Source organism: Gorilla gorilla, chromosome 10 (assembly GCF_029281585.2).
Source record: "Gorilla gorilla gorilla isolate KB3781 chromosome 10, NHGRI_mGorGor1-v2.1_pri, whole genome shotgun sequence".
NCBI classification, from domain to species: domain Eukaryota; kingdom Metazoa; phylum Chordata; class Mammalia; order Primates; family Hominidae; genus Gorilla; species Gorilla gorilla.
In genome coordinates this window covers 118,020,370-118,092,458 of record NC_073234.2, presented here as the reverse complement: position 1 = coordinate 118,092,458, position 72,089 = coordinate 118,020,370, and the positions used below count along the sequence as shown (strand labels likewise).

The 72,089-nt window shown below is 38.8% G+C and overlaps 1 long non-coding RNA gene across 1 annotated transcript; it reads left to right on the top strand.

The window, feature by feature from the left end:
* The first annotated feature begins 36,439 nt into the window (after positions 1-36,439).
* On the top strand, positions 36,440-63,303 carry LOC109029110 (uncharacterized). Its single transcript, XR_002008127.2, has 3 exons — positions 36,440-36,664; positions 59,027-59,109; positions 63,087-63,303. It is a non-coding gene; the product is annotated as an uncharacterized lncRNA (long non-coding RNA).
* The last annotated feature ends 8,786 nt before the right edge of the window (positions 63,304-72,089 follow it).

The window sequence follows — 72,089 nt, the reverse complement described above, 5'->3', positions numbered from 1 at the left end:
TTCCTGTGTTCCTTTTACCTTAAGCAGGCATCTTGGCTGCTGGTGGTTTTTGTTACCTGGTGGACTGATCCAAACCTTCGTTACTGAGGGGTCTGGGTCATTAGTAATCCTGCTTGGACTGGCTTGTTGTATTTTCTGGTAACTTTAGTCACAGGCCATGGTTATATTAAGAGACATGCTAAGGGATCTCTAGTATTCAGACATGCTCTATCTTACTTCCATTGACAAGTAGTTATCCAATTTCCTCTTGGTAGTCAGGATCAATCATCACAGTCAACACAGTAACTGTCTTCTTTGCCCGTTGATTCAGAGGCACGAGGAGTACAAAGTGGCTGGATGAGAGTTCAGCGAAATTATTGCTACATATCTTGGTGGAAGCCTTCCTCCCTTTGGAGCTAAGACTGCTAGGCCAGCAAAGCATAAGGTTGTGGGAACAGGAAAAAAAATGTGTGAATATGTCAATAGGGGTAATAGAGAGTTATGCTACTTCCATTTCTCCATTGATTCCTGGCCTCATGAATCCTGGCTACAGGAGAAACACATCATATATTGCACACTGATTCAGAGCACACCTAACCATCTAGAAAACTTGCCCCGGCCCTGCAAAATACTGCCACCTAGCTGGCACTGTAACTGAGTCTTCAAAAGGTCACTATACCGTTCTAACAAGACAGCTGCTTCAGAATGGTGGGGAACATGGCAAGATCAGGGAATTCCATGCATATGGGTTTATTGCCACACTTTTTTTGTTTAATTTGTTTTTGCTGTGAAGTGAGTTCCTCAATCGGAAGCAATGCTGTGTGAAATACCATAACTGTGGATAAGGCACTCTGTAATTCCACAGATGGTAGTATTGGCAGAGGCATCACATGTAGGGAAGGCAAAAATATGTATCCAAAATTAGTGTCTATTCCAGTATGAACAAAACTCTGCCCCTTTCATGATGAGAGTGGTCCAAAGTAATCAACTTGCCAACAGATAGCTGGCTGATCATCCCTTAAGAATGGTACCATATTGAAGATTTATTGTTGGTCTCTGCTGCTGGCTGACTGATATGGTTTGGCTGTGTCCCACCCAAATTGCATCTTAAATTCCCATGTGTTGTGCGACAGACCCAGTGGGAGGTAACTGAATCCTAGGGGCAGATCTTTCCCATGCTGTTTTCATGATAGTGAATAAGTCTCATGAGATCTGATGGTTTTAAAAAGGGGAGTTTTCCTACACACGCTCTCTTCTCTTTTCTTTCACCATGTGAGATGTGCCTTTCACCTTCCACCAGGATTGTGAGGCCTCCCCAGCCATGTGGAACTGTAAGTCCAATAAATCTCTTTCTTTTGTCAATTGCCCAGTCTTGGGTATGTCTTTATTAGCAGTGTGAAAATTGACTAATACAGTAGATTGGTACCAGTAGAGTGGGACAATGCTGAAAAGATACCCAAAAATGTGGAAGCAACTTTGGAACTGGGTAACAGGCAGAGGTTGGAACACTTCAGAGGGCTCAGAAGAAGACAGGAAAATGTGGGAAAGTTTGGAACTTCCTAGAGACTTGTTGAATGGCTTTGATAAAAACACTGATAGTGGTATAAACAATATGATCCAGGCTGAGGTGGTCTCAGATGGAGATGAGGAACTTGTTGGGAACTGGAGCAAAGGTGACTCTTGTTATGTTTTAGCAAAGAGATTGGCAGCATTTTGCCCCTGTCCTAGAGAGTTGTAGAACTTTGAACTTGAGAGACATGATTTAGGGTATCTGGCGGAAGAAATTTCTAAGTAGCAAAGCATTAAAGAGGTGACTTAGATGTGGTTAAAGGCATTCAGTTATATAAGGGAGGCAGAGCATAAACGTTTGGAAAATTTGCAGCCTGACAATGTGATAGAAAAGAAAAACCCATTTTCTGAGGGGAATTTGAAGCTGGCTGCAGAAATTTGCATAAGTAACAAGAAGCCTAATGTTAATCCCCAAGACAATGGGGAAAAGGTCTCCAAGGCATATCAGAGGTCTTCATGGCAGCCCATCCCATCACAGGCCCGGAGGCCTAGGAGAAAATGGTTTTGTAGGCCAGGCCCAGGAGCCCCATGCTGTGTACAGCCTAGGGACTTGGTGCCCTGTGTATACCAGCTGCTGCAGTGGTGGCTGAAAGGGGCCAGCATAGAGCTTGGGCCATGGCTTCAGAGGGTGCAAGCCCCAAGGCTTGGCAATTTCCATGTGGTGTTGAGCCTGAGGGTGCACAGAAGTCAAGAATTGAGGTTTGGGAGCCTCCACCTAGATTTCAGAGGATGTATGGAAATGCCTGGATGTCCAGGCAGAAGTTTGCTTCAGGGGTGGGGCCCTCATGGAGAACCTCTGCTAGGGCAGTGCAGAAGGGAAATGTGGGGTTGGAGCCCACACACAGAGTTCCTACTGGGGCACCATCTAGGGGAGCTGTGAGAAGAGGGCCACCATCCTCCAGACCCCAGAATGGTAGATCCACCAACAGCTTGCACCATGTACCTGGAAAAGCCACAGAGACTCAACATCAGCCCATGACAGCAGCCAAGAGGGAGCCTGTACCCTGCAAAGCCACAGAGGCAGAGCTTCCCAAGACCATGGGAACCCACCTCTTGCATCAGTGTGACCTAGACGTGAAACATGCAGTCAAAGGAGATCATTTTAGAACTTTGAGATTTGACTACCCTGCTGGGTTTCAGACTTGCATGGGGCCTATAGCCCCTTTGTTTTGGCCAATTTCTCCCATTTAGAACAGCTGTATTTACTCAATGCCTGTATCGCCATTGCACCCCCAATTTTATGGCTTGGTGGGTCAGATAACACCCAGTTCATGATGGGCAGCTCAGTTTGCATGGTACTTGGTGATCCATGGTTAAGCATTCAGCCTCTCCTAGAGTCCAGTAGGAGGTCAAGAGCTGTTTCTCAAAAAGAGAGTAGTTATCTGCAGAGGATGGAAAGGCTTTGTTCCAAAATCCTAAGGAACTATGCTGAAATACACTTATAGGAGCCAGCAAAAGCTCCAAACAGCATCACTATCTGCCACAGACACTTCAAGGACCATTGGATCTTCTAGGTCATATGGTCTGAGTGGCAGAGTAGCTCACACAGCAGCCTTGACCTGTTGCAGAGCCTTCTTCTCTTCAGAATCCCACTCAAGACTAGCATCTTTTTGGGTCACTTGGTAAATGGACTTGTATTAGTGCATTCTCATGCTGCTATAAAGAACTGCCTGAGACTCAGAAATTTTAAAAGGAAAGAGGTTAAATTGACTCACAGTTCTCCATTGCTGGGGAGGCCTCAGGAAACTTACAATAATGGCAGAAGGCACCTCTTCACAGGACAGCAAGAGAGAGAATGAGTGCCGAGCAAAGGGGGAAGCCCCTTATAAAACCATCATATCTCATGAGAACTCACTCATGAGAACAGCCTGGGGGAAACCACCCCCATGATTCAATTATCTCCACTTGATCCAACCCTTGACACATGGGGATTATTACAATTCAAGGTGAGATTTGGGTGAGGACACAGAGCCAAACCATATCAGGCTGAAGTAACTCACTCAAATGAGGAACATTTGCCTCTAAACTTCAAAGATGCTCAGTAGGCATTGTGCCTCTTTTCTGGTTGTAGAAGCCAGATGTAACAACTTATCATTCACATTAGAAGGGATATCTCATCATGCCCCCACACCACTGGACCCTTAGAAATTTCACTGAGGTAGAAGACCCCTAAATTTTCATCTGATTTATTTTCCATCCTCTGACATGCAAATGTATTAATAATAAGTCCAGAGTAGTGGCTAGTTCTTGCTCACTAGGTCCAATCAGCATGTCATTGACCAGTGTAATGTCTTGTGGAAGGTCTGGCATGTAATGGCCCAAAGAATGGCAAGGTGATCAATATCCCTGTGAACTAAATTATGATATAACCTGTAGAGTTGATATTTGTGTAATATATAATAATAACATACTAAGTTGCTATTATGATATAAACTGGGAGAGATACCCCTGAGATAGGACAATGAAGGTATATTACTGGCCTTGCCAGCTAAAGGCAAACTGCTTCTGGTGGTTCTTAATTGATATGTATGGAGAAAAAGGCATTTGCCAGATCAATATCTGCATACCAGGTACCAGGGTATGTATTTATTTGATCAAGCAATAAAACCACATCTGGTATAACAGCTGCAATTGGAATCACCACCTGGTTAAACATATTTGTCATTCTCCCAAGATTCATCTGCCTGCACGGGCCAAATAAGTGAGTTAAATGGGGATATATTGGGAATCACAATTCCTGCATCTTTCAAGTTCTTTTATGGTGGCACTAATCTCTGCAGTCTCTCCAGCAATGTGGCGTTACCTGTGGTTTACAATTTTCCTAGGTAAAGGCAGTTTCAGTGGCTTCCACTTGGCGTTTCTCATCATAATATCCCTCACTCCACAGGTCAGGGAACCAGTATACAGATTCTGCCAGCTGCTTATTTCATCTATTCCAATTACGCATTTCAGAACTGGGGAAATAACTACAGGATTGTTTCAGATCCACTGGGCCCATTGTGAGACAGACCTAAGCTAAAACTCCATGAAAGCACTTGACCTGTAAGCCCCTACTCTGACTGGTGGACCATAGTGACCTTTTGGGTCTTCTGGAATTCATGTCAGTTCAGAGCCAGTGCCTCGAAATTCCTGAAAGATCTGATTGTTTTCTTTTCCCCAATGCAGAGTTACCCTAAAAAAAAGCTATAGGTACCTTTGGAGAAGAGTGGAAGAACATATTAATAGTATAGACTTTTAGCAGTGTGCCAGGGTTCTTCCTCAAGAAACCTGGCCTCCCCTATACTGTAGTGATACTGGGTCTGTAAACTGGATCAAGGTATCAAATTGGTTGTGGGGCTGTGATTCTTTATTTTTATTATTCAGGTTAGACATTGATTCACTTGACCTAGAATGTTTTTGCTTCTTATCAAATCAGGTGAAAACTTAGTAAGTTTCTTATCCATTTCACTCCCAAGGACACCATGATCAACCAGCCAATGCCACAGGACTGCATGACTCAGACTATTCTGATTGCTGCTTTCACTCATCTGTCCATTACAGTAACCACGCCCACCTTGCCTTTGGTACTTGAGTGCTGCCACTTGGTCCCTGACATTCCAGGATCCAGTTACTCTCCTTGCATTTAGGTTTACCAATTCAGGGATTACCATTCCCACTGTAAGGTCTCTGTGATTGCAGAAAAGGGCAATCACAGAGCTCTTGGATGTGGGACTCCTCTGACAAATTTATTTCTTAGGCATGATGAAAGGTGTGTTCTCTGGACCCTTTCAGGGTGGTTGAGTAAGTCTCCCAATCTCCCTAAGCCCCCGAATCCCTTCCTCTACATTAAGCTAAAGCAAGCCTGGCATTTCTAACTTGCTCAACATGGGTCACCTTTTGGTCTATGTTTTAGATTACCCATCAAACTGTTAGAGCTCTTTCTAACTTCCTGAGCTGCAACAGTAAATGCTAAATTTCTGCTTAGTGAGCCCATATCAATCAGTCTGATTCAACCTTATTTTTCCACCACCATTATCCCACACCTTTAATATTTATAACCCTACATATTCTCAGATATTTGTTTGTATTAATTTAAAAAACTCCAACAGTTATTTTGGAAAGTGCTATGCCTCTTCATGTGTCATGCTCTATACCTCACCTTTAGGGGCCTGCTGGAAATTGAGTCTAGTTATTTGTCTAAAAGCAATGAGGTATTGTGGGAGTGGGTTCTGAGGAGAATAATCATTTCTTGCAAGGTAATTGTCTCAGGGGAGGCCATTCAGTTTCCTCAAGCAATAAAGGGTTAATTCCCTCAGACAGGTGAGGGTAGACCACTTCCACTAGGGGTGGAGAGGCAAAGAAGGCTTAGAATTTAAGACTTTAGTGTCCCCATTTTCATCAAGGTCATCCCATACATTTCCATTCCAACTTTCAGGACCCTATTTCTTTTCAACCAATGACCTCACTTTAACAGTAGACATCCTTTGAGGCCAGGAGTTCAACTTGCATTGTACTCCAGCCAGTTGCAGGATGAGACTCTGGATTTATAACTCAGCAAACCTGGCTCTGCAGCTGCAGGAGATGAAGGTCTCCTTCAAGGAAGACAGAAACTTTCAGGTCATTTATGCAGCCTTTCAGCTGGGAATTTGAATCCTGAGCTCATCCTTTTCTTTCTCCACTTTTTCCAGCAACATTAGCAGCAACCAGTTCATTTCATTTTACTCATTCGTTTGACTAAAATGTTCAAAAGTATTATGTACATAATTACCCAAATCCTTGCTTCTCAAAAGTGGTCGATTAGGAGCATCCAGTGGTCACATTTTCTGTTTATCTATTGCCAGAGCACACCATGATTATCAGTTTTCTCTTTACTACTGGAAATAAAGTCATCAGCATTTTAAATCTAATCAGATTGGACAGCCAATTACAGCAGCTATAAAACCAATTCAGAAAAACCCATTCTTAAAATTCTGTTCCCCTAAAACCACTCTCAGTTCCAAAATCTATATCAGTCAGGGCTCTCCAGAGAAATGGAACCAATAGAATGTATATATATAGCGAGAAAGAGATTTATTATAATTGGCTCATGCGATTGAGGAGGCAAGCCAGTCCCCAGATCTGTGGGGTGAGCCAACAAGCTGGAGACCCACCAGAGCTGATGATTTAGTTTTAGTCAGAGTCCAAAGGCCAGAGAACCAAAAATGCCTATTGTATAGTTCTTGTCTGAAGGCTGGCAGGATCCAGACCCAGGAATAGCCAAAGTTTCAGTTTGAATATAAAGGCAAGAAAAAATCCAAAGTCCCAGTTAAAAGGCATTCAGCCAGGAATAATTCTCTCACTTAAGAGACAGGCAGACTTTCTGCTCTATTGGGCTTTCAACTGATTGGGTGAGGGCCACCCACATTAGTGAGGGCAATCTGCTTTACTTAATCTACCAGTGTAAATGTTAATCTCATCTAAATACAACCTCACAGAAATCCAGTGAATAATGTTTGGCTAAGTATCTGGGTACCCTGTGGCCCAGTCAAGATGGGACAAAATTAAGCATCATACACATCAAAATAACCCACCCTATATTAAGTTATTATATACTGAGTAATATATGGGAAATGAGAAGTTGTGACTTATAATAAGCATTTTTCACTCAAGCCAAGAACCACCTCAATATATGCCACGATCAGGGAAACAAGTTCTACTGTCAGATGTGCATGAGTTTCAGTGCTACTTCTGCCACATAGTAAGTCTCAGTTTTGTTTTCTGTAAAACTGGGCTAATGAATTGGTGTTAGCATTGGACAATGCTAAAATCAATGAATGTGAAAAATCTTATCATACTACCAGCACAAAGTAAGCTCATCTACCTTAAAGATCAGACATACCAAGAAGTAAGCCATGAATAAAACTGATAACACGCCTTCTCCCATGGAAGTGTCAGGACCAAATCTACTGTGACTCACACTTCTGTTTACTTGAGACACCATCAGCAGTCCCAAGTCCAAACCTCTTCACCTGGAATTTTATTCCGACATGGCTCAATAAAGCCCTGAATCTATTCCAATCTCCCACCTCTCCTCAACTTGAAAAACTCATGGACTATAATCAACTAAATCTAAATCCTCAGCTCCTTCTTAGAACCTTTTCTTTCCTTCTTGTTTTAGCTCAAAAGTAACTTTCTCTTGAAGACACAGCTTTCTCCCCAGATTGTTTTCTCTTTCTACATCCCTTATGCCTCAGACCTCAGATTCTCCTGCAATGTGGATATCTTTACTTTTCAACATCCCTTCCTTGCTTGAAAAGAAATTCCCCTAAGCATCTGTCATACAATCGCGTCCCTCACTGCCTCTCTTTTTGCAACCACTCCGCACCTTCTGTGAATATTTTAGCATCTAGCTCACAGTCTTTCTCTGTGCCATTACACTTGTCATCATTTTTGATGCCTTCAAAATCACTGGAGACAGTCATTCACTTTTTCTTATTTCTCCAACTCAAGCAATTTTTTTCTCTAACACTGTTTCATGTCATCCTTTTCACTAGACAATTCAGGTCTCATAGTCCATGATTACAATCTCCCAAACTTCCTTGCATATATTCTCAATCACCTCACCCTTATTTCCTGCCATTTTACCTACCTGCGAAAAGCTCAAACTGAATTAAAACCAATTTTCTCCCTAACCTGGACCTGTACCTGAGCAGCCAAAACTGGAAGGAGAAAAACACAAAACTCTGCTTACTGATTTTCCTTCAAACTCATGGCTACCAAGTTCACATCGGTCTTCAGGGTTGCCTGGCAATACTCCTGCATTTCCCTAGTCAATTCACTCTCTCCTTCTCAAGACAGTTATTTCACACTATGTCTTCTCCATCCTTCTTCATCTCCAGCACTCTCCCTACTCCCTACTCCTGGCTAATGGCCTTGGTTCCTGTTGCATGGAGAAAATTGATGCAATCAGAAGAGGATATCAGATTTTCCCACTGTCAAATATACATGCACCCTATATCTGTAACTATTTTCTCTGCAAAGTGTGGTGGGTAAGAGCAAGTGCTTTGGAGCCACACTGCCTAGGCTCAGATGCTGCATCTGCCCCTTCTCAGATCTTAGAGAAGTGCCTGAAAAGCTCTATGCTCAGCGTAAAATGGAGAAAATACTTACATCTACCTCAGCAGCTTGGGGTGAAGATTATATGAGTTGATTCATGTAGAGAAAGCAGGTGTTCAATAATCTTCACTTCCTTCCTTCCAGTAAACAGACTGTCCTCTCCAAGGCAACTTCTTGTATCAATCTCTTCATCTGTACCCCTCTCACCTCTCAGGGTGCTGCTCTACATCCTCTCCCCCCCAGAATCAGCATTTATCCTCCTGGTCACTAAGTCATAACCAACATAAAACATGCTGTATTATCTCCTGAAATTTAAAAATACAGCAAAAAACACAAACAAAATCCCTCCCTTTCATCCTATCTAGTTAAACTCTGTAAAAGAGATATTCATATTTATCATTCCCAGCTCTTTATCTTTCACCAGGTTTTTTGTTTCTGCCACTGGACCAAAAAGCTTATTGCCAAGGTCTCTAGTATTTTCCATTTGCCAGCTCTGTAGACAATTCTGTCTTCATCCTGACTGACGTTGGAAGCAGCACTTCATGCAGGTAATCTCACCTTCCTTTAGAAAGCTCATTTCCTTTACTTGGTTTCCGGCAGCCACACATTTCTGGTTTGTCTCCTGCCCACTGGTTGCTCGTCTTCAGTCTCCCTTATGGGTTTCTTTTTTCTTTCTTCCAAGAGCATCTCTGGGTTTGGTCCTTAGGCTTTTTTTCCCTGGGCTCTAAATATCACCCATACTCTGAAGGGTGCTGAGTTGAATCCTTAGTACCGGCCTCTCTCTTGAACTCCAGACATGTGTACCTGCCTACCTGACGTCTATGTGGATATCCAACAGGAATCTCACACTTAACATATCTTGTTATTTCCACACCATCTTCCCACTCCAGTCCAGATTCCTGTTATTCATCTCATCCCTACCTCTCCACCTCATTTTAGTCAATATCATCATCCATTCTAGCAAAAAACCTGGAAATCATTTATGATTCCTCTTTTTGTGTCATACCTCACATTAAATCCATTATGTTGGTCCTGCATCCAACATTTATCTGCACACTTTTCACTCCTTTCACCCTTTACATAGTTCAAGCCACTATCTTCTCTCTCCTGGACTGCTGTCAAATCTCCTCAGTGGTCTCCTGGCTTCCACTCTTGAACCTCTAAATTCTATTCTCTCTGCAGCACCAAGAGTGATCCTGGTAAATATAAAGCAGGCATGTCAAGACTTTGCTTAAAACCTTAAGCATCTTCCTGCCATAAATAATGTCTAAGGTTCTTCCAGTGACCTATGAGCTCTGTGTGATCAGGCCTGGTCATCACTGTAACCTCACTTCCTCCATGTTCCTCTATGCCCACATTGGTCTGCTTGATGTATCTCCAATACATCACATTCTTTTCTGTTTCGAGACCTGAATCACCCTTCTCTCAGACATTTTCACACCTTACTTGTTAATTTCATTTGGCACGTTATCTAAAATAGAGTCCCTTAGAGTCAGTGACAATGCTATGTAAAAGTAATCTTTCCCTTGCAACACTCTCTATTCCTTTACCCTGATTTGGCACTCTCAGTAGTTATATTTCTTTGATTGTTTTTTTTTTTTTTTGAGGCAAGGATTTTGCTCTTGTTGCCCAAGCTGGAGTGCGATGGCATGATCTCGGCTCACTGCAACCTCCATTTCCCGGGTTCAAGAGATTCTCTTGCCTCAGCCTCCCGAGTAGCTGGGATTACAGGTGTGCACCACCACGCCCAGCTAATTTGTATTTTTAGTGGAAACGGGGCTTCACCATGTTAGCCAGCCTGGTCTCAAACTCCTGACCTTAGGTGATCCATCCACCTCAGCCTCCCAAAGTGCTGGGATTACAGGTGTGAGCCACCGCACCCAGACTATTTTTTTTTATTTATTCACAGGAACGTTTACTGATGGCTCTTATTTTTATTTGTCTTCTGTTTATGTCTGCAAGTCTTAATGGGTGTGGGTGTGTCCATTTATTTATTTGTCAATTATTTATTGAGCATCTACTATTTGTCATATACTATATTATGTCTTGGGCATACACTAATTACATACACAAATTACATACCATCCTCATTCTCATATTTCTTAAAGAAGCTGAGGAAGAAACAAACATTCATGAAATAATCACAGAGGTAAATATGTAATCAAAAACAGTGATGAATGCTACGACAGAAAAGCATAGGGGGAATAAGAAAATACTTAACAGGAATGTGACTTATGTGAGGGGTTGAAAATGTTTTCCAAGTAAATAATGTCCACCAATTTCAATTTCCAATCTATATTTTTCCATCACCATCTTCAATTTTGATCATATAACCACTTGGTCAAAGTCTAGTCACACAGAAGCTTCCTGACCTTTTTTTCTCCATTTCCTGGAAGATTTTGTCATCTGCTTGCAACATAGTGTATGGAAAGAACTACAGATTCTAGGAATCCCAGTTCTTCCACTTCCAGTCCTAGGAATCTCAGTTCTGCCACTTGCAGCACTGAATACATAAACTCTGAGTAAATAATATAAACTCTCAGAGCTTTAATTTTCTTAATTATAAACTGACAAATTAAATATCCATATTCATAAATTTATAAATTTGATTTCTGTTTGAAGTGCTTAGACACCTCATTTGTGAACCTTACATGAGTTAAATGTTTGTACATTCAGTACTCAGATATGCCTGAATGTATCTTTCCTTCTCTCTTTTTATTTTTTGAGGTCTCACATTGATATGCCTTGGATTTGTGTCCCGACTTAAACCTCATGTTGAATTGTAATTCCTAGTGTTGGAGGTGGGGCCTGGTGAGAGGTGATTGAATCATGGGGGTGGTTTCTAATGGTTTAGCATCATCTCCTAGTGCTGTCTCGTGATAGGGTTCTCACAAGATCTGGTTGTCTGAAAGTATGCAGCACCTCTCACTTTTCTCTCTCTCTCTCTCTCTCTCTCTCTCTTTCTGTCTCTCACGGGCCATGTGAAGAGCTGCCTGCTTCCCCTTCACCTTCTGCCATGATTGTAAGTTTCCTGAGGCATCCCTAGAAGCAGAAGCCCATGGAGCCCACAGTACTGTAAGCCTCTTTGATTTTAATAAATTACCCAGACTCAGGTATGTCTTTTAGCAGTGTGAGAACTGACTAATACACCCCAAACTAAACATGATATTACAGATGTGAACACACCCATTTTGTACAAGGGAAACACAAAGTTTTCCCAGGAGTTTCTATATTCACTCCTGATAACATCTAGAATTCTCTTATTGTTGGGGGTTATGGCAACACAACGGGACAATATCTTCAAGCAATTCAGAGTGACTTTTGTGTTCTAGATTTTTTTCCATAAATACAAGTTGTAGTATTGATTGAAAGTTTACCTTTTGGTTTATAATCTATAAAACATTTTTTCTTGAAAATATAAATAGGTTATATTGTATACCCTTCCCTTATTCTTGGTAAAACTGAGAAGTTTCCTTTCTACATTATAAATCTTGCTATCTTTCTCCTTATGAGTTGTGTTTGCTTTCAGTGTCTGGTGATCCTACTATCTTTCCTGGTATCATAGGAGCTAGCATTTATTCTGTGCCTATTAGGTACCAGGTACTCTTCTGAGTGTTTTACCGATATATTATGTAATCTCCACCCAATTCTATATAGGAGGTAGTGTTAATACAACCATTTTGCAGATGAAGCAATCTGCACCTAGATGTTAATGAAGTTACCCAAGTTTGCATGGGCAGTAATAAGTAGAATAGCTGTCATGTAAATTCAAAGAGTCTGGTTCCAAAGGCTGTGCTTTCACCCATCATTTCCAGGCTGAGGAAGAAAGATGACAGTGAGACACCAAGGAGTCCGTAGTTCCTAGGGTCCTTTCTCTTTTTTTCTGGATAGTGTCTGAAAGACCATCTACTGTAAGGCCAGTTGGCTGTTTTAAATTCTAGTTAGGTTGCTTATCTGTGTTAGGTTCTATCATTACCTCATGTACCAAGAAGAAAGGTCTCTCCTTCTATCCACAACTAATCTCTCTCTCTTTAAAACCATTACTTAATTCCATCAAAAGAACCCCCTCTTGCCTGTATGGTCACTTTCCCTGTCTCTCCTAATTATTTTCCCATCCTACATAAATATGCTCAGATCTGTTCTATCTTTAACAACAAAACAGAAAACATAACAACAAAAAGCAAATTAAAACCTTCTTAAAGCCTATCTATTGCTCTTAGTTCCATTCTACTTTTGGCTTTGCCCTTGGCCAATTGAATATCTAGAAATAAGTATCTACACTTGCTGTCTTCAGTTTTTAACCTCTCATTTCCTCTGTAACCCACTGGAACCTATTCTGTGCCCCCACTTTACCACCAAAATAGTTCTTTTCATGTTCTCCACAGTTTCTAGTTCCTAATACAGTGGTCTTTATCTTCACTTGGCATTGTTGAGGCCCTCCTCATTCTTGAACCTCTCTTCTCTCTTGATCTAGGCCCTTTTCTTTCCTGTTTTTTTTTTTTTTTTCTCTTTCTGGTTAGCCCTTAAATCTTGGTGTTCTCCGGGGTTCTGTTTATAGAACTGCTGATAACTTCCCAGTCAACACTACCATTCCAAAGCTCACTCCTCAGCTCCAAGTTGGGTATCCAACTGCTTCTCAAATATCTCCATTCAGGTGTTCCACAGACACCTGAAATTAACTTCTTCATTTTCTTACCAGAAAACCACTTTATTCCCATTGATCCAGGTGCCAAAATCAGTGCCCAAATCTCAACACTTCCTTCTCCATTGCACCCAAGTTATATAAATTTTACCTCTTAAGACTATATCAAGAACACCCCTTCACCATTCCGCTGCACTTCTCTGCCTTAGGCACCCCTCCTCTCTCATTCACTAAGTCACTACAATGTCCTCCTATGTCTCCCTGCCTCAGTCTTTTTTTTTTTCCTTTGAGACAAAAGTCTCGCTCTGTCATCCAGGCTGGAATGCAGTGGTGCGATCTCAGCTCACTGCAACCTCCGCCTCCTGGCTTCAAGTGGTTCTGCCTGTCTTACCCTCTTGAATCTCTCCTCCAGAGTGGTCTCTCTAAAATACATTTTGTCACTTTTCTGGTTACAACTCTTTGATGGCTCACCTATTGTCTGTAGGATAAAGCCCATACTCTTTATCGGATCACAGTAAGTAATTCATGATCTCTTTTCTTCCATTTTGCCCCATCATTCCCTTCCCACAACAGCCATCCCAAACTTTTTGTAAATCCTGTAACATATCATGCTACCTTATTTCTTTGTCACCCTTGTACACACTAGTTTCTCTGTGTGGAATTTTATCATTTGTTCACTTGAAGACGCTTGAGCATCCTTCAAGTCTCAGCTCAAATACACCTCTTTAATGAAGTCTTCATGACTCCCCCATGCTAGATAAAGCCTTCTTTCTTCCTTGCTTCCATTTCTTTCATAGTTATTTGTACATTTAGATCTGGCTTTACAAGTTTATCATTTATTGATTCAACAAAAATTTCTTGAGCCAGAGAGTAATAAACAAACCATATTAACCCTGTCCTCAGGATCCTTACATTGTAGCAGGCCAGGTGGATTGACATTGTAATAACTATTTGCTAAATGAGTGAACTTATAGACCCATTCTCAAACATGTCTATGATTTCACATTTGGAGCTTTCTATCAGGAGATGCTGTTGGATCCCAGCAATTTATCTAAGCACTTCAGTCTCCCTCAATCATAAGAAAAAACCCCAACGGAATCCTCAAGAACATTTTCAACTTGGAAGTCTCCTGGATCAGTCAGGAGCTGAGATATTTATGTCACTGTATGTGATAGGGGATGATGACCCTAGTGAAGAGAACCACCAAATACAGATGTTTCTTGACTTACAGTGGGGCTATGTCCCAGTAAACCCATTGTAAATTAAACATATCCTAAGTCAAAAATGCATTTAACACACCTAACCTACCAAACATCATAGCTTAGCCTAGTCTACTTAAGCACTTACATTAGCCTACAGCTGAGCAAAATCATCAAACACAAAGCCTGTTTTATAAAAAGTGTTGAATATCTCATATAATTTATAGAATACAGTACACTGTAAGTACAGTATGGGTTGTTTACCCTCATGATCGCATGGCTGACTGTGGCTGTGCTTGCCGCTACTGCCCAGCATCAGGAGAGCATATTGCACCACATACCAGTATCCTGGAAAAAAGATCAAACTTCAAAATTCAAAGTACAGTTTCTACCAATTGCATATTACTTTTGCACCATCATAGAGTGGAAAAATCATTAAGTTGAACCATCGTAAGTCAGGGACCATCTCTAGTTGTGAAGATAGTAATAGGCACTCAAAGCTACTCTGCCCAAAGGAGACCTGCATCTTCAGAATTTCTCCAGAAAAGGTGAGGTGAGGGTAGGAGACAGGAAGGATGCCCTAGATGATAAAATTAATCAGAGCAAAAAAAATTAGTAGATAATTAGTGTGGTATACAAGTATAAGAGACACAAGGAGGAACTTTTTGCTACAAGATTCATATCCTGGCCCAAATCAACATGATAAATCCAATAGCCAAAGGAAGACTGAAAAATAATCTTGATCAAGGAAACATTGTGTGTCTACTGTGAGGTGGCCCCACTGTAGGTCAGATGCTCTGAGGAGAAGGAAGGCACAATCCTGCATTGTGCCTGCCCAACAGGAGCATGTGGGCCTCAATTAGCAAAATGAAGACATCCCAACACAAAGAAATTGCAAGTCTACACTATCCCGTGTCATTTGGAATATGAGGTAGGTATTATTGCATTTACTTTACACACAAGGAACAGAAGCTGACAGAGACCAAATGTCGATTTCAGAGTCACACATCTAGCAGAGCTTGGATTTAAACCCAAGTTGGCCTGACTCCTAACACAATCTGATTACTGAGTCACTGGCACAGTCTAGATAACTTGAAGGGTTGGCATTTCTAGACTTGAGTGTATGGTGGTCTGTCTTCTGTGAGCAGGCATTTAAACCTTTGTTTTCAAAAGGGAACTGATTAGGCAACTGTGAATTTCTGGAGATTAACCTGTGAACAGGGACCCTTGTTTATATAACTCACCTAATGTGCATTCAATTGTGTTATAAAGAATTTGAACATGCAAATATTTTTGAAAACAATAACAACAAGAAAAACTCCTCCAGCTCACACTTAGACTTGGCACCTCCACCCTTCCCTGAGGCAAGATGTGAGAAAAAAAATATAATTATCATCCACTGAGCCATAGACTCAGGCCACAGTTTTTTACCCTGGTATTAATCAATGCATATTTAGCCCTAGCCAATGTACACAAACCCAGGGTTCACAGCTTCTCCCTCTTCTCCACTCCATCCACTGGCTCAGACACACAACGGAGCTCAAAAGAGCTTTCAGGTAGAGCCCTGGTCCTGTTACCTCACTCTGTGGCAAAAGCAGGGAAAGTGTTTGGAATGGCAGGCTTTCCAAACCTGGGGGAATCCAAATCCAGACAGACACCCAGAAAGTGGCCAAGCATTCTTTGGTGGGGAGGGTTCCAGCAGGCAGCTTCTTAGCTTGGTAATTGCTCATGTACCATGCAGAGCTCCTCTGGCTGAGCTGGGGCTCCCTAGCTACAGCTGTACCATGATCTCCTCCGATCTAGACAAACTGAGTGCGGTGCCTCCCTGGGTGTGCTCCAGGAACACCAGGACCCACAGACAGAGCGCAGGCACAAGCAGAGGTCCTGTTTGTACCCTTTGGTCATCTGATGAAGGCTAAACTCCTTCTGAGAACAATTTGTTTAAATGCTTAAAATAAAGTGCAGAAGATTACAAAGAAAGTCCATTATGTTAAAGTAATTATCAGGTCTTTGAAAAATCAAATTTATCATGGGCTTATATAATACTGAATTAAATAACAAAATCTTCCTTCCCCTTTTTTATTTAAACTAGGTTTTTCAAGATTATACAAAATAATCTCAATATGCATAATTACACCCAGCATTTTTTCTCTTTGTGGTGAAATTCTAATCATTTCACTCTCCTAATGATACATAGTTTTGTTCTTCCATACTCATTCATTCATTCCACTCAAAAGTATATACTGAGCAAGATATCATGATCATTTCTAACCTGGGGTCAAAAAATGATGCCAACTAGCTAATGCTATCCACAGTCATTCGCCTACATATGGTCTGTGACTGCTTTCACATTCCATCAACAGGGTGGAATAGCTGTATCTGAGACTACAGGCTGTCAAAGTAAAAGATATTTATTACGTAGCCCTTTTTAGAAAAAGTTTGCCAACCTCTAGTCAAGTGTACAGGAAAAGAAAGATAAAAATAAATTTCAATGCAATGTTATGTAAATTTACCAACAAAAATCTGTCTTCAGTATAGAAATTACTACAAGAGGAATGAATGGTAAGGATCATGGAAGGTTTCCTAGAAGAGGTAACATTTTAGTCGTTTTTGAATCGACAGAAGTTGGCCACAGGAACAGGTTTTCTGTGCAGAGGATATTGCATGTTCTGCAGTCTGATAGCATGAATGGCATTGTGTTTTGGGGAATTTTAAGCATTTCACTATCACAGACATATAGAGCTCCAGAAGGGAATGGCAAGAGATGATGAAAGAACAAGGCAGGGATCAGACAATAATACATTTTATGTGCCATATTAAGGAGCTCAAATATTCTCCCATAGATGTTGATAGCACTGCTCAAGAGAACATTCTGCACTGACAGACATGTTCTAAAGCTGTGCTGCCCATGTGATATCCACTTGTTATGTGTGGCTACTGAGTACTTGAAGTGTGGCTACTCTAACTTAGGCACTGAATTGTTTATTTCCTTTAATTTTAATCACTTTAAATTTATATAGCCACATCTGGCTGGTGTCTTTCATCTAGGAGATAGAAATTGAATTAAGTATTTAAATAGACAAATGGAATATCAACTCTTCTGTTTAACAAGATTAGTCTGGTTGTAGATGAACTGAAAGAAAGCAAGACAGGAAAGCCAGTTAGAGATGAATCAATAGCTCTGAAAAGACAAGATAAAGTTCTGATCTAAGGTAGTAATGGTTTAAATAGAAGGATAGTTTTGAGGTATGTTAGGAAAGAGAATTGACAGGTGTCTTTGTCCACTTAGTGTTGCTGTAAAGGAATATCTGAGGCTGGATAATTTATGAAGAAAAGATGTTTATTTGGCAGATGACTCTGATGATTGGAAAGTTCAAGATTGGGTATCTGCAGCTGGTGACGGCCTCCAGCTGCTTCCACTCATGATGCAATGCTGAGTTGGCATGTGCAGAGATTACATGGTGAGAGAGGAAGCAAGAAGGGCAGGGGCATGCCAGGTTCTTTTTAACAACCAGCTCTCCTGGTAACTAACAGAGTGAGGACTCACTGACCTCCAAGGGAGGACATTAATCTATTCATAAGGGATCTGCCCTATGACCCAAATACCTCCAACACTGGGGATCAGATTTCAACATGAGGTTTGGAGGGGACAAACAGCAAACCATAGTGACAGATCTTGGTGATCAATTAAACATGAGCTATGGAGAATAAAGGAGGAGCTAAAACTGTCTCATTGGATCCTGACTGCACAGAAGGGTGGGTGCTAAGATAGGTGTGAAGGATTAAGAGTAGGCTTGGTGTGGCAAGTAGAAACGGAAAAATGAGGAGTTGCCTGCGGGCAATATGAGATGGGTACCCAGGTCTAGTGAGGGCTCTGTGTTGATGGTACAGATTAAGCACATTAACTGGTGGGAAGAACAGTACCATGTGAGCCAAAAAAAATTAGCTTCTTGTCTTAGTTCTACTCCCAACCAGCTGGATGATTTTGGACATGTCTTTCTGGCCTCAGTTTAATCATCTGTACAATGAGAGGGTGATGGACCATAGAGTTAAGCAATTTTTTTTTTCTCTAAAGGGAAAGATAGCAAATATTTTAAGTTTTGAAGATGATATATGGTTTTTGCAGTATATGCTCCTCCTCCTTCTCCTCCTTCTTTTTTTACAGCCCTTTAAAATATAAAATCATTCTTAGCTCATGTTCTGTACAAAAACAGAGCTGCAGTTCGCTGATCCCTGGAATAGCTAATCTCCAAGAATCATTTAAACTATAAATTGTTTTGATAAGATAATATGTGAGCTTCCCTGAAAAAAGTAGCTTTTTTTCCAGTAGTTTAAGTATATTTTTAACTGAAACATAACACACATATAGAAAGGTACACAAATGATAGGAGTTCATTTTGATGACATGTTATAAAGTGAATGCACTCATGGAAATATCACTGCCCAGATCAGGAAACAGAACAATATCAGCACCCCAGAACCTCCTCTTGTGTCCTCTTTTGTCCATGTATACTCAACATTTAGCTCCCACTTATAAGTGAGAATGTAGTGTTTAGTTTTCTGCTCCTGTGTTAATTCACTTAGGATAATGGCCTTCAGCTGTATAAATGTTGCTACAAAGGACGTGATTGTTTTTCATGGCTGCGTAGTATTCCATGGAATATATGTACCACATTTTCTTTATCTAGTCCACCATTTATAAACATCTAGCTTGATTCCATGTCTTTACCATTGTGAAAAGTGCTGCAATGAACATACACATGCATGTATCTTTAGGATAGAACAATTTATATTCCTTTGGGTATATACCCAGTAATGGGATTGCTGGGTTGAATGGTAGTCCTCAGTTCTTTGAGAACTCATCAAACTGCTCTCTGCAGTGGCTGAACTAATTTGCATTCCCATCAGCAGTGTATAAATGTTCCCTTTTCTCTGTAACCTCACCAACATCTGTCATTTTTTGACTTACTAATAATAGCCATTCTGACTGGTGTGAGATGGTATTTCATTGTGGTTTTGATTTGCATTTCTCTAATGATTAGTGATGTTGAGCATTTTCTCATATGTTATGGGCCACATATATGTCTTCTTTGGAGAAATGTCTGTTCATATCCATTGCCCACTTTTTAACAGGGTTGTCGTTTTTTGCTTGTTGATTTTTTTTTTTTTTTTTTTTTTTTTTTTTGAGACAGAGTCTTGCTCTGTCATCCAGGCTGGGGTGCAGTGGTACGATCTTGGCTCACTGCAACCTCCACCTCCTGTATTCAAGTAGTTTTCCTGGCTCAGCTTCCCTGGTAGCTGGGACTACAGGTGCGTGCCAACACGCCCAGCTAATTTTTGTATTTTTAGTAAAGAGGGGTTTCACCATGTTGGTCAGGCTGGCCTCAAACTCCAGACCTCAGGTGATCCAGCCACCTCAGCCTCCGAAAGTGCTGGGATTACAGGCGTGAGCCACTGCACCTGGCCAATTGTTGATTTTTTAAAGTTCTGTATAGAACCTGGATATTAGACCTTTGTTGGATGCATAGTTTGCAATTATTTTCTCCCATTCTGTAGGCTGTCTATTTAATCTGCTGATAGTTCCTTTTGCTGTGCAGAAGCTCTTTTGTTTAATTAGGTCCCACTTGTTACTTTTTCTTTTTGTTGCAATTGCTTTTGGAGTCTTTGACATGAAATCTTTGCCAAGGTCTATGTCTGGAGTTGTATCTCCTAGGTTTTCATATAGGGTTTTTATAGTTTTAGGTCTCATGTTTAAGTCTTTAATCTATCTTGAGTTGAGTTTGGTATGTGGTAAAAGGAAGGGATCCAGTTTCAGTCTTCTGCATATGGCTAGTCAGTTGTCCTAGCATGATTTATTGAATAGAGAATTCTTTCCCTGTTGCTTGTTATTGGAAACTTTGTCAAAGATCAGATGGCTATGTAGGTGTGGCACTTTATTTCTGGGTTCTCCAACCTGTTCCATTGGTCTATGTGTCTGTTTCTGTACCAGTACCACGCTGTTTTAGTTACTGTAGCCTTGTAATATAGTTTGAAATTGGGTAGTGTGATGCCTCCAGTTTTTATCTTTTTGCTTAGGATTGCTTCAGTTATTTGGGCTATTTTTTGGTTCCATATGAATTTTAAAATAATTTTTTATAATTCTGTGAAGAATGTAACTGGTAGTTTGATAGGAATAGCATTGAATCTATAAATTTCTTTGGGCAGTATGGGCATTTCAACAATATCGATTCTTCCTATCCATGAACATTGAATATTTTTCCATTTGTTTGTGTCATCTCTGATTTCTTTCAGCAGTGTTTTGTAATTCTCACTGTAGAGATCTTTCACTTCCCTTATTGGCTATATTCCTAGGTATTTTATTCTGTTTGTGGCTATTGTGAATGGGATTACATTCTCGATTTGGCTCTCAGCTTAGACATTATTGTTGTATAGAAATGCTACTAATTTTTGTACAGTGATTCTGTATTCTGAAACGTTACTTAAGTTGTTTATCAGTTTTGCCTTTGGGCAGAGACTATGGGGTTTTCTAGGTACAGAATCATATAGTCTGTGAAGAGAGATAGTTTGATCTCCTGCCTTTCCTATTTGGATGCCTATTATTTCTTTCTCTTGCCTAACTGCTCTGGCTAGGACTTTATATACTGTTTAGTATTAGAATTTACCTCAACAATATGTTTACAAGATTCATTCATGTTGCACATAACAGTAGTTTGCTTATTTTCATTTTTGTTCTATACTTTGTTATATTAATATGACAATTAATTTATCCATTCTATTATTGACATGTATTTTGATTGTTTCCTGTTTGCAATCACTGTGATAGTGCTTCTCTGAAGATCCTTACATCAGTGCTTTGATATGTGACCATATATACGGAAATAGAATTGCTGAGTCATAGTAGTATGCATATTTTTAGCTTTTTAGATGCTGCCAAACAGGGTTACAAAGATATTATACTAATCTATACGGCCTCAAGCAATTTGTAAAAGATATAGTTGTTCTTTATACTGCTTCAAGCAATATATGAAAGATCTATTTCGTCACAACACTTGGTAATGTCGGCCTTTTTAATTTTAGCAATTCTAGTATAGGGTATGTCTGTGTAGATTTATTCAAATTTCCCTAGTGACAAATGAGGTTCAATATCTTTTATATATTTATTTGCCATTTAGATTCCTGCTTGCTCATTTTTCTATTGGGTGCCTGCTATACAAGTTCTTCATATATTCTGGATATGAGCACTTTATCTAATACATGTATATTACATGTATCTTTTCCCACTGTTTGGTTTGACTCTTTATTCTTTTAAGGTTATCTTTTTATGATAGAAATTTCTAACTTAAACATAGTCTAATTTATCAATCTTTTCCTTTATGGTTAGCTTTTTTGTGTCCTGTTTAAGAAATGTTCATTCATGTATACCCTGTTGGCGGGAATGTAAATTAGTCCAGCCACTGTAGAAAGCCACTTTGAAGATTTCTCAAATAACTTAAAACAAAATTCCCATTCAACCCAGAAATTCAACTACTGGCCATATACCCAATGGAAAATAAGTCATTCTACAAAAAAGACATACGTACTCATATGCTCATTGCAGCACTATTCACAATAGCAAAGACATGGAATCAGCCTAGATCCCCATCAACAATGAACTAGATAAAGAAAATGTGATATAGCCTGTAATCCCAGCACTTTGGGAGGCCGAGGCGGACGGATCACGAGGTCAGGAGATAGAGACCATCCTGGCTAACACGGTGAAACCCCGTCTCTACTAAAAATACAAAAAAACATTAGCCGGACATGGTGGCAGGCACCTGTAGTCCCAGCTACTCAGGAGGCTGAGGGAGGAGAATGGCGTGAACCCGGGAGGCAGAGCTTGCAGTGAGCTGAGATCGCGCCACTGCACTCCAGCCTGGGCGACAGAGCGAGACTCCGTCTCAAAAAAAAAAAAAAAAAAAAAGAAAAAAAAAGAAAGTAAGAGAAAAGTATACTTTAAAACACAGAAATAAGCAGCTTTTAAGTCTAGCCATGATTATTATGACTCTGTCTCAAAAAAAAAGAAAAAAGAAAATGTGATATATACATACCATGGTATACTACACAGCCATAAAAAGGAACCAAATCATGTTCTTTGCAGCAACATGTATGTAGCTGGCGGCCATTTTCCTAATAAACTATTGCAGGAACCAAATACTGCATGGTCTCACTTATAAGTGGGAGCTAATATTTAGTATACATGGACAGAAAGATGGGAACAATAGACACTGGAGACTACTATAGGTAGGGAGGAAGGAGGGAGGCAAGGGTTGAAAACTACCTATTGGGTACTATGCTCAGTACCTGGATGATGGGATCATTCATATACCAAACCTCAGCAACATGCAATTTATCCATGTAGCAAACATGTACTCCCCAAATCTAAAATAAAAGTTGAAAGAAAAAAACTGAAATGTTCATCTAGTCCAGTGTCATGAAAATATACTCTTATGTTGCCTTCTATAAGTTTTATTATTTTATCCTTCACAATTATATATACATTGCACCTGGAGTTGGTTTTTATATACAGTGTGAGGTGGAAGAGTCAAGATTTATTTTTCCCATATAGAGAGCCAATTGACCCAGCAACATTTATTGAAAAGACTATCTTTTCCTCTGTTTGTAGCATTACCTTTGTCTAATATTGTGGCCATACACATGCAGGTCATTTTTTGGAGCCTCTATTTATTTCACTTTTCTAGTTATCTGTTCATAAACATAGTACCTCATCCCTCTAATTAGATCTTCTTTAATTTCCCTTAAAAATATTTTATAATTTTCTCTATTGAAGTTTCACATTTCTTTTGTAAGATTTTATTTCTAGATATGTGATGCTGTTTGATGCTATTGTAAATAATATCATTTTAATTTGTTTTATTCTCCAGTTTGTTTCTAGAATATAGAATAACAATTAATTCCACACCTTGATCTTGTTTCTAGTGGCCTTGCTGAATTCACTTACTAATTCTAATCTTAGTAACTTTTAAAACCACCATCAGCTCAATGGCTTGGCATCTGAATGTACCACAGCTGGATTTCAAAGATTCACCCAGGCCTTAGATGTTCTCAATGTCATTCATGTAGTGTCAGCAATTGGGACACATAGTACAATCATAAAACAGCTCTAACCCAGTCTTAGTGTGACCTCAAATCACGTATGTTTGTATCTACAGATATGCCTAATTTCCAGAGAAAACATCACTATGCATAATTACAAATTTAATGATCAGTAAAACAAAGAATGGATATGTTGTTTTTGCTGTTGTTTCTGTTTTTTTTTTATTCTTAAGGAAATTCTTTAGTAGCAAATATCATCAAGTAAATGGTGATAACTACTGATGAAATTTCAATTAGTTGGTGGGCTCTATTAGACCCTGTGGAGATACTGATCATAAAAGCAGACAGTTGTTGAAATCAAAGAGGCCTAAGAGATCAGCCATTCCAATATACTTCTTTTTACAAATGAGGAAATAAACCCAAATTGGTAGTGATGTACTCAGTTTCAGAGCTGGTTAGCAGCTCTGAACCAAGCCAGGTGCCTCAATTTCTAGCACAATGCCTTTCCACTAAACCATGAAATTGACCAGCATCGTTATTTTAAAAAATAATTCAGTTAGAGACATTAAAGAGTTTTTTAAAATTCTGGGCTTGAGTCTTGAGTCTCACCTACCTTGATCACTGGGCTCTCTCTTTACCTGAGAGTCCCCAGCAGCATTGCTGCAACATCTCCAAACTGACTGATGGCAACAGGAGAGCACCTAGTTAAATTAGTATGTTCTGCCTTGATTATTTACAACTTGATAGTTACCCCATAAAACAGATTCAAAATTCAGCTTGCCAAATGATCCCTCAGTCAAAATATCTTCAGGAAACTTTCATACCCTTACCTACATAAGCCACTTTCTCATTCTGCTTGAATTTAATTAATTAATTAATTAAAGACTTCCCTAAGTGATCTGGGACAATCCACAAAGCATGGGAATTAAAAATAGGTATAGGGTCACAATTGTAGAATACCAAGCCCAGGGCCACTTCATTCATTCATTCACACATTTATTACTAAGTACTTCACTGAGCACTTATTATGAATCAAGCCCACTACTAAGTGCTGAGAGACTCAGATGGATAAGGCGTAATCTTTGTAACAACATAAATTTTGTAACAACTCATGCATTTACATGGAGACATGCAAGCAAACATTAGACTCATCAGGCCCCAACTAATAAGTTCTTAAGAGAGGTATATGCAAAATGCTATAGGAAAACTGAGAAGGGACCAGTTGTATCTTCTTGTAGAGAAGGGGAGACTGTGTCAGGAAATGTTCACAGAGGAAGGAACTTTTAAATTGGTCCTCGAAAAGGAAGAATAATTTCACCCCTTATCTCTTACCTGGAGACCATCATCCACCTTCTCCCTGGCCTCACTGACCTATTCATGCTTCCTGCCCACCCACTCACATAGCAACAATGTGAGCTTTGCACAACAATTCAGACTGCACCTTCTTTCATCAAGCCCTCCAATGGCTTCCCAGTGAAATTAAAATGAAATCCAAAACTTTTAGATAGTCTTCAAGACCTTATATGATCTAGGTCTTGACTGCCTCTCTCCTCATTGTACTCCAGTTTCACCTCCACCAACCTCTGTCTCTATAACCCAGCTACTCTGGTCTTCTTTATGTTTACGTGTGAGTTCTTTCTGAATATTACATTTATGCCAAAGTAAATTTTTAGGCCTTCAAAATATTTATTGTGGAAAAAGAATCCAACTCCATGAAATTAAATGTCAAAGAATGCTGTCCTCCTTCTTGTCTTTGCACTTTGTACTTGTTCCTTCTGCTGAGGATGCTCTGTCCCAGATCTCTGGAGAGTTGAGGACTTCTCTTCATTAGGATGTCAATTACTGAGAGGTCTGCCCTAATTATCTTAGCTAAAATAATACACCCCTCCCATCTGCCCCATACACATACACACTAACTTACTCTCTCCTTCATGATTCTGTTTTACCTTATTCATTACTCAGTAACAAAATCATTTTATGTATTTATTTTCTACATTCATTCATCTTCATAATTAGAACATAAACTCTCTGAAGTCAGGGACTCTATTTTTTTTTCACTAATTTTCCAGGGCCTAGAACAGTGTTTAGCAGATAATAAATGCTCAATAACAAATGAGCAAATGAAGACAATGTAGGGAGGTTACTGTAAGAGTTCTTAAATACTCTGCTTTTATTCTCTAATTACACAATAAACTAGTTTTGTTGGTATCAAAAATTTTAGGGAGAGAAGCACTAAAAATATGCAAACTGTTATGTAGCAACCTCTTGAGCTTTTCTTGGTTCAGATGACATCAGCTCACTGGAATGATTGAGGATACAGGGACTACATTTTTCCCATCTGGATCAGTAAAAATCTCAAAGTAAATCTTGGCTTTTTAATTCTGTTTTCATTGAAGTTCTTTGATTTTAACAGCCAATTGCCCAGCCTTTCTGTAAAACATTTTAGGACATGGGTATGATGTATTTAGGGAACTGTCAAAATGTAAATTGATGTTGTAATAGGTTTTCAGCAGTCAGTCCCTATGAAGCAGTAAAAGCAGTGTTCAGAAACTTAACTGTCAGAAACTCCAACCAATATTCCGATGTGTGACTTGTAAACCTTAAAAGGCCTTTCACCAGCTTTAAATATGACCTTATGGGTCTTATAATGCTCCTATGTAATCCCCAAAGAAATCATAAACATGGCAAGCTTTATTTCCATCTACTAAGATTATCACAGAGCTTTCCACTAGCACTGGTTCCTGTAAGGTTCCCAGAGCTGTTTATTAATCCTTTATGCCCCCAATCATAGTTGAGTAGGGTCTGGTGCTCACCCACAATCTGGGTGGTGAATGTCTTCAGACTTTGGATGAAGGGGAACAACTTAAACATAGATTTTGGTTTGAAGAAATTTTCTCAGTGTGTATTTCCAATTTTATTCACTGCTTGGAGTTGAAAAGGAATTAATAGATAAAGCAGTTCATGAAAAGATTGAATGAACTAAGTCACAGAAAGTGATCAGTAAAATGTTCTGTGAGTTCTCAACAAATGGTGGCAATTAGCTATGATTGCATTATATTTATATCATGCTATTTAATTCATGGTGATAAAATATGATTTTGTGTCTGTCTCCCATCAGATAGGGAACTAATGTCCAGGGGACTGATTTCTGCAGCACCAGAAATTAGCAAATTGCCTGAAATATATTAGTCATCCAAATTATGCTTCCTGACTTGACCTGGTTCAGAACACAGAGCACTGGCTTCTGGGTCCCATTCTTTCACTGATTAACTGTGAAACATTGGGTAACTTTTCTTAGCTCTACCAGGCCTCACTGTCCTCATTTGTAAAAGGAAGAGGTTGGAGTTTATGGTCTCTGAGGTCTTTTCCAGTTCTAACATTTCATGGCTCTATAAAGCATTGCTGTTAAGGAAGATTATTAGGAAATGTTTGAACTGAATCCTATTCCTCTTTGCCTGTCCTGACCATGTCCTCCACATAGATGAATTATCCAGGCTGATTTCCAAGCAATCCGAGTGATGGTCTTGCCATTATTAAGATTTCGTCTTAGACTTTAGTAGTTTATTCCAACCCAGAAAACATGGTGGGAGGTGGAGATGGCTATGAACCAAATGCTACCTTGGCCACTTTGCCCCACTCTACTTCCTGACAGCCTATGTGTGGGTTATGGAGGCCCATGGTTTCAGTTAGCAAATAGTTATTTGATAGTTTAATTTAAAACTTATTCAATTCAAAAAGGTTTAATTCAATTCAGCAAATAATTGTTGCATGCCTACTGTGTGCCAGGTACTCATTAGACTCTACAGATACAGAGATAAATGATAAAAGTCAAAATCTGTTATGACTACAAAATGCTATCTATAAGATTAATAACATCTTATTTATTTATTTATTTAGATGGAGTCTCACTCTGATGCCCAGACTGGAGTGCAGTGGCCACGATCTCGGCTCACTACAACCTCCACCTCCTGGGTTCAAGCGATTCTCCTGCCTCAGTCTTCTGAGTAGCTGGGATTACAGGTGCGTACCGCCACGCCTGGCTAATTTTTGTATTTTTAGTAGAGATAGGGTTTTACTATGTTGGTCAGGCTGGTCTTGAACTCCTGACCTCAGGTGATTCACCCACCTCAGCCTCCCAAAGTGCTGGGGTTACAGGCATGAGCCACCACACCCAGCAGATTGATAACTTCTTCACGGCTAAGTTGGACTTATTTTTTTTCCCAGATAAAGACAACTAGATGTAGAGATACGAGGCTGTCTTTCTTTGTTTGGTGTGGCTATAACAGAATATGTGAGACTGGGTAACTAATAATGAAAAGAAATTTATTGTTCAATTCTGGAGAATGGGAAGTCCTAGATCGAGAGGTCAGCATCTGGTGAGGGCCTTCTTTCCAAGTCATCCCATGGCAAAGGTCTCAAAAAGTAAGGGGGGAGGGAGGGAGGGAGAAATGGAGGGAGAAAGAGAGAAAGTAAAAAGGGGCCGAATTTCCCCTTTTATAACAAAATCACTTCTGCAATCACGACATTAATCCATTAATTCCACCCTCATGGCCTAATCATCCTCATTGGGCTCTACCTCCCAATACTCTTGCATTGAGAATTAAGTTTCCAACACACGCTTTTTGGGAGATACATTTAAATTATAGAAAAGGGCAAATCAGTTAAGTCCTAATATAAGTAAAAGAGAAAACAGAGGCCTTCTGGGCTCCACATGATCACAGATATAAATAATTAGCACACAGCATAGGGTTCAATAAATGTTATTTTTCTTCTCCATCTTGTTTAGGTTAATACCTAGAAGTCATTCTGCATTTCTCTGCCATTCATTCCCAAGTTGTCAGGTCTGCCTTATTAATCTTATTAATATTTCTAGAATTTAGCCACTTCTCTACATCCCAATCTAAAACAACCTTCAAGTTTCTACTATGAATCTCTTTGCATTAACCTCCTAAATTTTTCCTATTGCCAGTCCTCCCTCAATCAATCCATTTTCCATGCTGAGACTGAAGTGATTTTTCTGAAATTTAGATTTGGTCATTCCTATTTCCACTGCTTAAACCAGAGATGAGGAGCGGGGGACAGAGTCTAGAAATGTTTAGACATGTAGCAATCAATAACTAGTCATCTAGGGTGAGGAAGTAAAAGTTATGAAGAAGAAGGAGTCAGGAATAATTTGCACACTTACAACCTCATTGAATAATGGGTGGTGGTGCTATCAAAAGAAATGCAATGCAGGAGAAGCAGATTCGGTGGGATGATGGTATAATGAATGCTATGACTCACTGCCCAAGATTCAGATTCTTATTTCCCCAGTTGCTGGGTGTGTGACTGCTGATGGCTAATAACAAAGACTCTCTCTAGGAATGGCCATCAGCAACTGCCCTGGTGTCTTTCCTTCAACTCACACCTATGCCTTCATGAGAGTTCCTTTTGACCAAGTAATGGAGGAAGAAAAATGCCAAACTAGGAGCACAGATGGGTTAACTCAGTCTATAGGTACAAGCCAAAAATGATTGCTGCTGCGATGTAGCTCTACTCAGAGGTATCTCTAAAAGATGGTGGTGAGAAAAAAAAAATCCCCCCAATGAGTAGAGCTTAAGCTTAAGATTATCCGCTTGGTGTGGAAAGAGAGGTGGCTTGAGAAAAGATTATTTATGGATTCACAGGCAGTGGTGAATGGCTCAGTTGATTGGCTCAAGGCCTGGAAGAAAATCCGGAATATCATAAGCAAGAGGATCTGGAGAAAAGGGATATGGATTGGTCTATGAGAGTTAGCACAAAGTGTGAATAATGATATATTGAGGCCCACAAATGAGTGTCTAAAATGGAAGAATCATAAATAATCAAGTACACAGAATAATTCAGCCAGTTGACATCAGTGATTTGTTAATCTGGTGATGGCACAATAGGCATTTGAATAGAGTAGCCATGATGGGGAGTATAGAAGCTATGCATGGGCTAACAGGATGGGTCCTCATTCTTTTGGCTACTCTAGCTACCATCATTGCCAAATGTCCCCTCTTCCAACAACAGAGACGCAACACTGAAAACCCAATATGAAACAATCCCATAAGGATAATAACCAGTCACTTGGTGGCAAGTCAACTGAATTGAACTCTTTTCATCCTAATTAGGAAAACAATTCATTTTCACTAGAATGGACACATATTCCAGTGATGGGTTTACCTTTCCTGCCCACAGAGCCTTAGCCAGCACTATCAGGAAGCATAAAGAGTATTTGATCTCCAACGTGAGATCTTCATGACGTCAAATTCTCCTGCCCTATCCTGCTTCCTTCACTCCCTCTCATGAGTTCTGCTGCTAATAGCACTTCGCAAAAAACTTCCAGCATGCATATCTTCTTTTAAGAGTCTGTTATCCAGGAAAACCAATTTAAGACAGATAATGAATTCAGTCTAGGTTGAGGTGATTGCAGGACACTCAAGCAGAGATATTGCATTTTTGCATATTGAAACTACAAGAATTAGACAAGATTATTCAGTGAGAATGTGCAGAGTAGCAAGAGTGGTACACTGAGAATAGAATATGAGGAAAACCACAAAAAGGAGGAAAAGGAAGTAAAACAAACCAAGAGAGGGTCAAGTTGCACCAAAAAGTCCAAATTTAAAAAAAAGACTGAGAGATGCGGCAAGTTGGAGGTTATGGATGACCTTAGCAAGAGCTGTGCAGTTAAATTGTGGGGCTAGAAACAAAAGTGAGGTGAGTTAAGGAACACATGGGAGGTGAGGAGGTAGTGGCAGTGAGTAAAGACTAGGGGTCAGATATTCAAATACAGGGACCAGATAGGTGGGGTAAATGGATAAATTAACTTCAATAAATAATATGTGTCCAGGCCTACATGGTCCAGGTACTATATAATAGGCACTTGAGTTTTCAGTAGTGATGTGAGAGGAGACAGAAAAAGTAAGAAAAACTGTAGTTTCAGAATTCTTTAAAAATGAAGAAAATAAGAGGGAAACGAAGCAAAGAGCAAATTCCAAGTGAATGAGGGGGAGTAAAGAAAGATTTCTCTGAGGAGATGACATTTCAATGAATTCCTTAATAAGAAGTCAGCCATGTGAATATTTTGGGAAAGCATATTATAGGCCAAGAGAAAATAGTAAGTGTGAAGACTCTGAAGCAGGAATGAGCATCTATATATTCCTAATAAAGAAGTCAATATGGCTGGAAACTGTTAGCAAAGAGAACGGTGTCAGGAGATAGGGTAGGAGAGCTAGACAGAAGCCAGCTTAACTCAGGCTAGTTGGCCATAGTAAAGACCATGATAAAGTGCATCTTGGAAGCCAACTGTTGAGAAAGCCAAAGGTCAAGCATAAGAATGAATCATGATGGTGATAATAGGAAGTGGTGGGAACTGTGGCAGAGTGGAGAGCATTTATCTAACTTAAAGAGGACAGTTGCTGATCAACAACAGCTAATCAGCTCTACTTAAGAATATGGACCCAGCCTCAATATCACATTTCTAAGAAAAGTAGAAATCTGGATTCTTAAATAAAATCTTCCAATTTCTAAGTGATGTCATTCAATTCCAATCTTGTTTTTTAAATAATCTGATCCAAAACACTGTGCTGATCAAACAGTAAATCTGAGGCTAGACTTAGCCAGCAGGTTTCCAAATGCAAGTCCTGGTTCTCAATATTGTTCTTCCAAATTTAGATGAAAAGGGGAGACAGAGGGTAAGAAGTAGCTAAAAGAATAATATGCTGCTGTTTTAGTCAGGGTTCTACAGAGAAATAGAATAATAGAATTTACATATATCTATGCATCTCTATCTCTATCTATCTATCTACACGGGGTACTGGGGAGAAATACTGATTTCATTGTCTCATGTGATTATGAGGGCTGACAAGTACAAAATGTATAGAGGAGGCCAGGAGGCTGAAAATTCAGGCAAGAGTTGATGTTTCAGTCTTAAGTCAGAATCCCACAGAGCAGCAAAATGGAAGCACAGGCAAGGTTTCTATGTTGCACACTTGAGGAGAATTCATTGTTTTTCACAAAGTGTGTCTTTGCTTTTAAGACCTTCAACTAATTAAATGATGCCCACTCATCTTATGGAGGGTAATATCTTTTACTTAAAGTCTACTGATTTAAATGTTGATGCCATCTGAAAAATATCTTCACAGCAACATTTAGGCTAGTGTTTTTACCAAACAATTGGGCATCGTAGCCCAGCCAAGTTGGTACATAAAATTATATATCACAAGGGCCAAGAAAGCTTTAATTTATAATGAGATAGGTTTGAACATGTTTATACTCTGAGAAGCCTGTAGTAAGGAAGACAGGAAGAAAAAGGAAAGGAAAGAAAAGATATACATGGAATGAGTGAGGCCTCAAAGGAGCAGGAAGTAGGATCATGGGATAGAGTGAAAGGATTGGCCTTGAATAGGAGGAGGACACACTCACTCTCTAGAATAGGAACTAACAAGCTGTGCCCCAAAGGCCAAATCAGTTAGTTGCCTGTGATTGTGTTAGCAGCAGTGAATCTATATGGGTCTGCAGCAACTTGATCTTTGCCTCCTCAGAAGAAAGAATTTAATAGAGGAGTGAAATGCAGAGGGAGAGACCAAGGTAAGTTTTAGAGCAGGAGTGAATGTTTGTTAAAAAGCTTGAGAGCAGGAATGAAAAGAAGTAACATAAAGAGGGCCAAGAGTGCAACTTGAGAGATCCAAGTGCCTTGTTTGACCTTTGACTTGGGGTTTTATATGTTAGCGTGCTTCCAGGGTCCTGCATCTCTTCTCCCTTGATTCTTGCCTTGGGATGGGTTGCCTACATGCACTGTGGCCTGCCAGCACCTGGGAAAGGCTGCATGCACAGTGGGTTTACTGATGTTGTGCTCATGCTCATTTGAGACATTTTTCCCTTACCAATTGAGCATTCCTAGAAGAAAGTCATATACCAGTTAAACTCTGCCATTTTGTCTCTAAGTATACATGTTTGGGCCCACTTGCCCAACTCCTGAGATCTTATTGGGAAACTGCTGATCATCAGTTTTAGGTGTTTTCTACATGTTGGGAGACTGCCCATCCCTGGCACCAGCTGTGACCAATTATTATTTTAGAGAGACAGTTTAACAACTGCCTGACAATCACCTGATTGTCCCCCGACATTCTTGGTAGAGAGGAGGCCCTTTCCTGCCCTGCTTATGTCTGCCTAACTACATATTCTAACAATTGTACAGATTCTAGAGCTAAAAATAGTCACTGCATTTTTAAATGGTTGAAAAATAGTAAAAAAAATTTTTCAGGAACATGAAAGTTATATGAAATTCAGATTTCAGTATGTATTAAGTTTTATCAGCACACAGTCATGCCAATTCATGTAACTGACTGTATTAGTCAGGGTTCTCTTGACCTATAGATTCATATTGTCCACTGCCCAGAAACTGCCAATTTATCAAGACAGGGGAATTGTAATAGAGAAATATTTTAACATGTAGAGCCAGCTAAACAGAAGATCAGAGTTTTATTATTACTCAAGTCAGCCTCCCTGAAAATTTGGAGGCTAGAGTTTTTCAAAGATAGTTTGGTGGGCAGGGGTACTACTGATTGGTTGGTAATGCAATCATAGGGGTGTAGAAAATGGTTGTCATGTGCCTAGCCCTCTTCTAGGTGGGGGCCACAAGACTAGTTGAGCTGAGAGTTGTGGGTCCAGGTGGGGCTATTCAGTCATCAGAAATGCAAAAGCCTGAAAAGACATCTTAGGTTCTACAATAGTGTTGTTAATTACAGGAGTAATTGGGGAAGTTGTAAATCTTGTGACCTCCAGAATAATGGTTGGTAATCACTTAACTATGCCTACATTTTAGCAGAATTCAGGCCCCTCTCATCCTCCTAACTTGGTGGCTTTTCATTAATTTTACAAAGGCAGTTTAGTTTTGGGAAAGGCTATTATCATTTCAACTATAAACTAAATTTATCCCCAAATTAGCTTAACTCATGGCCAGAAATGATCAAGGGCAGTTTGGAGGTTAAAGGTAAGATGAAGTTGATTAGGTCAGATCTCTTTCACTGTCCTACTTTCCTCATGTTATAATTTTTGCAAAGGTGATTTCAATCATTTACGTATTGTCAATGGCTACTTTGTTTTTTCAATTTTTAATTGATACATAATAATTATATCTATTTATAGGATACATGTGATATTTTGATAAAGTATACAATGTGTAATGATCTAATCAGGGTAATTAGGATATCTATCACATCAAAGAGTTATCATTTCTTTGTATTGGGAAAATTCCAAATATTTTCTATTTTGAAATATACAATAACATATTGTTAACTACAGACAACCTACTGTGCTATCAGACACTAGAACTTATTCTTTCTATTTAACTGTATTTTTGTACCCATTAACCAGCCTCTCTTCTCTCCCCCTTTATCCTTCCCACCTTCCCAACCTTTGATAACCATCATTCTACTCTCTACCTCCAAGGGATCAACTTTTTTTTCTCCCACATGTGAGAAAGAACATGTGATAATTGTCTTTCTGTGCCTGGATTATTTCATCTAACGTAATGGCCTCCAGTTCCACCCAACGTGCTGCAAATGACAGGATTTTCTTCTTTTTTTAATGGTTGAATAATGTTCCATGTCAATGGCTGTTTTCTTAATACAGCAGCAGAATTGGGTTTAATGCCCTACAAAGCATAAAAGATTTACTACCCAGTCCTTTATAGAAAAAATGTCCCAGTCATCAAGGGTGTGGTCACAGGCATGTTGACAGTATAGAGAGCACATGTGGAATGGCAGCATAAGTGCTCCAATTAGGCTGTAGCTGCTGAGCCTGCTGATAATCTTACAAAGACTGGTAAGGAAGTGGGCTCCCATGAGGGACGCAGGGCAGTCCTGAGTCTCCCACTAGACAATAATGGTGGAAGCCTCATAATCAGGAAGATGTGGGACACTGGTGTTATGGACCCAAATCAAGTACAACTTCCTTGTGTGCTTTTGCTCAGAAAGAAGCCTCAAAAAAGGGAAGGGAGGGGAGTCAAATGTATACGCACTCTTTTTTTATTCATTACTGAAAAAAAAAAGTTAGAAAATAGAAAAGAAAAACTATAATCTAATCTCTTGGTAGACATCATGAAAAAAAGTGCATACATGTATCAAAATATCACATGTATCCCATAGATACAATTATTATGTATTAATTAAAAATTGAAAAAATAAAGAAAGCAGCCATTGACAATATCTAAATGATTGAAAGCACCTTTGCAAAAATTTTAACAGTGAGAAAAGTAAGACAGTGTTTCTCAAAGTGTTGCCTGAAGATGATAGGCATTAGTTTCACTCGGGGATGCTTCAGGTTTGCTGAATTAGAACTTCCAGGGCTGGATACAGGAATATTCATTTTTAACAAGTGTCTTGGGAGATTTTGAGATGCATTAAAATTTTTGTGATTTATTTGTAGACTAATAAAACAAATAATTATCAAACAATAATTGCAACATTCTGTTAAATAAAACCTCCAAATCCAAATTCATTTGAACATGTAATACAGGTTGAAAGTTAAATGTACATCTGATTCCATGAAACAGAGAATATGGCAGGCTATAGCATCATTTCAAAAAGTCTAGTCTGTATGTGGACAATCACCACATAGTTTGGTAGGGGCACAAATGAATGTGGGTAGAATGGGAATTATGAGATTTTCTGATCTAACTGAATAATGTAATAAAAAGTATCAAATCAAGTCAGTGTGTAGAAACTAGTATCCAAAAAAGTAAAATAATTTTATTCCTTCCTGTTTGCCTAGCTAGAATTTTTTATGGTTAAAATCAATTTCATATATCTTAGCTGCAAAACATTTAAAAGCCCCTGCTATGGTATAAATGTGTCCTCCGAAATTCATGTGTTGGAAATTTAATCCCTAATGTAATAGTGTTGGGAAGTGGGGCCTAATGGGAGGTGTTTAGGTAATTCATCCATCTTCATGAATGAATTAATGCCAGTATAAAATGGGCTTGCAGGAGTGTGTTCACTGTCTTCTGCTCTATTACCATGTGAGGACAGAGTTCCTCTCTTTTTCCCTTCTGCCTTCTGCCATGTGACACTGTCCCCTCCATCTTGGTCTTTCCAGCTTTCAGAACTCTGAGAAATAAATTTCTACTTTTTATAAATAAACCAGCCTCAGGTATTGCATTATAGTGGCACAAACAAACTCAAACAGTTCCCTCGAATAATTCATTTTTCTTTGCCTACTCAGTCTTCATGCATGGCAGAAATAATTTTCCATTATTCCATAACTAACATCATTCTTTGAAGGCAGCTACTAAGATGAAAAGAAAAAAAAATCAAATGGTTATTTCTGAGTAAATTGTTACTGAAATATCTAGGAAGAAAATTACATGATAATGCTCCTTTAAGTTACTTAGTGCTGATTTCAGGCCTGAATAAAGTCCTGCTGCCTACCGTATATCTTTTGGTCAAAGTGTATGAAGTGCGTATGAAGCTATTATTTAGGGTTTTGAACTCTTTGGAAGAGAAGCAAAGTGTAGAAGCAATACTTTAGTCTTCAGCTTCATTGCAATTTCCATTTTCTACTCAGTGAAGACTTGTTTTGCCCTATTAGGCAGAGAGCAGTTTTCAGTGTATGACACAGAATAGGAAGTGATAGAAATCAGAGAACTGGCAAAGATGGGGGTGGGGGAGGAGAGTCTATAATGATTGACAGAATAAAAGAAATGAAATCTGACCTTCCTAATTTGGTGAGCATGGGTAAGTAGGACTTCTCGGTTGCACAACACTGGTTAGAATTTGACCTTAGCTGGACAGCAGTTCTCAGAAAATCCTAGCACAATGTAAACAGTGGAAGGTACAGAGAAGACACATGTTGTAGGCTGAAATTACAAAGCAACAATTAAAAGTTGGATCACTGGTTACCTTGAGTTAGCCATGTTTACCTTAGTAATGCTGGATCTCAATGCTTTGTGGGAAAAAAAGAAGAAAATGAGCCTTCATCATGGATGTCCAGAAAATTAACAGATGACAACGGATACCCTCTCCATGAGGTTTGCTGCATGCCAGACACTGTGCAAAGAGCTTTACGTGCATTGTCTCATTTATTTTTGACACAACTGTGTGAGGTCAGTACTATTATTCTATCCATTTTTTTTTTTTAGGTAAGGGATCAGAGATTTAGAGAATTTAAGTGACTTGAACAAGTTTAAACTGGCTAACAATGACAAAACTAGACTTTAAATTCAGGTCTGATTCCAGAGCTGCTTCTTTAAATCACTAGGTCAGGTGACTACTGGGATATCTTAGAAATTCTCTAAAATACCCAACCGAGTTACAATGAATGTTTGGACTCTTAAATCCTGTCCTTTAATTTCCCATTCAATATATACAAGAACAACTCATGTGCCTGATGTGTAAGCCAGAACTCCAGTGATTGGTACCTCCGTGCATCTATAGAGGATTTTTGCAGTTCAGTATTGAGCATCTATCAAGCCATTTAGGGAATATAAATACATTATCTCTGCCTTTAAGAACCTCACAAATATAGTTTGAGTAATTGTACAAGAAAACAAATGGAGAACAACACAAAAGGGTCATCTGTTCAAGAACTAAAAGTCATAGATAGCTTGGTTAGTTCACACATTGACACACTGAACTGGTCCATAGGCCTGCTAGTCAAAATATAAGAGGAGAAAACCAAAAAGACATAGCTGAACTATTTTTTTTAATAAAATACAAACATTTCAGTGCACTTGAAGTGGAACAGAAATGCTAAGTAATAAACAAGTATACTGGGCTATGGGTCTAGAAACTGGTAACAGGGGCCAGAAGTTTGGCTCCTGTGGGCTAATGATAAAAAGGCTGCATGTGAGATGAGCAGCTGCAATTAGCCTTCCACTAGTAAGAATTGCCCGGGACGAAAATACCCTGCTAGCAACTGGTGCCTACTGCTCTAAGTTTGTAAGACATTGAGGTCCAAGGGAAGAAGAAGGACATAGATGTAGCTTTACTACCAGAAATTTTAACAGCCATTCAAACTTGGTGTCTGGATAGCTGAAGACTCCAAGAGCACCACAGCACAAAAACTCTACACAGTCGCTAGCAGACCTGCTTCTTTTAATTGGGATTTAAGAGACAGATTGAGCCCATTGATATGGAAGGATGAATACAGAGAAAGACAAAACTCTCAAAGAAATCTAGTGAAGGGCAAGAGTGCTGTGGAAAATATTGTATATTGGCTTAATGTCTATTCCCAATCTCCCTTTTACTTATCTTTCTGTACTATAGAAGCTAGAAAAAGAAATACTCATTATTCCAGCTTCTGTTGCAGCTATGGAAGGCCATGTGACATAGTCATGGATGGTGAAATAAAGCAGAAGTGCCTAGGAAGACATATTTTTTCCTGGAAAAAAAAAAAAAACAGACAAAGCCTCACTGGGATAAAGTCCTTTTGACCTTCACCCTTTTTCATATCTAGAATGTACACATTATGCCTAGAGGCACACACCCATCTTGTGAAACTGAGAATAAAAATTATGGCACATAAAGGCATAAAGGAGCTGGATCATTGGTGACATTCTTGAATAGTTGCACAGCCCTATACTGTCTACTTTGAAATCTCTTATGTAAAACAAAAATTCCTATTGGTGAAAGCTAGACTTAATGAGGTTTTTCTGTTTATCTGGGGTATATTTGCAGTATCCCTAACCAATACAAGAACTAACAAAATTAACTATATAAACATAAATTGACTAAAGAGGAAATAATGTTTGTATATAAATTCTGACAAAGGCTTTGAAAGAATTACTTTTAAAAAGTATAAGAAGATAAATGTTAATAAAAGAGTAATTAGGAGGCAGAAGGCAGAGATGGAGATGTCCAACACAGTTTTACAGGGAATTCTGGAATAAGCAAAGAATAATAGCAGAAAAGCGATATTTTCCAGAATTAAAAAAAAGAATGGAATCCCCAGCTCAAAAATGTATATGAAAGATCTATTAACATATGCATAATTTAAATGTTCAAAGAGAAAAAAAGAATGTAAACTAAAAGGCAAAATAAAACTGTTTTTTAAAGAAGAATCAAGTTTGAAAAGAAACCATGTAGAACATTTTCCCCTTCTGAATAGACCTTATATTTTAGAGCACTTTTAGGTTCACAGCAACATTCAGCAGAGGTAGAGATTCTATATATCCCCTGCTCATACAAATGAACAACCTCCTTCACTATCAATATCTCACATCAGAGTGGTACCTTTGTTACAATCAATGAACTTACACTGACACATACTTATCACCCAAAATGTGTAAATTACATTAGGAGTCACTCCTAATGTTGTATATTCTATGGGTTTTGACAAATGTAAAATGACATGTATCCACCATTATAATGTCATACACAGTAGGTTTACTGCCTGAAAAATCGTTTATACTTTGCCTATTAATTCCCACTTCCCTACTTAGTCCCTGGCAACCACTAATCCTTTTACTGTCTCCATAATTTTGCCTTTTCCAGAATGTCATATAGTTGAAATCATATAGTATTAGTATTTTCAGATTGGCTTCCTCCACTTTGTAATATGCATTAAAGATTCCTCTATGTCTTTTCATGACTTAATCTTTCATTTCTTTTTAGTACTGAATAATATTCCACTGTTGGGATGTACTACAATTTATTCATCTATTTACCTATTAAAGCTTTTCAGGGTTGCTTTCAAGTTTGGCATATGAATAAAGCTTCTATAAACAGCCATGTGCAGGTTTTTGTGTGGACATAAGTTTTCAACTCATTTGTGTAAATACCAAAAAATGTAATTGGTAGATCATACAGTGGGAGTATGTTTACTTTTATAAAACTTGTCAAGCATCTTCCAAAGTGGCTGTATCATTTGCATTCTCACCAGCAGCCAATGGGAGTTCCTGTTGCTCCATATAACCTCCTAAACATTTGGTGTTGTCAGTGTTCTGGATTTTGGCCATTCTAATAATTGTGTAATGGTGTCTCATTATTGTTTTAATTTACATTTCCCAATGACATATGATGTTGTGCATCTTTTCATATGCTTGTTTACTATCATATACTTATTACATATCTTCTTTGGTGAGATACCTGTGCAGGTACTTTGCCTATTTGAAAATCAGGTTATTAGTTTTCTTATTGTTGGGTTTTAAAAATTCTTTATATATTTTGGATAATAGTCCTTTATCTGATATGTCTTTTGAGAATATTTTCTCCAAATCTGTGGCTTGTCTTCTCATTCTCTTGAAAGATATAAATTTTTGAAATAGAAAATGTCACTGAAATTTGAAAAACACACACAGACCTATGGATGGTAAAACAATAAAGTCATAGTAGACATAGCTGAAAACAGTACTAGAAAATTAGAAGACAGGTCTGAGCAAATCACCCAGAGTTGGAAAACATGTAAATGCTATTAAAATATGTGAAACAAAGGGTCAGAAGTTCAAACAAATATCTAACAAGAGCTCAGGAAAAAGAGAAGGTGGGAAATAGGCAAGAGGTAACCATCAAAGTAATAATGTAATAATGGCTAAGAATTTTCTACAATTGGAAAAAAATTTTTTAAAAATCCATCTTAATACACCACGGGAGTATCAGAGACAAAGAAACTAAATTTAAAATTACAAAAACCAAAAAAATTGATTATCTACAGATGAATGAGTTCTATAATTAGGTCTATATAAACATCTTACCCGCACTAAAATTTGTCAGAAGACAATGAAATAATGTCTTTGAAGTGAGGGGGGAAGGGATATGTGAGGGTAGAGCTCTATATTTAGCTAAACTATTATTCAAGAGTATAGGTAAAATGAAATCATTTGCATATGCAAAAACAGAAAATTTACTATTCACGTACCTTAACAGAAAGATTTAGTAAAGGCTATAAAGAAACAAGAAATTTTACCCAGAAAGAATGACAAATAAACAATGGTAAAGAAAGAAATATTGACTGAAAAAAAGGGGATATGTTGTTAATTTGAGAGAGCATAAGGGTGGATGAAGAATGTTAAAAATCTAATGGAAATATAGTCTTCTAGGTGAATAGCTTTTATAGCACTCTTTATTAAATAAATCTTCATCTTCATCTTATATTAAATTCCTACATAGATAATTTTGGGCTTCCTATTATCTTCCTAGTGAGCTATTTGCTTTTTGCCAAATCAATATCATACTATTTTGATTATCTAACTCTATAACATATTTAAAAATCTGCTTGCAGTTTGTCACCCTTTTCTAATTATTTTCCAAAATTTTCTTGGCCACTTTTATTTTTCATGCACTAAACCTGAGGTCAGAATACCTTCTCTGTAGAAAGCCAAATAGTAAATATTTCATACTTCTGTGGCATACAGTTTATCACAACTACTCAACTCTGCCATTACAGCATGAAAGAAGTCACACACAGTATGTAAATGAATATGTATGGCTGTGTTCCAATAAAGCTTTATTTACAGAATAGGCAACTGATTAGATTTGGCTAGTAGGCAGTTTGTCAGTCCCTACACCAAACCATTTCTTACTTCCAATTTATTTTCAATACTAACCTGACTTTCCCATATTCCTTTGCCATATTCCATCACTTCAAGGTTGGTTACTTTAATTATCTAAGTGTCAGTTTTCCCTAATATTTTGGATACTGCACCACAGTAATAGCATCATACTACTTTGGAAGTCTGTGTATGAAACTTCGTCTAGTTGAAGACAGGAGAAATCCTTTCCTCATCTTTATGACTCCAGATCTAATTGAGTATTTAACACAAAGTAGATGCTCAATGAGCACTGTCAGAAGAAGGTAGAGAGCTAGGATGCTGGAATCTATTCTAATACCTTTGTTTAATACTGGTAAAATCAAACAAGATATGGATATCTTGGCCATAAAATCTTTTGCTCAGATTTTAAAATTAAGTTAATGAAAAAATGGAGAGAAAAGTATAAAGACGATTACAATACAGAGAAGTAAGGGCTGAATTGGGGTCAAGCTCTATGGGAACCAATGATTGGCACATAGAGGTCAGAGAGGATGTCATACATAGGTAGGAATTTCAAGGATCAGCAGGAATTAACAAGGAAAGGGGGAAAGGGAGAAAGGAGAATGCTCTAGAAAGAAGAAAAGTCACTTAAGAAGTCTTAGAGGTGAGAGAGAACATGGCTGGAACTGCAATAGTGCAGAGGGGCTGGAGCTAGGGTGAGAAGTGGGATAGGGAGTGAAGCAAGGGGTAGAAAAAATAATAGACAAATGAAGTGAATAGTAGGGAGCAACCTGTATCTAAAGGCTAGGTTTAAGGGCACAGTCTTTTAGCCAACAGATTTTTCCAGGCTTAGCAAGCAAAGCTCTGGATGAAGTAAGGGTGATGGTTGTATCTAGGCAAAAAGAAATACTAGAGTCTTGGGTAAGTTGTGGTTAGCATGAAGCAGGGGAGTGGGAAGAAGCCTTGGTGCGAGGGGGCCAGAGAAAGATCAGCCAGTTGGACAGTCAAGAACATCTGCTCACAACTGTAATGGGAGCAAAGGGAGGAGGAACACACTTAAGCCCAGGAGCTCGCCTGCCAAACAGTTGTCAGTGTGGGATTCTCTTGTTCCTGCTTGTACTCTCCTGATCAAACACACAGCAGCAACACGATGTGCTCTCCCAAGAAGGGAAAGGTTTCAGCAATTGGGGACTAGGGTTGAGCGGGGAGGTGAAAGGGAACATCTGCTCTGTGAAGCCACTTGAAAAGTAATCTTCTGGTCACTTGGGGAAAACATCTGGGCTGCACACCCCAGACCACCAGTGGTGCAGTAAGTGGAGAAAGATTGGAGGAATTGATGAGGAAGGAGGCAGAATGGACACAGAATGTGCCGTAAGCTAGAGAACAATGACGTGGGTTTCGGGAGAGTGATGTGGCTCCTCTGGAAAGGTCAGTCACTTGGGGACTCTTTCAGGCAAGGATAAAAGGCAGATGGGATTTTCACCCACTGAGTTCACTGAAAAGGCTTACTTGATTCACGCCACCCCTAGCCTCTCAATCTGCAGGGTGCAAAAACACCAAGTGGTGAGCAGCTACCATAAGAAGAGAAGAATAAAACTTCCAAAGGCTTCCCTCATGTTTAAGAAGGTATGTGTGGACAGGAAGGAAGGGAGTCAGGACTATTTTTGAGATGAACAGAAGGGCTCCTTGAATTCGACATGTTTCTCAGGCCTTATCTTTAATCTCCAGTCAATCTATTAATCTGGGAAATTCAACTTGACTTACTTCAGGTAGATTAGAATATCACAGGTTTTCTTCAGTTCATCTAAAAATATTATTTGAGTTTTTATCCTTTTCCTAGGACCATGCAATACTCTAAGCAAATTTAGAGGACTGTCTCTTAGTCATTGGGAGTTGTATAGAGTTTTTCAATCCTCCAAGGTCAGGAAATTGAGGAAAATGACATACAGAGAAGCAAATTTCCTTTAAAGGACCATGTGACTGATAAGGAAGAGATCCTGGGCTGGACTAGATTTTCTGACTTTGATTCTGATTTTTTTTTCATAAGCCCATGATTTTTTTTCCTATGTAGAAGGACAATCAATAAATTCTTTCTTGCTGAGAAGGTAAGATGGCCAAGCAGAGGACAGTTAGGGAGACATTGCAAAGCTAAGTCTAGAATAAAGTGTTTGCTTCAAACCATGTGACCATTCAACATTGAGAAAAGTGAGGGGCCAGAAGGGAGAAGAGAAGAGAGAAAATATTCTCCTTGGATGAAGGAATCAAAATGAAGTTGGACATGGCTAGTCTTTCCCTACATATGAAAAAGCTTTAATTCATACACATTTTTGTACTACAAAGTCTCATTTCTGGAACTCCAAGTTGGAACAATGGGGGACCTTTAGACACCTGGGTCTCGATGCAGTTGTGAGAAGTAATGGCTGCAAAAGAAAATTCTAGAGCCAGGAAAAGGCATAGACATGGTTACTTTGCATTGTACAATCATGAAGTCCAGGCACTCTGTTGGGTTCTTTACATCTTCCTAACAACCTTTGAGGTGAGTGTTACCTCCCTCACTTTATGGAAGAAGAAACTGAGGCTCAGAGAGGTCACACATCTAGTGAGCAGGAAGAGAAAGACAGAAGAGATTTCCAGCCTCCTCTGCCACAGATATTTTGTATCACTGGGCTCTATAACTGGGGTCAGCTTTACTGAAGTTCAATGCATATCACCTGTTACTATAGAAATGTAGTCTCAAGTCACATCTCATCATATTACTCACATGTTATCCTTGTTTCTGGACCCAAAATTTTATACTGGACAGATCAGGTTAAAAGGAACCAACAAAGACCAGCAGAAGTAAACAAGTCCCAAAGGGCAGGCTGGTATGTATCTGAACCTGATTAGGCAATGCTCTATTCATTCCAACTGGTGGCACAGATTGGGTGGAAATGGAGGGATCCGGAATCAGAGCTGTCACCTGGGAAGAATGAAGGTAGGAGGACAGCTATAGGAGCTGCAAGGAGTTCAGTCTCATGTTCAGGATAGCACCATGAAGGAATGGCAACAAACAACAGGTGGTGGGGGTCAGTAAAGCAGTGGGCATCAGAAATATCCAAGGCAAAACAGCATGTCCTGGCCCATGCAAGAACCATATTGAAAGGAAATGTTGAGAACAGGCAGCATGCATACTTGAACTTGTCTAAAGAATGGGACTTCTGCCTAGGCATGCACTGCTTCAAAGAATACACATTTGGAGCAGGAAGAGAGAAGAATTAGCAGAATAAAAGAGTAGGCTATGCCAGGGAATCCACACAAAAAGGCAGAGGCAGCTGGCACCTGGGGAGCAGAGGCCCACCCACCAGAGATGAGGACTGTAGTTCTTGTGAGGGAGCTGGCAAAACAATGCAAGTTCTGCAGCAGTGGGCAGTTGAGCAATGGAGAGGCTGATACAGAGGAACAAGATAGGAATCCAATTTCCAAGAGGATAGATAGTATAGGCATATCTCTTTACCTGAATTTAACCTATTTCTAAAAACCTGTTAAATAGCAAATGTTCAAATAATTGGAGCTTACAGGAGTCCCTTATTTTAAAATAGAATAATAATAATAATAAAAATACATTAGCAGTCCTTCCTAAAAACTCAATGTTCTGACACGTCACGAAGAAGTCATATTGCAATCCATTAAGGATTTGTGCATAATATAAACCAACATACTTTAATAATTTTTCTATTGTCTCATGTGTAGAAAAAAATTGTATGCATGGCATATAAGAACAAAATTATAATAAACATACATTTGTATGCAGTCATTTGCTTTGTATGCTTTATATCTTCCAAATTTTCTTTCAATGAAAGGGCTTCACACAACATTTCAGGCTCACCAACTTTCCCTGCAGTCTTTTCTACTTTCTTAGGAGACATCACCACTTGATTTGGGGGGATGACCATGACAATGTATAACATACTCATTTCTGTAGCCTGAAAGTAACCAGAGACAATACATAAACAAATAGGTGTGGCCGAGCGCCAATAAAATTGTATTTGGCTGGGCGCAGTGGCTCCTGTAATCCCAGCACTTTGGGAGGCCGAGGTGGGCAGATCACCTGAGGTCAGGAATTCGAGACCAGCCTGGCCAACATGGCGAAACCCCGTCTGTACTAAAAATACAAAAAGTAGTCAGGCGTGGTGGCGGGTGCCTGTAATCCCAGCTACTCAGGAGGCTGAGGCAGGAGAATCGCTTGAACCTGGGAGGCGGAGGTTTCAGTGAACTGAGATTGCGTCATTACACTCCAGCCTGGGAAACTCCATCTCAAAAAAAAAAAAAAAATGTTTTTACAAAAGCAAGTGGTGAATTGGACTTGGCCTGTGGACCATAGTTGGCAGATTTATCTTTTAAGAAAAAAAATTCTGTCTTGATACCAATGGACTTGTTTCAGGATTCTCAGAACCTATGGACTTGAGTTTTAAAAATTCAGACTGAATTTTATGTTCAAAATATGTTCTTATGTCATTAACATACTTTTGATTTGTCATGGATAAAATGATGTTTTTCTTTACAACTGGCAAGGGTTGTTTTCAAGGTTATCTTTGAATGAAGAGAATAATTAAAATCTATGTATGTTTGTGTGTGTGTGTTGTCATTCGACAGTATCTTTAGATATCTGATTTTGAAGGTAAAAATACAAGGATAATGCAATGGGGTTATGCCTATAATTCCAGCACTTTGGGAGGCCAAGGTGGGAGGATCACTTGAGTCTGGGAGGTCAAGGCTACAGTGAACAATGATTACACCATTTCACTCCAGCCTGGACAACAGAGGAAGATCCTGTCTCAAAACAAAAAAAAAAGAACAAACAAAACCCTCACAAAGATGAAACCTACCTAGCCTAAGTACTTCAGAAAAGTTCTTCATCCCCCAATTTCTTCCCCATAAAAAACATAAAAAACAAACAAAAACACTACAGATGTTTTAACTCAGCCAGGCATAATGGTTCATGCCTGTAATTCCAACACTTCAGGAGGCTAAGGCAGGAGAATCACTTGAAGCCAGGAGTTCAAGACCAGCATTGACAACAAAGTGAGACCCCCCACCTCTACAAAAAAATTAAAAAATAAAAAAAATTTAAAATAAAAAAATTAAAAAAAATGTTTCCAACTCTTGGCCAGTTCAGCCTACTTCATTCCTAACTTGGCATTTATGAGGTGCCTAGCATCTTGGTAGGCTGGCAGTCAGATAGAACTATTATATTCCTTCTCTTTCCTGCCAAAGAAATGGTTTCATGTCTACTACTAGTTTGGCAGCACACAACCACAGCAACGAGCTTTTTACATTCAGGCATAGATAGGCTTGCATACAATTTCTGATCTGCACTTTCAAAGCTGCTCCCAAAGAAGCAACAAAAACACATGAAGAGGATGATGAAAAGAGATAATGATTTCATCTCTTTTGATGATATTGAAAAAGAGATGATAATGAAAAACTAACAATGATACTCCTTACCTCCTCTGAAATCCCAAGGTTAGAGCTGATTGTAAATCAACTCCTGGGCAAAGAAAAATTCATTAGCGTGTTCAATTCATCAATTCTTCCAATGCATATTTATTGGATACCTCTTTTGTGTCATGTGTTCTATAATCATTGGGTATAAGAAAAATAAATGAGACACAGTCAAAATCCTTAAGGAATTTCTGGTCCAGAAAGAATAACAGCAGCCAAGGAAAGTGGCAGTTTTTGTGTGAGTTTTGGCAGTTTGCGTTTTTCAAGGCATTGGTGTATTTCATCTAAGTTGTCAAATTTATAGGCACAGAGTTGTTATTATTATTTTAATGTATGAAGATTCTGTAATGATATTCCCCTTTATTCCTGATATTGGTAATTTATGTCTCTCTATTTTTAAAAAGGGTTTTCTTGGTCATTTAGATAGAGCTTTTTATTAATCTCTTTTAAAATATATAATGTCTTCTTTTTTTCTATTATCTTTATTTTCCATTTCATTGCAATGTATGCTCTTTATCATTTTTTTTTTTTTTTTTGCTTTCTTCGAGTTTAATTTTATCTTCTATTTACTGTCCCTTTAGGTAGAGGCTTTGATTGCTTGTTGTTCTTCTTTTCTAATACACACATTTAATACTATGATAATACTAAATGCTAAAATAAGTGTTTAATACTATAAATGGCCCTTGAAGCACTACTTTAGTTGCATCTTACAAATTTTGATATATTGTACTTTCATTTTTATTAAACTCAAAAATGTTTTCTAATTTCTCTTCAGACTTCCTCTTCACTCACAGGTTATTTAGAAGTATGTTGTTTAATTTCCAAATATTTGTAAAATTCCCATATATCTTTGCATTATTGATTTTAATTTTAACTATTTTATGATCAGATAACATATGCTGTATAATTTAAAGTTTTTTACATTTGTTAAGTTGTCGGTTTTTTTATTCTTCACTGTGGTCCAGGATATGGTCTATTTTGGTGAACATTCATATAGAGTTGAAAAAAATGTGGTTTTAGTTCTTGTGTTCTATAAATGTCAATCAGATAAAGTTCATTGGTTGTGTTCAAGTCTACTATATTTTTGTCAGTTTCCTTCCTAATCCTTTATCAATTACTGAGAAAGGACTGTTGAAGCTTCCTGTACTTATAGATTTGTCCATTTCTCCTTTTAGTTGTATTAGTTTTTGTTTCATGTATTTTGAAGCTGTTTTTGGTATATATACACATTTAGAACTCTTATGTTTTCTCAGTGAATTAACTTTTTTTTCATTATGCAATTTTCTTCTTTATCTCTGGTAATTTTTTATGAAGTCTACTTTGTCCGATATTAATATATTCACTCTAGCTCTCTTTTCATTAGTATTTGCATATATTTTCTATCCCTTTACTTTTAACCTATCTATAATATATACATTATATTTAAAGTGGATTTCTTGTACATAGCATATAGTTCTGTCTTTTTTAACAACAACAAAAAATCTATCTCTGTCCTTTAATTATTGTATTTAACTATCTACATTTAACGACATTATCGATATGGTTAGATTTATGCCTACCATTTTATTATTTTTTTCTATTTGTCCTCTCTGTTTTTCTGTTCCTCTGTTCCCCCTTTCCTGCCTTTTTAATTATTTGAATACTGTTCAATAATTTCATTTTAATTTCTCTGTGGCTTTCTGGATATATCTTTTTGTATTATTGTTTTAGTGGTTACCGTAGAGATGAGAATATTGATGCCTAACCTTTCACAGTATGGTTAGAGTTAATATTTTACTACTTCAAGTAAAATATAGATGCCTTGCAACCAAATAGCTTCCTTTACTCTCACCCTTTATGTTATAGTTGTCACATGTATTGCATCTGCATAGACTGAAAATCCCATCAGACAATGTTAGAAATTTTTCTTTCAACAGTTATATAAATTTTTAAAGAATTTTAAGATGAGAAAAAAGCTTATTATATTTACCCAGCTATTTGCCATTTCTGTTGCTCTTTCTTCAATCCTGAAGTCTTTAGTATCTGGTATAATTTTCTTCCATCCTGAATAACTTCTTTTAGTATTTATTTTAGAGCAGGTCTGCTGGTGACAAATTCTCTCCATTTTCTTTCACCCAAGAAAGGTTTCATTTTGTTTTCATTCCTGAAGGATATTTTTGATGGATACTAAATTCTGGGTTGATAGTTTTTTTTTTTTTCTTTCAGTGCTTTAAGGATGTCATTCCACTATCTTCTAGTCTCTGTGCTTTCTGATGCAAAATTATCAGTTACTTGATGCAAATCAGCCTTTTGTATTTCAAAGCCACTGCATTTTGAGGTGTGTTGTTGGATAACAATAGATAACTGAAAGATCCTCAAACTCTGTATTCTGGTCACACTGAACCTCTTTCAGTTTTTTGAAAGCCATTCACTGTCTTTCTTCTGAGGCTTCACACATATTACTCTCTCTGCATGTGAGCTATACCCTTACACCCATAGCACACATCTATGGCACTCTTTCAAATGTGCCATATTACCTCCTCATCTTTCAGGTTTCAGGCTGTTTCTTCCTCCTAAAGGAACTTCTTTGATGCCCCCTGCTCAATGAGTCTAAATCAAGTGCTCCTCCTACATACTCTAACAACACAAACTGTGCTTTCCATATCACAGTTCTAAAATAAAATAAAACTTGTATGAGCACCTACTACATACTAGGTCTTGTACTAACTGCTTTGCATGAATCTATGAAACAACCCTGTTATTGCTTCTATTTTCTCAGTGAGGAAACTGAAGAACAGAATGGCTAATTTACCTGCCCATAATCACAGAGTACAGCTAATTAGTGGTTGAGCCAGGATTTGACCCAGACGGACTGGATTCAGAGCCAGGTCCTTAGCCACTATTTTAAGCGGCTTCTAAGTTACCCCACTACATTATAATAATCGTTATACAGTTCTGTATAGCTAACAATAATCTAGGCTTTGTAAAGAAAAAAACTATGTCTATCTTGCTAATTCTTGGTATCCTTATTGAATTGAAATTAATAATACGGAATTATTAATTTAGCAAGGATATAGTGAAATGATGCTAGCATTATCATGCTCATGAAGATTTAAATTGGTATATTTGTATTAAGTCATTAAAAATATTCATAGACTTGAAACCATAATTTCTTTTACAAGAGTCTATTCCTACAGAAATAATGAAAAATGTGAACAAAGATTTAGGTGCCTGCATTAGTTAAAAACTGCTTTAAAAAGTCAGAATCAGTTGAAATTATATAGACCTTAAGTTTTTGTTTAGTAAGACATGGAGACATGATCGATCACCATCTATATGCATAGAAAAAAAGCCTAAAAGAAAATATTTCAAAACATTAGCAGTGATTAGCTCTGGGTGATGGAATTACAAGTGATTTGAATTTTCATTTTTATACTTCACTGTATTTTTCAATTTTTCAACCATTGGCATGCATTATTCTTTAATCAGATGAAAACAATAAGTGTTACCCAAAAAACTGCAAACTAAGTTTGCAGCTGACCACAAGACCCATCATAAATAAACAGGCTGGAGTGACCCATTTCAAGAAAACAGACGTAATAACTGACAGGGTGGTGGGAAAGCATGCAAGCCAAAGGCCCTTTTCCTTTAGCAAAGGAAAGATTATGTTGCTAAAGACACCCTGGGAAAAGAGTGCAGGCATCAAGGAACAAGAAGATCCAAGAATTGTTGGAAGGAGAACATATAGGTTTACATCTGCCTATTAAATATGTCTTGGAGGAAACTTTAAAGCAAACAAATCCAAGCTCTCCAGTGGTCTAAGTGAACTGCCAATCCACAGTCAGAGCCAATTCAAGCTTTGGATCCTTAACTTGAAGGCTCTTAGTGGGAAGGGAATTGGAGACCTAAAACCTTAATTCATAGCCCACACCTCTCCATGTGCACTTTGTTTGGCCTGCACTTTACTCAGGACCTGCTTGGTTGATAGTTTCAGTCTGTTGACCTCCCTCCCCAAATCCCTGATCATGTCTGGTCACCAGGACATTTGAGAGATTATGCAAGAGCTCTCTCTAGCTCTCCATCTAATTGTCCTGCAGGAAACGAACATTTTCATACATCAAAACCTCGTTCAAAAATAAAAGTGAGGATTTCATTTCTTCTTGAGTCTGTACTGCAATCTATGTCATGGACATACTGTACTTAGTTATATTGCAAGGACAATGTCTAATAATCCTCTTTATATTTCCATAGTGCCAACCCCAGTTGTGGGCAATATTTCATACAAGTGATAGAAGATTATCAATAAATATGGATTGATTGACTGATTAATGTTTTTCCATTGATGCTTTTCCAGAGATGGAGTGGCAAATGCATTCGTTGCATTGAAGTTGCTGTTCCTCCTCTAATACTATATAATTGGATTTCAAAAATCGGTCGCAGCACTTTTTCTGAAGTGCTGAAGAGATCCCCAAATAGTGCCCCAAGATGACATTACCAATGTATTGGCATGCAGGAGAACGTCTATTTGCCATCTATTCTTTTTTGTTTTTTTTATACTTTAAGTTCTGGAATACATGTGCAGAACATGCAAGTTTGTTACATAGGTATACACGTGCCATGGTGGTCTGCTGCACCCATTAACCTGTCATCTACATTAGATATTTCTCCTAATACTATCCCTCCCCTAGCCCCCAATGCCCTGACAGGCGCCAGTGTGTGATGTTCCCCTCTCTGTGTCTGTGTGTTCTCATTGTTCAACTCCCACTTATGAGTGAGAACATGTGGTGTTTGGTTTTCTGTTCCTGTGTTAGTTTGCTGAGAATGATAGATTTCTGCTTCATCCATATCCCTGCAAAGGACATGAATGCATCATTTTTTATGGTTGCATAGTATTCCATGGTGTATATGTGCCACATTTTCTTTATCCAGTCTATCATTGATGGGCATTTGGGTTGGTTCCAAGTCTTTGCTATTGTGAATAATGCTGCAATAAACATACATGTGCATGAGTCTTTATAGTAGAATGATGTATAATCATTTGGGTATATAGCCAGAAATGGGATTGCTGAGTTGAATGGTATTTCTGGCTCTAGATCCTTGAGGAATCACCACAGTGTCTTCCACAATGGTTGAACTAATTTACACTCCCACCAACAGTGTAAAAGCATTCTTATTTCTCCACATCCCCTCCAGCATCTCTTTGCTGACTTTTTCCTGATCACCATTCTAACTGGTGTGAGATGGTATCTCACTGTGGTTTTGATTTGCATTTCTCTAATGATCAGTGATGATGAGCTTTTTTTCATATGTTTGTTGGCTGCATAAATGTATTCTTTTGAGAAGTGTCTGTTTATATCCTTTGCCCACTTTTTGATGGGGTTGTTTTTTTCTTGTAAATTTGTTTAAGTACCTTGTAGATTCTGAATATTAGCTCTTTGTCAGATGGATAGATTGCAAAAATTTTCTCCCATTCTGTAGGTTGCCTGTTCACTCTGATGAGAGTTTCTTTTGCTGTGCAGAAGCTCTTTAGTTTAATTAGATCCCACTTGTCAATTTTGGCTTTTGTTGCCTGCCTTACAAGAACTCCTGAAGGAAGCACTAAATATGGAAAGCAAAAACTGGTATGAGCCACTGCAAAAACATACCAAATTGTAAAGACAATCGATGCTATGAAGAAACTGCATCAACTAATGGGCAAAATAACCAGCTAGCATCATAATGACAGGAACAAATCCACACATAAAAATTTTTAACCTTAAATGTAAATGGGTTAAATGCCCCAATTAAAAGACACAGATTGGCAAATTGGATTAAGAGTCAAGATGCATTGGTTTGCTGTATTCAGGAGACCCATCTCACATGCAAAGACACACATAGGCTCAAAATAAAGGGAGGGAGGAAGATTTACCAAGCAAATAAAAGCAGGCGGTGCAATCCTAGTCTTTGATAAAACAGACTTTAAACCAACAAAGGTCAAAAAAGACAACGAAGGGCATTACATAATGGTAAAGGGATCAATGCAACAAGAAGAGCTAACCATCCTAAATATATATGCACCCAATACAGGAGCCTCCGGATTCATAAAGCAAGTTCTTAGACACCTACAAAGAGATTTAGATTCCCACACAATAACAGTGGGAGATTTTAACACCCCACTGTCAATATTAGACAGATCAAGGACACAGAAAACTAAGAAGGATATTCAGGACTTGAAGTCAGCTCTGGACCAAGCAGACTTAATAGATATGTACAGAACTCTCCATCACAAATCAACAGAATATACACACTTCTCAGCACCACACATACTTATTCTAAAATCGACCACATAATTGGAAGTAAAACACTCCTCAGCAAATGCAAAAGAATGGAAATCATAACAAACAGTCTATCAGACCAAGGTGCAATCAAATTAGAACTCAGGATTAAAAAACTCACTCAAAACTGCACAACTATTTGCAAACTGAAAATCCTGCTCCTTAATGACTACTGGGTGAATAACGAAATTAAGGTGGAAATAAATAAGTCCTTTGAAACCAGTGAGAACAAAGACACGACGTACCAGAATCTCTGGGACACAGCTAAAGCGGTGTTTAGAGGGAAATTTATAGCACTAAATGCCCACAGGAGTAAGCAGGAAAGATCTAAAATCGACACCCTAACATCACAATTAAAAGAACTAGAGAAGCAAGAGCAAACAAATGCAAAAGCTAGCAGAAAACACAAAATAACCAAGAGGAGAGCAGAACTGAAGGAGATAGAGACATGAAAAACCCTTCAAAAAAATCAATGAATCCAGGAGCTGGTTTTTTTTGAAAAGATTAACGAAATAGATAGACAGCTAGCCCGACTAATAAAGAAAAAAAGAGAGAAGAACCAAATAGACACAATACAAATGAAAAAGGGGATATCACCACCAATCCCACAGAAATACAAAGTATCATCAGAGAATACTATAAACACCTCTACGCAAATAAATTAGAAAATCTAGAAGAAATGGATAAATTCCTGGACACATGCACCCTCCCAAGACTAAACCAGGAAGAAGTTGAATCCATGAATAGACCAATAACGAGTAATGAAATTGAGGCAGTAATTAATAGCCTACCAACCAGAAAAAAGCCCAGGACCAGATGGATTCACAGCCAAATTCTACCAGAGGTACAAAGAGGAGCTGGTGCCATTTCTTCAGAAACTATTCCAAACAACAGAAAAATAGGGACTCCTCCCTAACTCATTTTATGAGGCCAGCATCATCCTGATACCAAAACCTGGCAGAGACACAACAACAACAAAAAATTTCAGGCCAATATCCCTGATGAAAATCGATGTGAAAATCCTCAATAAAATACTGGTAACCTGAATCCAGCAGAACATCAAAAAGCTTATCCACCATGATCAAGTCGACTTCATCCCTGGGACGCAAGGCTGGTTCAACATACACAAATCAATAAACATAATCCATCACATAAACAAAACCAATGACAAAAACCACATGATTATCTCAAAAGATTCAGAAAAGGCCTTTGATAAAATTCAACAAACCTTCATGCTAAAAACTCTCAATAAACTAGGTATTGATGGAACATATATCAAAATAATAAGAGCTAATTATGACAAACCCACAGCCAATATCATACTGATTGGGCAAGAGCTGGAAGCATTCCCTTTGAAAACCAGCACAAGACAAGGGTGCCCTCTCTCACCACTCCTATTCGACATAGCATTGGAAGTTCTGGCCAGGGCAATCAGGCAAGAGAAAGAAATAAAGAGTATTCAAATAGAAAGAGCGGAACTCAAATTGTCTCTGTTCACAGATGGCATGATTGTATATTTTAAAAACCCCATTGTCTCAGCCTAAAATCTCCTTAAGCTGATAAACAACTTCAGCAAAGTCTCAGGATACAAAATCAATGTGCAAAAATCACAAGCATTCCTATACACCAATAATAGACAAACAGAGACCCAAATCATGAGTGAATTCCCATTCACAATTGCTACTAAGAGAATAAAATACCTAGGAATACAACTTACAAGGCATATGAAGGACCTCTTCAAGGAGAACTACAAACCACTGCTCAAGGAAATCAGAGAGGACACAAGCAAATGGAAAAACATTCCATGCTCATGGATAGGAAGAATCAATATCATGAAAATGGCCATACTGCCCAAAGTAATTTATAGATTCAATGTTATCCCCATGAAGTTATCGTTGACTTTCTTCACAGAATTAGAAAAACTGCCTTAAATTTCGTATGGAACCAAAAAGAGCCCATATAGCCAAGACAATCCTAAGCAAAAAGAATAAAGCTGAAGGCATCATGCTACCTGACTTCAAACTATACTACAAGACTACAGTAACCAAAACAGCATGGTACTTGTACCAAAATAGATATATAGACAATCAGAACAGAACAGGGGCCTCAGAAATAGCGCCACACATCTACAACCCTCTGATCTTTGACAAACCTGACAAAATCAAGCAATGGGGAAAGGATTCCCTATTTAATAAATGGTGTTAGGAAAACTGGCTAGTCATATGCAGAAAACTGAAATTGGACCCCAACCTTACACCTTACATAAAAATTAACTCAAGATAGATTAAAGTCTTAAACATAACACCTAAAACCATAAAAGAAAACCCAGGCAATACCATTCAGGACATAGGCAAGGGCAAAGGCTTCATGACTAAAATACCAAAAGCAATGCCCTCCATTCTACAGAATAAAGTCCAAGCTTCTTAGGCCCCAACAGTCTCACCACAGCATTTCTGCCATTACAGGATCGCATGCATCCCAAGAAATTGCTGCACTTTCATGCCTCTCAGTCCCCAAATCTAATCACTTGTTTTTCTTTTATGTATCTATCAGTTGGCTTTTAGTTCAGTTGTAGAATTTATTAACTCAAACTTGGAATCTTAGTATTATCCATAATAGCATCAGTCTTTGAGAGTCAAAATTCCTTTCTTTAGCATCAAAAACTTCCATGAATTTCTTCCTTACAGAAGGCAAGGACTGTGTCTGTCTTAGCCATTCGTGTAACTCTAGTACCCAACACAGTAGCTACCCACATGGTAGGTGCTTTTTTTTTTTTTTTTTTTTTTGACAGAGTCTCACTCTGTCACCCAGGCTGGAGTGCAGTGGCACAATCTCAGCTCACTGCAACCTCCGCCCTCTGAGTTCAAGAGATTCTCCTGCCTCAGCCTCCCAAGTAGCTGGGATTATAGGTGCCTGCCACCATGCCCAGCTAATTTTTTGTATTTTTAGTAGAGACAGATTTCACCATCTTGGCCAGGCTGGTCTTGAACTCCTGACCTCGTGATCCATGGGCAAATTATATCCTTTAATTGATAAGTATATAATAACCAAATGTGATTATGAATTTGTATTTTCTCATGAATTTACATTTCAGAAATTACAACAACATCCATTATTTTTAAATAATGGTCAAGTTTAAAGTATAATAAACTTTCTCTTTAGGGGGGTTTCTGCTTATTAAAATATTTAATACAGTTAAGTATATATAAGTTATTCAGAGAATAACTACTGACATCCAAAGACTTCGAAGACAGTAAAAACTCAATACTAAAATTAGACCGAACATAATTATCTTTGTTATTATGATTCAGGAGGCTCTTCATGACCAAGCAATACCCTAGGGCCATCATTATGCACCAATTGCTCTTCCCAGCAATAATTGTTAATAGAAATTTCTGGTAGTTAAATGCCAGATTAACAAGCTGTTCCTGCCTTTGGAGCCCATGTGTACACAGGCTTTGCCAGCCCCAAATTGAATGAAATATATATTGGTTCTACTGTTTTTAGAGTTTTCTCAGTAGAGTAATTGAAAGTCCAATTGCATTTGGGGGGATTTCAATTGGTCTCCAACATGGCCAGTTTCTACACCTGCCTCCAAATAATATGTCATTGATCAAGCATATTATGTTGGCATTGGTTAGCAATCCCAGGCTCTACTTTTTGTGAATATGTGTGACCTTAAGAAAATCATTTAGCTTCTGTCTTGTGGAGTTTCCTTTTCTTTACATTTTAAGTTTTTTATTATCTCTATTATAATTATCATAATTACCACCATAATCTTTCCCTTGTGTTTTATAGAGATAATCATAGTGTCTACCTCATAGTGTTTTTGCACGGGCTACACATATTGACAATACTTCTCAGGTAATAGATGCTCAGATAGAACATAACCATTATTATTATTGTGATGTGGTTTATTCTCTGCCCATCATTGAATAGAACTCCTGACCAAAAAGCATCATCCCCTACCCACCCAGGAAGGCTTACTTATCCATTCAATTTATTGAGTGTTTATTTGAGTCTCCACTTGTGCTCCATTCTCTGAGTCAGGCATCAGAGAAAATAAAGATAAAAGAGACCTAGTGTCTACTCTAGAGGATCTCAGAGTCTAATAGGGGAAACAGACACACAACTCGACAGGTATAAAATGATGTGGTATGTGCATACCCACTGACAAAGACGAGGGATTTCTGGGGGAAATAATACTAATGCAGGGTCTTAACAATAAAAGAGAGAGCAGAGCAGGGTGCAGGGAGAAAATGATGAGCAGTCACTGGGAAGAAGATATTCCAGATACAACGAACACCTGAACAAAGACAGAAAGGCAAGAAAGAACATGAGTTTGCTTCGGAGTATGGGGACTTCATATGGTTTGAAATTGCTGAAATATAAAATACAATGTAAGAAGTGGCAAAGTATGGGAGTGGTCAGCAGGGGCTAGATCACAGACGAACTTTTAGATAGTGAACCACTGAATGCTTTAAACACAGACCTGAAACAGAGAAGTGGCACTTTTCACTGCCTCACTGTCAGAGTTCCCCTGTTCATGAAAGGTTCTCTAGACAGGGTAAGATTGAACTATGGCAGTGGCCCAAGGCAGGAAGCATAGGAAACCGTTTGCTCTTGAACTAATGAGTGCCCAGTGGGAAGTCCTATGTAGTTGATTAGGTTTGGGTCAAAACTCCCAAGAATAGAGAATTTTAGAAATGTCCATTTGGATTGCCTCCCTATTTTCCAAGTTAAGCCCAAAAGCTGGACAGACAAATGAGCTTGTGTAGTGAGTTTCTAGATCTTTGAACAATTCCAGAGGAGACCCCTTACTTCATGGAAGCTGTGTGTCCTGGCCTTAACCTGCCCATCTCGGTTGTGCTTAAAGCCCACTAGAGCCTGCTCTGTGTTTAGGACATAATTAGTGGAAACTGAGGGGTCTGTGCTTACAGACTAGCAAGGGTGTGCTCACAGGTGCCTCTCAGGCCCATGACCCACTGCTTGTAGGCTTGTATTCCAAGAAGTTCAGCATTCCCACAGCTCAGCCAACTTTGGACATAAATGTCCCAAAATCAGCAAATAAATGCTGTATTGTGGCCAAGGCAACAGCAGCTGCTTCTGAGAATATAATGGGGTAAAGAAGGGACACAGAATGCTTTCCACAGGAAACAGGAATAAAATGAATTAAAACTCCAATGCTGGATTTTTATTGTTAAGAACCTTTTAAAAAAGATATAAACACCCTATGTTTATGCAAAGTAATGTGGAGAATTGGGTTCTTGATCTAGATAGTTTCAAACAAAAATATTTTTAACACATTCATCTAAAATATTTGGATCATTGAGGGGAAACATCATTTATTGTTTGAGTTATCTGGAATTCCCCACTTCACTGGATTGTATAGACACAGTTCTGAATTATATTTGTCCCAAAAGAAAATACCAGAAATTCTGAATTGAGAAAAAGGGTTGACATTTGAGGGGAGGAATGGGCCTCCTCAAAGCAGTCCAAAAATTTTTTAATAGCTTCAGAAAAATCAACAAGAAAGAAAAGGGTGTTGTAAAATGCTTTTAACTTTTTCTCTTATTCTCAAGCCTGCACAGAGCCCCTCTTCACCACAGAGTAGAAACATGCTCCTTCAAATTCAAAGCAGCCTACCTGAATGATCACATTTAAGTCCCATTTAATCTGGAAGAATATGAGCAAACATCTGCCAACACATCAATAATGAATTTGGTCACTTGGGTCTAGGGCAAGAAAGTCATCCAAGATCGAAAAGGATGCAGTCTTTGAAGGTGGCCATAACAGGGTTCGTCACAGTGTGTGACGGATCTCAGATGCATTTCTCTTGAAGAAGCCAGAGTACAAATGAATTTGAATTTTTAGAGAACAGATAATCCAATGACTGAATCTCAAAGATTGTAAGAATGAATGCCAGGATGTTAATCATTCTCCTCCTTGTCCTCAGTGCCCTGGGCCATCTGTCCACCTAAATATTTAAATAAGATTTCAAAGCATCAACAACATGCATCATCTATCAACAGCTTCCAGGCACTGGAGAGGTATCATGATGGTCCAGATTATCTGGTTTTCTTAAGCCTTTTCAACATGTAAGATGCCTCAGTAATATACTCACTCACCTACATGAAAACATACATACCAGATGATACAGTTATAATTCTTTTGAAGCTTGTTTATGAATGATACCAAAGTATAACTATGTTTTTATCCACAGTCTATAGAGACAGCCAGATCTGGCCTTCAGATGCTTGACAATTCCACAGTTCTCTTCACACCAAACCTCAGTGCTATTAACTGGTAATGTATTTATCTCCTGTGGTCAAATTTCTCCAACCAAACTAAATTTCCTGGAAGGCAAAGATTGGGATTCTCCCTTTGCTTGTCTTTTTCATAGCAAAGTATTGGTTATGGGATGGGCTCAATGAAAGTTGTATGTGAACTCAGAGGTACGTTTAAAAGAAAAACACATGTTTTCTGGTTTATGGCTAATCCAATCAGACTTGTCAATTTAAAAAGATAAAAGGCTTAATGATAGCTTTTGGAACCCAGGAGTTGGTATTTTGGGGGTAATTACACATCCTCAATGAAGAAGACACTTGGCTGGGTGTCACTGTAGCTCTGAGCCCTCAGTATAGCTCATACTATACTCCTAGGTCACTACAAAAAGACCTAAAACTCAGGGCTTAACTTCTAGGAAATGAGTGCAGGAACCTCAGTTATAAAGACCAATTTGTATTTTCTATCTGCCAGTTTTGGCACATTTCACCATGAGAACACAAGTTCTGAAATCCCCAAAGAGGCCCAGAAGATTACCAAGCTAATCAACAAAGCAGAACTGGCTTTGGTGCATATAAAGGGATTCATCCCAGGGAATTTTGCAAAACTTGAATATATGGAGTACGTAGCCCTAGTGATTTCAAATAAGCCAAGGGAAACAAATGAGGTTTTATTTGGGGTTATATAAAATGAGACCATGTCAGAGACACAAATCACAGGGGGAAATGTTTCAAATCCAAGGAAAACCACAGCTAAACGTTCTCTGTCTGGACAGTTTGCCCTTCAAGAGATGTGAATTTACCCAAGGTCAAATAGAGACCAAGGTCAGAGGCAGGACCTGAAATAAAACCCGTAATTTTCAATTTGCTCCAAACCCAGGCTGAGTATTACACCCAAGGCTAAAATAAGCATTGTATCAGAAATCTGTCAGCCTTGAGCAAAAGGAAATAAGTTATTTGAAGTCATAGAAATCCCATTGCTAAACAATTTGGTTTTAGGCTACATTTAGGCACTTTGAAATGTGTAGAGGGTTCCACAGGGAAATAGCTTGACAATTGAGCAGTGATATTGAGAAATGCTCAAATGCCCTGTGTACCCCTATGTCATATACAAAGTGCTTTCACATGCACTATATCATTTGATTTTCATAGTCACTCTGTAAAGTACACAGGACAGGAAAATATCTCTGCCTTTTATGGAGAATACTGGGGCCACAAGAGGTTAAGGAATTTTTAAACTCTAATGGCTAACAAGGGGTAGTACAAGACTCTGAGTCTGTTGCTCTTTATACCCATCATGTTTCAATAAGTAAATGTATATTCTCTGCTCTCACTGATTGATGTGGGCCTCTGCATGCAAGATGGAAGGAATATAAAGGAAGAACTCTTGGTCTCAAGGAGCTGGTTGGGAAGACAGGGCTGATAACAAATACTGTTCTTCATCAAATTTAAGAAGCTCTTAAGTTATGAAAAGATCTATTTTTTTCCCAATGGTGTTAAAGTGCGAAAAAACATGGCTGATGGTGAATTGTAGGATGTCAAGAATTAAAGATGTGTCCCAACTTCGAAAAAGTTGAATGTGAAAAAGATTTCCGTCTTAGAATCCAAGAACTAGGGTAATCCAAGACAATATTTTATAAATATAATATATTATATATATAATACTGTCTTAGATTATATATATAATATATAATAAATATAATATTGCCTTGGATTTTATATATATATCTGAGAGGTATCAATGTCTCCTTTCAGTTGCAGAAACAGTCTACAGTGGAGCAAGGTGAACTAGTTAGTAAGTGGCCAGATTGGGGTTCAAACCCAACTCCATTGGCTTATAGAGTTTGATGAGCTGATGGGGTATGAATGAGACCGTGCTCTGTGGGTGAAATGTGTGACACCTTTTGAGGTGTCTCTGGTTGGAATTTCCTAAGGAATAGACAAGCCACCTTGGGTATGGTGTAAACCATAGCATAAGATACTCTTCAGGGGACTTTAGGACAGCAAATCTTCATGTTAATATGAAGCATGAACCCTGAAAAAAATAAAATAAGTACAGATTTCTGAGCAACTGAGAGGGAATTGGATTTAATACTGTGCCCAGACACCTTATAGATACTGGCCAAAGCTAGAAGTGACAAATGCTACCAAAGCATAGATAGAATTTTTCAAAAGACCTTGAAATTGCCCACATCAAATGAATCATGCTGATCTTGAAAAAAACTAACTCAGTCCTATGACCATGCTACTCAGAAGAATCTGTCCTCTCAGCAGCCACTTTGTTGAGTTGTAGAGGAAAGGGGAATGGATTCTCTGTCTTTGTAAACAAAGAAAGCTTAGAGATAGCAGGAATAAGAGAAACACAAGTCTGATAAAACAGGAAGGAGATGAAGGGAGACCTTTTCAAGCCTAAAGACGATTGATCATTCAAATTACCCTATAAATACATATTATCTGTAAAGGCACCTTTTACCATACTGCCCCAAAGAATGCTCATTCCTTGGTCAAATAAGTTTGAGAAATTCTGAATGTTATATTCTTATCCTAAAGGCTCACAACACAGATCAGCATATTAAAGACACTGATAAATCCGGCAGGATGGAGACCTGCTTCACTTTAATAGCATTTAAGTTGGCAGAATTGAAATTCAACCCTGGTCTATCTTTGAAGCTCATCTTCATAACCACTCTGCTGTACTCCTCTATTCTAAATGAATATTTTTCTCTTCAATTTTGAACAAGCTAAATTAAACATAAAAAGAGAAAGTAAAACACACATATCTATATGCCCAACACTAGAAATTAAGAAGCATCAACATTTTGTCATTTGTTTCTTATTTTTTACATAAAAAAAAAATGGAATGAGAACATTCCAGAGTTGAAGAGTTACAAAATTGAATTCCCTTTTGTTCCCCTTCTCAGTCTCTCCCTTGCAAACACTATACTGAAATTGGTATGTATTCTTAGAAGTGATGTTTTTCTATTTTATAACATACATGTTCGTAAGCAGTATCTAGCATTCCACTTTTTAAAAATGTTATATAAATACTATCATACTATATGTATCATTCTAAAATTACTTTTTTCATTCAATATAACATTTCTGAAGCTAATCTAACTATTATTTAAACTGTTAAGTGGCATTTTATCATATGAAGACAACAGAGTTGATTTATTTATTTTCTTACAGATGGACATTAAGTTACTTCCAACTTTGCTATTACCAAATAATAGTGTAATAAATATTCTTGTTCTTGTGTCCTTATGCACTTTTAGGGAGATTCCCTAGGGTATATACCTAGAAGCAGAGTTTCAGGGTCATGCAGTTTGCATATTTCCAATCTTACAGGAGACTGCCAAATTACTCTCAACTGACCTTCTTGTCCTTATTCTATTTAGCCCACACAATCCCAAAACACAAGAGAAAAATAACAGAGTTTTGCAAAAAGAGTCAGCAAACTTGAGGTCCAAGCTCTAACTGTGACCTTAAGACAGTCACTGAAAATTTTTCATTCTTAGTTTCCTCAACTGGAAAATGGAGTTGATAATACTTTGCCAAACTTATTCCCTGGGCGTTAAATGTGAAGACAAATAAAATTGAGACAGTGAATGTGCTTTGTAAACTAGGAGTGTTGAACCATGTTAATTATTTCTGTTAATAAATACACACACATAAATCAATCACTTTTCAAATATCTGAGTGTCTACTGTTTAGCATGCATTAGTAACAATTTAGCTCTTACACAAAAGAACATGTAGGTTAGTGACTATAGTTAATTTTTTTCAGTTTCTTAAGTGCCACGGTAGTAGTGATAGGGAAAGGAGGCAGGAAAATTCTGGGAAGAAGAGGGCAGGTCCCTGGCAAGTGCACCACCCTAAAGCCTGGAATCATGGCCCAAAGTGAGAACACACATTACTGTTTTCCCGCTTGAATGTTGCCACTTCCAAAACCACCCATGGCCCACCCTGCCCCTAATCCTGTGCCCATAAAACCCCACAGGCTCAGCCAGCAGAAGAGGTGAAGAGGAGAAGCAGCAGGATGTCATAGACTACGGTTGGACATGGAGAGAAGCAGCTTGACTTCATAGGGTCATCTTGATGGCATTGCTTCAGAGAGGAGTCCAGCTGGGAATGGCCAGATTCTGGAGAAAGATGAACTTCCTGCTCTGTCCCCTTTCAGCTTCCCTTCCTGCTGAGTGCCACTTTAATCAGCAATAAAATCCCCCACATTTACTATCTCCAATTTGTTTATGCAACCTCATTCCTCCTGGATGCCGGACAAGAACTTGGGTATGGGTGCAAAATGCTGTTGCACTGACCTTGACCTTCCACTGAGCTGTTAACACTTAAGCCATCCACAGACAGCAAAGCTAAAAGAGCGTTAAATGTAACACTCTTTCTGGAGCTTCAAGGGTTGCAGGTGCCCCCCTAGATGCTGCTGCAGGGCTGCATGGAGCTTTGCTCCTGCTGACGCCCAAAAGTGCTCGTCCTGGCTCCTGCACCCTCTCACCTGTGTTTCCCATCCTGTGAGGGGTGGAACATAGCAGGACCAAGTGAGTGGAGTCTGCCCCTGCTGGTACTAAAGCAGCCAGATAGTTCTAGTGTTAATGCACTCCAGTTCCTGCCTGCAAAGGGGTCAGGGAAAATTTCCTGCTTCATTTTGAAGGATTGCCTGGAATACATCAGAAGGGTGAGTACATGCAAAAAGGTAGATCTCTCTCTTCCTGCCCTCAGACTTTCCTGTGAGCTATGCCACTTGCAGGGAACAGGATGCAACACTGCCATCTCTATCTTTTGGGTAAAAGGAATGTTGGCTCTGTTTCTCTCACAGAAGTCTTGCTGTCGCATAGGACCAGAATAAAGTCCTGAGGCAACTGAATGCATCTGGCCAAGGCCACTCCTCAGTGTTGCCAGAAGGCCCCCAAATCCACTCCCCAACTGCCCATCAAGTCGTTGGACAAGAACTTCAGACTTTTCTGTGGTATCTTTCCTTTCTTCTTTCACAGTTTGAAATGGCTCCTATCATTTCATAATGTTAAGTGTTTTGCTGCAAACTGCAGAAATATTAAGTAGAATGAGCGTTGGCTCCAGCAATCAGATATGCAATTCAGAACAATGTGATTTCCATTTGTTCTTGGAGATGCTGTCCCCTCCCCAACCTCAACAGCTGCAGGCACACATGGCACGCAGTGGCTCCCGTCTTCATGCCCTCCCCTCCCAGTTGGGGCACTTGGGCTCATCTGCAGCATGCACATGCCACGCCCAATGGCCACAGGCGGTGGGAGAGAACCACGGCTGCCACTAGGGTTCCAGGGCAGTCTTGGGGGCCAGGGACCCCATGTGGCCCGCTGGCCAGAGTTTCCTGCTCACCACCCCCTCCTGCCAAGGGCACACAGAGCCATCCCTCCCCTGACCAAGGAGTTCAGCTTGGTCTGAACTGGGGGAGGGATGCAGTGATTAAAGGAACCAATTTGCATAGGGCAAGGGGTTCTTCTCCTTAAGCTGTTTTTTTCCTCTTTCCTTTTCTATGCAAGAGGGTTCTTTTTCTACCTCAGCACTCTGCTTATAATAGGGAGGCAACAGAGGAATAACCTCCACCAGCTAACAACTGCAAAATTGGCAAGGGCCATCTGGGGCCTAATCCAAATGAATCCATGCTACTCCTGAGATACAATTTTTGTCCCAAACTCAATTCCAAACTTTGGGTTGAAGCCTTAGAAAGGAAAACCAGATCTGAGGGATACAAAGTGAGGCAACAGGCACTGTATAAATGGGCAGGACCAATTCCTGCCAGTTAAGCTCCTGCTTCATGGAAGGAGGCCATGCGCCATGGCATAGATAAGGCCCAGGGAACTCAAACGTTGCCGACAGTAGGGGGGATGGAGGCGTGGGTGAGTGCAGACAATTTGTAGTCTCTAGGCCTTCCTTGCTTCATGGGCGCAGGTCGCAATGGCACCCATGGGTGGCATCCGTGTAAGGTTGCCAGATCTTGGGGATAACAAAACAGAAAAGGGGGATGCCCGCTTTCTCTCTCCCTCACACCCTGAGTTTTCACCGAAAGAAGGAAGGAAAATAAGGGAAGCCTATTTCCCTGTCTTTCAGAATGGACAACCAGCTATCTTCACCATCCTCAGTCTATACTCCTCTGGAGTGTATCCTGAATCACTGGGACTGCTTTGACCCTCAGACTCTGGAAGAAAAATGCCTCATAGCCCTCTGCACAAAGATTTGGCCAAATTATAATCTGCAGGAAGGACTGGCTTGGCATCAGGAAGGAACCATTCATTTCGATACCATCCTGCAGTTGGACCTTTTCTGTAAACATGAAGGCAAATAGTCTGAGGCCCCATATGTGCAGGCTTTCGATACCTTGGCAGGGCAAGTACCTTGCCGACAGTGTAGGATTGATCCGGCCCTCCTACTTGCCCTCTCAGGAGAGGCTGCTAGGGGCAATCCCAGGGAACTAAAGAAATAAACCCCAGAGGCACCTCCAGCAGGGGAGCCAGTTCCCTCCAGCCCTGCTCCTCTGGGCCTACCCTGTTCTCCCTTTCCAGCTTCTCTCTCACTTGCTCCCTCCTAGAAATCCTTACCCTAGACAAGCCCCAGTCTCACTCTTGCCCCTCCAACAAATACCTGGTGAATTTGGCCCCAGTAAGGTCCAGGTCCCCTTCTCTCTGCAGGACTTAAGGCAAATTAAGGGGGATCTTAGCAAGTTTTCAGATGACCCTGACAGACATATAAAGCCTTTCCAGAATTTAACCCAAGTATTTGTGTTTTTGTTGTTGTTGTTATTGTTGTTGCTGTTGCTGTTTTGAGATGGAGCCTCGCTCTGTTGCCCAGGCTGGAGTGCAGTGGTGTGATCTTGGCTCACTGCAACCTCCAAGGTTCAAGCAATTCTCCTGCCTCAGCCTCCTGAGTAGCTGGGATTACAGACACCCACCACCATGCCTGGCTAATTTTTTATACTTTTAGCAGAGACAGGTTTTCACCATGTTGGCCAGGCTGGTCTCTAACTACTGACCTCAGGTGATCTGCCCACCTTGGCCTCCGAAAGTGCTGGGATTATGAGCATGAATTCCTGGCTGAACCCAAGTTATTTGAACTCTCCTGGAAAGATGTTATGTTACTTTTGAATCAAATCTTGACTAACTGAGAAGCAGGCCACTCTGCAAGCAGCAGAGGGATTTGGGGATGAGCTTTGTATCACACATAGTGTCAGGGAAGGGGTTGAACTTTATCCAACTGGAAGAGAAGCAGTACCATTGGATGACCCTGGATAGGATCCCAGTGATGAGATGGGAGAATGAAAGAGGAGTTACTTTCAGGTGTGCATAATAGAGGGCTTACGCAGGATTAGAACTAAGCCTCTCAATTATACCAAGCTATCCATGACAGTCCAGGGATTTGATGAGAATCCTACTGCCTTCCTGGAGAAGATAAGAGAGGCCTTCATAAGGCACACCTGTCTATCTCCTGCTTCAGTTGAGGAACATCTAATCCTAAAAGATAAATGTATTACTCAGGAAGCCCCTGATATCAGGAGGAAGCTGCAGAAAAAGGCCCTGAGACCAGATAGTACTTTAGAGAACCTCCTCAAAGTGGTCACCACGGTCTTTTACAGTAGGTCACTGGAATAGATTCTTAAATTTATTATACCCAAATAAAGACCTGGGAAGTTGACAGAGTTATCGCCATCAACCCAGAAGAGCACCCAAAGTTCCAATGTAAATAGATGGGGGACATCAAGCTAAAAATCACAAAAGATAAGTTTTAATAATTAACCTTCCATGGATATCCTCCTTATAGTCTTGCCTATGCTTGCTGTTTTTACTTTTTTTCTGTTCTATATCATGGGGTACAATGTTGTTTTCAGAACGGTTAGTATATTTCACTTATTTCTGTAAACTTTGGCACTTGATTCTCTCCTTTTAGCTCCTCTTTGTATAACACACATTTGATCCATGCATACTTAACCTTGTAAAACTTGTTTCTTCTCACTGATAAGCCATCAAACTCTAAACAGACAACTGGAGCCTTGGACGATGGCTCCCTTTTGCTAGGAACTCTTAGGTAGACCTCTGGAAGAAATCTGACTCCCATTCTCCCCAAAACAACGCCCTCTGGCAGCAGGAAGTAACTAACTTCCTGTATTCTAACTGCAGTTAGATGTGCCTCTTCAGAGGGGGGAAAAGATAGGGACAGGAGGCAGGGAAATTCTGGGGAGAAGAGGGCAAATCCCCACCCTCAAGCCTGGAATGGTGGCCAAAAGTGAGAACATGCATTCCTGTTTTCCAGCTCAAATGTTGCCTTTTCCAAAACCACCTATGGCCCTCCCAGCCCCCCATCCTGTACCTATAAAAACTCCAGGCTCAGCCACCAGAGAGAGGAGAAACAGCTGGACATTGGAGACTATGGTTGGACATCAGAGGGAAGTGGCTTGACTTCAGAGGGACAGCTTGATGGCATTGCTTTGGGGCCAGACTCCAGAGGAAGATTATCTTCCCACTTCATTTCCTTTTCAGCTCCCCTTCCTACTGAGAGCCACTTTCACTGGCAATAAAATCCTCCACATTTACCATCTCCAATTTGTTCATGCAACCTCATTCCTCCTGGATGTTGGACAAGAACTCGGGTGCAGGTGCAAAAGGCTGTCACACTGACCCTCCACTGAACTGTGAACACTTAAGCCATCTACAGATGGTAAAGCTAAAAGAGCGCTGACTGTAACACTCTTTCTGGGGCTTCAGGGGTCTCCAGAATCCCCCTAGACACTGCCATGGAGCCACACAGAGTTTTGCTCCTGCCAGTGCCCAAAAGTGCTAGCCCCAGCTCCAGTTCACCTGTTCTCCCCCTTCCTGTGAGGGGTGGAGCACAGCAGGACCAAATGAGTGGTGTCCATCCCTACCAGCACTGAAGTGGCTGCTGGCTATTTCTAGTGCCCGGGCACTCGAGTTTCACCCATGAAGAGGTCAGAGAAAATTTTCTGCTTCAGTAGGTGCTTTATCACAAACTTCTTATTGTTTATAATTCTAAAATTCACTTGTCAATTGATTGGTTGAAATTCAAAACAAATTTTCTTTTTTGTGTTATTTATGTATTATTGTTACATAATAATTGTACATGTGACTTTGTCCATTAAACAACTATGACGAAATAAGCCAACAACTGAAGAACAAAAGGAAGAATGAAATAATCTTCATTGTGAACAATAAAAATCATTCTACAAAGCAAGCTTAAGCATGGCTTATGATTCTCTTGTTTCTAAAGATGTACCACTTTTGAATTTCTTGGGGTTTGCAAACTCATTTCCTCTGAACAACAAACTAATAAGACAAAACAAAACAAAAAACCAAGGCACTTGTAATCTATCCTTTGATTTTGAAGGAGGTTGATAGAGTAGGATAAATAATTCTTTCACAAAGATATTTCACTGATAACGTGTTGATGTATTTATTCAAATTGAATCTGTTTTCTGAAAACAGCTTTATTATCTCCTAGTGTTAGTATCTCACTCTGCTTTTAATTACACATAACTGAGTAGTATTCACCATCATTTGCCAGCCAACCAACACAGCACTATGTTCTTCAAAGAACAATGCATGCTCTGATTATCTTTACACTGAATTGTTCACCTGATAAAAAATGAAAATATATACCTGTAACTTTTTGTGAGTCTCCTGTTTCTATTTCTGCCCTGAAGAAAGTGGCATGAGTTAACTAATAAATTGGCAACCCCACTAGCTCAAAAACACTCCCCTGGGGAAATATGTGTTAAATTAGCATTGCTGATCAATGCTTTCAAGAAGACTATACAATTATAGCCAGATAAACACATTTCACATACAATTTGAGGATTAATATTAGTCTCTAACAACCTAGAAACCAAGATCATAATTACAGACTGCCATTTACCCTCATTGTCCAGGTAACTGGCCCTCAATATATGACCAGTTTGAAACCTGGGAGTCTTGAGAGAAAGCATCGGGTCTGCTGCAAAACAAATTTTTCAAAAGAACACTGATTAGGTGATCTGTATCCAAGCTTGTCTGTAAATATTTTAAGGGCAAAGGGAACCAACACATACAGAGTGCAAGGTATATGTAATAGAAGATATGCTAAATAATTTTGCACATATTATGTAACATATTCTCCCTAACAATCCTGTGATATAGTCTTGATAACCCCATCTCACAAATAGGGAGCTTAACTTAAGGTTCAGAGAAGTCAATTAAACTGCCTGAGATCACACAACTAGAAAACAATTGAGTCAAAATTTGGACCCAGGACTGGTGCTACACAGAAGTGCAGTGGTACTTCACCATTTACAACACCAAGTCTATATGAAAGTAAATGCCAATGAGTGGCAAGAAAAGGTGTGATAGCTCTGAGAATGTGTGTGCCCCTGGCCAGAGCCACTTCAATCTTCCAGTAACTCATGAGCAGTAAAAGTGGCAACTCAAGTATTAGTTCTCTGTCCAGCAAGCATTAGCAGAGAAGAAGGAACTACAAAAAGAAAACATGTTTCTTAGGGATTACAGACAGAACTGTTTTCCAAGCCTGTCAGAGCAGAGTGACCATCCTGTAATGACTAACATCTGTATAGCTCTCCATGGCTTACATACGGAAGGTATCTGTAAAATGTAGAAAGATGAAAGAGGATTTTGATGTATGATAGTTGGGATCTTAGAGACTTTCTCATCTTTTGTTGTTGTTGTTGTTCAAATAAGTGCTCATAAATCAGAGTATATGTCTACACTATATATATATTACTATAAACATGAAGGTATGAGAGAACTATTGAAACTAAACATGAAATCAAGTAAACCTCTTCAAGGACAAAATTCGTTTCTACCAAACCCCATTAAAATTGTATGTGAAGCTGCAGTAACCAATTGGTACAAATAATATAAAGAAAATTCCCATTCACATCAACAACAAAAACTAAAAGAAAATTATAGATCAAATTTCACTTAGAACATAGTCTGGTTTTGATATCATTGTTAAGCTAGCCTTACAAAATATGTTGGCTGGCTTCCCATCTTTTTTTATTGTTTGGAACAATTTGAATAAGATGGGAATTATCTATTCCATAAGGTTTTGCTGGAATTCACCCATAAAGTCATCCAGGCCTTGTGCCTTTTCTTAGGAAATATTTCTGGCTTCTGTTTCAATATCTTCTAGTTTATTGGCCTATGGTGTTGGGCTCATTTTGACAACTTATATTTTCCTAAAATATTCTGATCATTTAGTTTCTCTATGGTTAACTTTTAGTTTTATGTTACTGCATACAGCGAACATGGTTTATATAATGTCAGTCTTGATGAGGCCTTCCTTTGTGGCATGGTATATAACCATCTTTTGCACCTATTCCTTGTCTCTTTGACTAAAAGCTGTGTTATTCCTGTTTATTGAATTTAAAGTCCTTTAGTTGGTATTTGATCCTATATACTTCAGTGTTGATAGTTTTACATTTATTCTTATTATCTTAATTTATGTTTTTCTCTTGCCATATTATTGCTTTACTTCCCTTGAGCATTTGGATACACCGTGCACATTTTTTGTTCCATTTTCCCTCTACTGCTTTAAAGTTACACCTTCTGTTTCTCTTTCCAAAATAATGTAGAATTAGTCAGCATTTCTATTCACCCCCAGCCCAAATATGACAAGAAGCTTAGCATGTAGTTACTGCTTTTAGCTAACCCACCCATTCCCAAACTCTCAATGTAGCCTTAGTTACAACTTAATAATTTTGTGAAATGGGGTTTTTAAAATACAGTTAGTATTTATAGTGTTTCCTTTGTTCATCATTGATTCTTATATTCTACTATATTCTTAGATTCATTTTTCTTCTGGTTACACTATATTATCTAGTACTAATAGTTTTCCTCCTCCTCCTGAGAGGGTCCTTGATTGGTAAAGTTTGTGTGATCTTGTTTGTTTGAAAATGTCTTTACTTTATGCTTACACTTGAATGAAAGTTTGCCTGATTATTAAATTCCAGATTTAATGGCAGTTTTTCCTCAAGTATTCTGAAAATATTTTCTATCATATTCTTGTTTCTAATATTGTTAGTGAAAAAAAAATTTAAACTGATACTCATTCCTTTGGAGATAATCTCATCATTTGCCCTTGTAGCTTTTAGGAATCAATTTTCTACTTTTTCTATTCTAAAGGTGTATGACAGTCTAAGGGTTGTTTTGTTTGTTTGTTTATATGAGATTTTATTTGGTGGACTCTTTAAATATTCTCTCTCCTCTATTTTAACTATTCTGTCTTTATGATTCTTCTATTAGGTGAGTACTGGAACTTTTGGATCAAGTTTCCATGTCTCTTAACTTTTCTTTCTTCCTTTCTACCTCTTTTTTATTAATATTTCATGTGGTGTTTTGAAAAAAAATTCTCTGTTTAGGTTTTTGACTCAGTGGTTTGCTCTTCAACTCTATCCGGTAGAGTATGTTGTTTACCATACCTAATGAATTTTTATACACAAGCACATATGTACATACACACATGGATGTACACATATATATATATATACACGTACATACATACATATTTCATCCCAGGTTGTTAATAAGTTATTATTTGTTTGTTTACATTCACCTGTTCCTATTTTATGAGCTCCTGTTCTTATTTCAATAATTTTTGTTTTACCCCTTTAAGGATATTAAATTCCTAAAGTCCTTTTCTCTCTTCTCTCTTTCTCTCTCTCTCTCTCTCTATATATATATATATTTTTTTTTTTTAATTTTTATTTTTTGAGATGGAATCTCACTATGTTGCTCAGGCTGGAATGCAGTGGCATGATCTCGGCTCACCACAACCTCCACCTCCCAGGTTCAAGTGATTCTCCTGCCTCAGCCTCCCAAGAAGCTGGGACTACAGGCGCACGCCACCATGCCTGGCTAGTTTTTGTATTTTTAGTAGAGACAGGGTTTCACTATGTTGGCCAGGCTGGTCTCCAACTCCTGACCTCATGATCCACCCGCCTCAGCCTCCCAAA